At 42.2% G+C, this 72089-nt stretch overlaps 4 non-coding genes across 4 annotated transcripts; 3 read left to right on the forward strand and 1 right to left on the reverse strand.

The window, feature by feature from the left end:
* Window positions 1-4345: 4345 nt before the first annotated feature.
* On the forward strand, window positions 4346-4417 carry trnap-cgg (transfer RNA proline (anticodon CGG)). Its single transcript has one exon. It is a non-coding gene; the product is annotated as a tRNA-Pro (tRNA).
* A 12035-nt stretch (window positions 4418-16452) lies between these two features.
* Window positions 16453-16637, forward strand: LOC132885562 (U2 spliceosomal RNA). The gene has a single exon (XR_009654611.1). It is a non-coding gene; the product is annotated as a U2 spliceosomal RNA (small nuclear RNA).
* Window positions 16638-37651: 21014 nt separating this feature from the next.
* On the forward strand, window positions 37652-37724 carry trnai-uau (transfer RNA isoleucine (anticodon UAU)). The gene has a single exon. It is a non-coding gene; the product is annotated as a tRNA-Ile (tRNA).
* A 28036-nt stretch (window positions 37725-65760) lies between these two features.
* trnaf-gaa (transfer RNA phenylalanine (anticodon GAA)) lies at window positions 65761-65833 on the reverse strand. Its single transcript has one exon. It is a non-coding gene; the product is annotated as a tRNA-Phe (tRNA).
* Window positions 65834-72089: the final 6256 nt, after the last annotated feature.

Below are 72089 nucleotides of genomic sequence, written 5' to 3' on the forward strand. Positions count from 1 at the left end.
CACTCCTCTCCAACTCCCCTCCACGTTCATTTGGGGAAAAACCCCGAAAAATAAAATAAACAAAAGAAAACGTGCAGTCCAAAAATAATACAAAATTCCAGAGGCAGGGCGTTAATCCACAATTCATGCAAAGACAACAGGTAGCTGCTTCAGTAGCCTCTCACCGAGAGGCCTACCCAGTCCAAACAAAATCCTTCTCTTAACACCTGTTCCCAGGCTTATCTAGGCCTAGCCAGCCGAAACCCGCAGTCATGACAAGCCAGTGCCCCCTAGTGGATAGGATGTGTTCATGAAAGTGTAGTGTCTAAAGTGCAACTACTACTAACATCCTAACGACAGAATATTAATAGATTTTGTTAACTCATAAATTAAAAAAACAAATGAATAAATAAACAAGCTTAGAATGCAAAGCCAATGAAAGTAAATAAAAAAAAACAATAAAACAAAAGTCTCTGTCATACAGGACCAGGGTGAGCCACGATCAAGCTGGCTCCCCTCCCAACCCCCAGAATGCGCATAGCTGCCACTTCAGGACCCAGCAGAGGTCCTCACCCTTTGCCCGCTGCTCCATCCTTGTAGTTTTTCACATCTCTTTGGTGGGCATCTACGAGAGCCGAGTACTGTGGTGGCCAGGACCCCCCTGCTTGTGACCCCGGCCCCCTCCTCCGATTGTGGGCATGCAGTGCCTCCTGCAGCGAAGATTTTACCAGCTTTTCGAGTGTGTGCAAGGGCACCATCACCCACTTCCCCACCAGCACACTGCAAAAAATGGCCTTTCAAAAATAAGAAATAAAAAATTAAAGCAAAGCATATTTGCTTGAATCAGGTGAAAAAAAATCTGCCAATGGAACTAGTCAAATTTGACTTGGTAAGATTTCTTAAAGTAAGATGAAAAGTCTAACCTGATTTTAGATGAAATAATTCCAAAATAAGATTGGGGAACTTATTATGCGAGATCTGATTAACTCAAAATAATCAAAATAGTTCTTATAACAAGATCGTACTTCTTACATTTAGCCATTCAAGTCATTTTTATTTATTTCATTCATTTTAAGGGTATTTCACTTAAATTCATGACAAAGTCTTGGCAGTAAAAACTGAATTTAAGATAAATATACTAATATTGGGATTGTTAAATTCTACAACTAAGCATTGCTAGCTTAAAAGATTCTCCTTTTGTGACCTGTAATTAGTAAAATACTCTAGATATGAGACCAGAGACTATCTTGAATCAAGTTGACGACACGTGTAGCATTGCAACAAGTTTATTTTTTTTCCAATTTCAACATTCAAACATTAAAAGATCTAAGATTCCACTTCCCCAGGACCTCAGGCACCAAAAAAAAGAAGTCTATGCATTTTGACTTACAGTGCTTACACAATGCCAAAGCAAAAGTGCAGTGTACGAGGGGTTTACAAGATCAAGCACCAAAAAAAAAAGTCTACGCATTTTGACTTACAGTGCTTACACAACGCCAAAGCAACAGTGCATTTTGGGGGCAAGATTCAAAGATTTCAGTAAAGTTCATTTATTCCCAAAATAAGCATACTTTTTTTTTTCTTGAAACAAGATGAACCGCATTTGACAAATGTCCAAAATGTACTCACTTGTTTTAAAAAAAAAACTTGTTTTATTTTCAGAGGTGCTCCAAATAAGACTTTTTCAAGACATTTTGTCTGTACAAGATTTTCAAGATGGACTGTCTAAAAACTAGCCTTTCTAGCTAAATGAGGTTTTGCTTGTTGGGCAATTATGTCTTATAATAAGGGTGGCTAGATGTTTTGACTTGAAAATAGACAAATAAACTTCCTAAGATTTTTATTTTTTGCAGTGCAGGTTGCAGGAGGTCCACAGGGACTTTACCTTAAAATTTCAAACAGGTTCAATTCACCTTAAAATCAGCTCTCTGTAAAGGGACACCGCAAGAAGGTCATATATATATATATTTATTTATTTTATGGTTGCAGAGGGGCGGCACAGTGGTGTAGTGGTTAGCGCTGTTGCCTCACAGCAAGAAGGTCTGGGTTCGAGCCCTGTGGCCGGTGAGGGCCTTTCTGTGTGGAGTTTGCATGTTCTCTGTGTGGGTGTGCTCCGGTTTCCCCCAAAGACATGCAGATTAGGTTAACTGGTGACTCTATGGCTACATCCACACGGCAATGTGATTTTGTTTTTTTAAATATCGCGTCCACATGGGCAACGGATCAGTAAAATATCAGGTACATATGGCAACGCAACGCTTGCTGAAAACGATGCAATACACATGCCACACCTCTACGTGTGCTGTAAGACGGTCCCATCGGAGACACCAAAACAATAGAAGTAGGACGCATGCGCATAAACCCCTTCTTCTGTAGCATCAGCCACATAAAGTTTTGATTATTAATCAGTAGCATAAAATAGTATCTATTGTCTAAGACACTTATTTATATTTCATATTAAAACGTCTATGTAAATTAATACATAGAAAGCCTGGCCAGGCGCTGAACGTTCTTCTGCCTTCACTTTAAGAGAAATTCAGGGCGAGCATGAGCCTAGGTTCTTCTCTGTCACTCACCCTGTCACTGTCACACGCACACACCTTCTCACTCCCTATCCTATGGATATAGTCCCTTTAAATCACGTGCTCATTTTTTTGAATGGAGACGCGGAAAGAGGAATGAATGGGGGTAGATGGAAGCCGGTATGCCAACATCCTGATATCCTCCAGAATTCTTTAATGGTCCGGAATAAATTGAATGCTACACGTTGATGGATTAATTTGTTCTTCTACGCCCTTTTTGAGGAATGTATTGTCGGACTTAAACCAACATCTGAAGAGGTAAGATCGCTCCTTTTTTTTCCCTATTTTTGCTCGCAGGATTGTTTTTGTTTTTGGAAAGCGCACGGGTGGTGCGCGGTTTTGGTTATACTGCTTCCGCAGTGTTTGGACTAAAGACTCTGCCCTAAGGGCTATTCTCTCACTCTCTCTCTCTCTCTCTCTCTCTCACTTTGCACCATTACACAATAAATATTCACAGTGAAAATATTTTGTAAGCGCGTTTCATGAACCAAGTTATAGGATTTGTTGACAACTCGCATCGAGTTTGTGACACTTCCACCCGGCGTGAAGCACTCACAGTCATGTGGTTGTGACGTCATCATAAACAAATCCGTTCTACTCATCCAGATGACTTCGCAACGGCGCTGTTGCCAGATTTTTCCACTCTGGAACCCGTTCTCAAAAGATTTCGTTTTGGGGCACCCAAAACGCCGGTGCCGTGTGGACGCCAGGCCGAAACAATAAACAATTTTATCAGATTCACCTGAATCCATTGCCGTGTGGACAGGGCCTAAATTGACCGTGAGTGTGAATGGTTGTCTGTGTCTATGTGCCAGCCCTGTGATGACCTGGCAACTTGTACCCCGCCTTTCACCTGTAGCCAGCTGGGATAGGCTCCAGCTTTCCTACGACCCTGTGGAACAGGATAAAGCAGGTAGAGATGAGATGAGATGGTTGCAGAGATACGATGATTTTAGTAAAGATTGTAGTAAGAAATAACAGTAATTGCGCACTACCATGGGTGGTGTAGTGGTTTGTGCTGTCGCCTCCCAGCAAGAAGGTCCAGGTTTGAGCCCTGTGGCCAGCGAGGACTTTTCTGTGTGGAGTTTGCATGTTCTCCCTGTGTCTGCGTGAGTTTCTTCTGGGTACTCTGGTTTCCTCCAAAGACATGCAGGTTAGGTTAACTGGTGACTCTAAATTGACCATAGGTGTGAGTGTGAGTGTGAATGGTTGTCTGTGTCTATGTGTCGGCCCTGTGATGACCTGGTGAATTGTCCAGGGTGTACCCTGCCTTTCACCGGTAGTCAGATGGGATAGGCTCCAGCTTGCCTGCGACCCTGTAGAACAGGATAAAGCGGCTCGAGATAATGAGATTTGTACCATGCATTAACTTCCTGAGTTCCAGAAAACAGCTGGCGCAGTTGTTGCTCTTCTTCACGAGTGACTTGGCTTGTGTATTCGTTCGCCTCTTTCTCTGTGGCAAAAGGTTCTAAATCATCCTCAGACTACTAACCAAAGATTGAGAACGAATTTGAAGAGCTTTGGTGTCTTTTTCAAAAGAATCGGTATCAAGAACCCATGCCACTGCAGAGAATAGGATAGAGTCCGTGTGGAAATGAAAGAAGGCACTGGCGCAAATGACGTCACGCGTGCAGCGCCATCGACCTGTAAATCACTGTGATCTAATAATGGCGGACAAGCTTTTAGTGATTTTTGGGACAGAATTCAGATGCAAAAATCTTTTTTGAAGCTTAACCTTTGAAGGATATAATGCAATTCCAGCTACAGCCTTTCGTGGGTTGTTTGGCTCGTTGGTCTAGGGGTATGATTCTTGCTTCGGGTGTAAGAGGTCCCGGGTTCAAGTCCCGGACGAGCCCAGGTTTTACCTTAAATGGTCGATCTGGATTGCTGGCTCCATGGATTTCACTTGGCTGCATCGTTCGAAAAGCACGAGTTTAATGAAAGTTACATCAAAAAATCCCTGGTTTTCTGTGTGTGATGTGCTCAAATACACTGTAAAGTTGGCGGATAAATAAAAAAAGAAGATTCTTGCGATACCAATTCTTTTGAAAAAGTCACAAAAGCTCTTCAAATTCTTCCTCAATCTTTGGTTAGTTGTCTGAGAATGATTTAGAACCTATAGCCACAGAGAAAGAGGTGGACGAATACACAAGCCAAGTCACTTGTGAAGAAGAGGAGCAACAACTGTGCCAGCTGTTTTCTGGAACCCGGGAAGTGAATACATGGTACAAATCATAGTTTGCTATTTTTTTTTTTCCTGATTTGGTGTTCAACTTTCACAGTTATGATAAAGCAGTGTCTCTTTTAATTGTCATCTTTGGAAGCTCACTTGCTCGGCAGAAGGCTCAATAATGGCAGTAAATAGACACTTACTCTCACTTTACAGTGCTGGAGCTGCAGGAGCAGGTGGCGCACAACAGGCAGGAATTTGTTAGGATTCACATCCAAAACTAAGTTGCTCATAAAACTACCAACGTTTTCTGGTTCTAGCAGAACCAATTAGGACCATGTAGACCCTTTCTGTTTTGTGCTACAATGTGAAGTAGGTGTGTGTGTTGGGGGGGTGCAATTACCATTATTTATTTTTTTTTTTTACTAAAATCATCGTATCTCTGCAACCATAAAATATTTTTTTTCCCCAAAATTCCAAACCCTATGATCTTCTTGCGGTGTCCCTTTACAGAGAGCTGATTTTAAGGTGAATTGAACCTGTTTGAAATTTTAAGGTAAAGTCCCTACAATAATCACGGAATTGGTGTGAAGGAAAAGGCCACTGCAAGATTAATTTATAATTTATCACTCTGTGATAAACTTCCCTGTGTATTTCTGAATCTTGTCGTTGCCTTTTTGTCCACTGAAACAGGTACGACGTTATATTGCATCTAAAAGCATGATTTCTATATAAAATGAATGGACACGCCATCCTGTTATCTCTCTCAACTAACTCATCGGGGTTTTTCTGTATTTACAGACTCTGAAAGAGATTCTCTCACAACATGAGCAAAATGGACACTGTTCAATTCAAGGTTTTTTCTAGAAAAATCTAGTATGAGGGCGCTCACCATGGCGAGGGAACGAAGCGAGGGGGGGGGATGGTGCCGGTTGTCCGTCCCCCCCCCTCCGCCATGCGAAGCCTTTGAAAAATTGAGGCTACAATGGGACATTCTGAGGCTATCTGAGAGGGAAATTGTAACAAATTGTTCATCAACATTGAAAAAGAAAGAAGTAATCTTCTTCTGTCCCAGACGGTCTTTGGCTTTCTTCCGCTTCGTGCCGCAGGATGACATCTTTAAATGCCCAAGTGTCAACAAAAACAACTCGCGACCTACTTCTGTCAAAAACTCCCGCGCCGGTGGGTGAAAGTCGCTCTACAAGTCAGCTGACCTTGTATGGAACCCATGTCAAATCTCGCGAGAGCAGCCGCGACAAGTAAACAACATGGTACCTCAAGGCCTCTGCATGCTCTTGCGACAAAGCTTTCACAGACAGCTTTTCGCAGACAGTTGTAATTTATCGTTGAGCGGGGAGTAATAGGCGTGCGCAATGTTATTCACCAGCACAACACAAGGGGGTGCGAAGTCGCTAGGAGTAGTTGGTGGGTGTGGTTAGTGGAGTGTTTATCCTCCGGTTACTTATAATGACTAGAACTTTTTTTTTTTTTTTTATAATGACTAGAACTGGAGTCGTATAGATGTATGTACTTCCTCAATCAACCGCTCTTCGTGCTGCTCCATCTTCGCTCGTGTTTTTAAAAATGCCGGTCGTGAAAACAAACCAAACCGTGAAAGTAGGGAAGCGGAAGTGCGTGTACAGCGGATGTAGAGTGGACCAATCAGAGCCCTCTTGTCTGCGACGCTGTCTGCGAGGCTTCTGCGGTGGTCACAATTTTTGGGAGGTGCGCGCAGAGCGTCTGTGAAGGTGGGGGGGCTACGCAGACACTGTCTGCGACGCTATCTGCGAGGACTGGGTTGTCAGCATAAATTGGCCTTTAGTCTGGAAAACGCCAATTCGGATTGTTTTTGCACCATCTGGCAGTGTATCTACTATGATTGGAATATTTTTGGAGTAATTATAACGTATTTGATGATCAGACACATTGTCACGTGGTGTTGCTGGGATGTTTTCACAGAGAAAAGATCGTTTTGAGAAAGATTGCATGTTGTGCAGTAGCATATAAGTGCATGGCCTGAAGGCCAATTTATGCTGACAACGCAGTCCTCGCAGACGGTGTCGCAGATAGCGTCTGCGTAGCCCCCCCCACCTTCGCAGACGCTCTGCGTGCACCTCCCAAAAATTGTGACCACCGCAGAAGCCTCGCAGACAGCGTCGCAGACAAGAGGGCTCCGATTGGTCCACTCTACATCCGCTGTACACGCACTTCCGCTTCCCTACTTTCCCAGTTTGTTTTGTTTTCACGACCGGCATTTTTAAAAACATGAGCGAAGATGGAGCAGCATGAAGAGCGGTTGATTGAGGAAGTACGTACATCTATACGACTCCAGTTCTAGTCATTATAAAAAAAAAAAGTTCTAGTCATTATAAGTAACCGGAGGATAAACACTCCACTAACCACACCCACCAACTACTCCTAGCGACTTCGCGCCCCCTTGCGTTGTGCCGGTGAATAACATCGCGCACGCCTATTACTCCCCGCTCAACAATAAATTACAACTGTCTGCGAAAAGCTATCTGCGAAAGCCTTGTCGCAAGAGCATGCAGAAGCCTTAAGTGCGACTTGGGGTTCAATCGGCATTTTGGTAAGGGGGCGCACGCCGAGAGTAAGAGGGCGCAGCGCCCCTGTTCCCCAGTTTAGACGAAAGCCTGCAATTAATACTGTATCTTCAGCTACTATTAACACATCATATCCATCTTCCGTCAAATACTGCCTGGAAACACAATAAACTGTCTCAACAACCTCTCTCTTCTCCTTTGAGTATTTCACCCAAGTGTGCTATAGCCAAAACAGCTGGAGCATCTGTGTGTACAAATAGCAGCTCCTCCTTTTTCAAATACTGCATCAGGCACAAACAGCCTTTACACCCTCTCCTTCAACTACAGCATTGGGGTTCTAATAAAAAATAAATAACAGTAATTGCAGTAACTGATTCTGCAGTGCCAAATACATTACTGTTTCTGAAATGTGATCAGGAAATTTTACTGGATCACAGCAGATATATATTGGGGCATGTGCCCCAGTAAAATGGGTCTGGCGAGCCAATGGGCAACTTATAAATTCAAGCAACAGGCTAAATGCAAGCTTAACCTTTACTGTGCGGTGAGCTCTTTGGGATGGCGCTTCTGATTTTTGTTTCCAGATCGTAGGAACTGCTCTGCGTACCAGACATCGCTCAAATCCTTCAGTGTGATTCTACCTCACAAATTTACCTTTTTCAAAATGTATGGAGCAGATACCAAACCGTCCTGTCGGCTTGAAGTTACCTCTTTGTTGGTACAAATCAAACCCATTCATTCCGTTAGTGTACTGCTGACTTTGGGCTACAATGGATCAAAATTCTTCTTTTTTAATCAGCTACACTTGAACAGCCTTGAAGGACACACCCCTTAAGAGGCATGCTTTGGTTTTAGTTTTGTTGCAGAATTTAAAAAAAAGTTTAAAATGTGTTACACTTTGCAAAGCAGACCAAGCCAGAAATGCCACGAACTTTCAAGCGTTTCGCATATGACGTCACTTCTTTGAATGAACAGTAACTTACCAGGAATGCGTTCGTGTAATAGCGGGATCAAAGAGCCAAACTTTACTAAATAAACAGAACATGTTCCCAGTCTTGTATTAAGATACAATTTAGACAGTAAACTATTTAACATGTCTAGTTTTATAAGGTATAATTTCCAGGGGTAATGTAATTTTCATAAGACGAGCACGGAAACAAAGGGTTTGGGACATGACGGAGTGGTTGACTAAAAGGACCCTGTAATTGAGACAATATGTGTAAATTACAAGCTGCAAACAAAGGCTCTACAGAGATTTGAACTCAGATCACTGATGTCAAAGTCCACAGTGCTAACCATTACACCATGGAGCAAAGGGCAAATTGCTTTCGCCCCCAAATTACTGACATATACTGACAGCGTCCTGGCAAAAAAAAAACAAAAAAAACAGACCCTTGGTCAAAGGCTTAAATGAAAACACACCACACTCCTCAGTGCTGAAACCCAGGATTGAACCAGGGACTTTTAGCCTAATGCTCGCTCTACTGAGCTATTTCAGCAAGAGCACATCACCATCTGAGTAGTCACATCACCCATATAAACATTAGTAGTTGCTAAATCCATTCGGTAAGGTCACATGGTGTTCCTTTTTAACCAAAATCTAATGAACTATAAAGTGATTAAAATAATATATAGTATCATCTGGAAGTATTACATATGTATTGTGCTAATTGATTAATGAAACTCTTTTACATTGTTCACAATTTGTTTTATTCCAAGCATATTTTTAATTAAATGAACAAAAGTTCACATGAAAAAATGAGCAAATAATAAGCTAAATAATGAGGTAAATGTGTTCTCTGTGCTCACTCATTTCACTGTTACCCCCCAATCATGCAGTCTTGATTATTTCACTGTTATTCACAGTGTCAAGTGGGTAATGATCTCCCTTATAAGTGCACACACGCACAGAGAGAGAGAGAGAGGTTTTGATAGCCGGATCCACTCTGTGGGTTGTAGAAGTGTTCCTGTAATATTAAAAACAATAAATTGTAGCGTAAGTTCAGAACATATTACTACTCCAAAAATTGACATACAAGCTTTTAATTTACAAACTTACATATCCATTGTCTGAGTATGGATCTCTGAGTCTGGAAAATAGAGTGATAATGCCCAAAGCATATTTACTTCGCACAGAGACAGGTGGGCTCCTCCTGAAAGATAAACATGACATTATTACTACTACATTTCCTTCAGTTTAAAAGATACAAATTTTTACTATTGTTAGCTTCAGTGAGTTTTAGTCTCTCTCAAATTGTTAGTTTTTGTATAATGTTTTAGCCATTTAATATCTATTTCTATCATAGGAAAAATGAAGTAATAAATTGCTTTATTAATATGCAATGTCGTAAAATGAGTGTGCTCTTTTTAAAATGATTTCTATATTAAGTACAAATATGGACATTTAAATTTTACACATGAATTTCAACCATGTCGGCCACAAGAAGGTTTCCCAACTGTCTCCTTGTGCTATCCGTCAATGTTTTCATTTTATCATATTCATCCAAAATAATCTGTCCACCCGGTTTAGCCTGGAGAGCATCTCTCACCATCTGAAAGATAAAGAATCAGAAAGTTAGCAATTATCCATTACGTCCAACAACAAAACCACAGTTTAACTGCACAATATCTTTGTGTCTGATATTTGATAACTAATATCATTTGTTACAAAAGCTGCATACCTCTTTTGCTGATTCTCATTCAGCATGGGTTCTCTTCCCTCCGTTTGTCTGAACAATCACTGTTGCATCTGATGAATCAGAGAATACTGGCAAGGAGTCTCCTGACACTGACACAGATGAGTTGTCTGACATGGTTGACTCCAACGAAGTATACTGTACGATAGATCATGTTGAAGCACAACTGTAAACAGTTAAAAAAAATGTATATGAGTGATTCCACGCTTATGGGTACTGAAATGGGGACATGAATTTATTTTTAAAAATTCACCTAAAACCATTTCTTTTTTTTACCATCAGGTCACAAAACATGTAATCTTTAATGAATGATATGTTAAAAGATAACTTTAATTTTCTGAGATGTAATAAAAACATATTTATATGCCAAAGTCAAGCCTATGAGTTCCAAAATGATGTCTGTTACATTACTTCTGTTACGATTGTCCATCTCGCGTCTGTTACAAATTAATTACAATCTAGCTATATACCATGTTAATCTTATTGAAAGAATGTGTATGTTTATTCTACTACACATGTCTATTAATTATATTTGCTAAAACATCACCTTCCTATGTTTCAAAAAGTAATTCTACATTGTTAAAATTGAGAATATATATGTCCACAACACTTCTGTTATGTTCTGACTTTGGCATATAAATATGTTTTTATTACATCTCAGAAAATTAAAGTTATCTTTTAACATATCATTCATTAAAGATTACATGTTTTGTGACCTGATGGTTAAAAAAAGAAATGGTTTTAGGTGAATTTTTAAAAATAAGTTCATGTCCCCATTTCAGTACCCATAAGCGTGGAATCACTCATATACAAAATGAAAAAATAAGTAGTTCTCCACAATATTCATTATTGATGATCCACTCCCTCCCTAACAAGGCTGTCTCACCTGTTGACTTTTCAGTTGTCACCCAAACAGTAAGGTTCCCTGCTTGCAAAAGCTCCTCAAACACATCTGCATCGACTTCTGTCCCTGATTCATCTGTCAAGTGCAGCTCAGTCTCAAGTGGAAGATCTAGCTTTTGAATGATTGATAAAAATATTAGATTTAGAGCAATGAAAAATTACAATAAGAGTATTACCAGAAATTTGCTGAGCTTGTTTTTCAACATTTTAGGTCAACTTCTAAAAGTACTTTTTGATTTCTTCACAGGGCATTACCATTAGCTATCATAAACACAACTCCACAATATAAGACATGTAAATATCACATAAATTCAACAGGTATTATAGCAAGTAGTCAATTAACACAAACATTCTGGGCAGCATGAAAAATGATGCCAACCTTTCTGAAGAAATGTGTTGAAGTCATCATAGCCATTTTCAGTCTCAGCCACTTTGACATACTTCTGCGTTTCTCCAAATCTCACCTTCACCAACATGATTAACTATGAAGAAAAAAAGAAGAGAATACATCCACACTGTGCCATAATTTACAGTATGTTCACCATGGATGTGTAGAGACAGGAGAATGTTTGCCTGGCTTTAATCGCCTGAGTTCGACCGTCAGAGTATTTGTTTTGATTTTTAGCGTTACTCACGAGTAAAGGCATAAACATGATAGTGACGTTATTGTTTATATGCATAGATGGCTACACACTGTGTAACTTGTTAAGTTAAATAAACTAATTTCGTATTTTAGACGTTTATTATTATGGCAGCAGCTGAGGGGGTGTGTGACTCCGGTGTTAGCTCCGGCTAACGTTAGATTGAGAAGCTAAAGTTAAGATAAAAGTTGTTTTTTTAAATCCTGAAAAAGTTTTTTAAAAATAAACTCCCGCCCGTAAAAAGCTCCGGATTTAGGGCAGGACTTGGTGTGGCTGGTGTGGTGGCCTAGTGTGTGTGTGTATTCCTCCAGCAGCAACATGCCACCCGGCTCTCAGAGCTTGCCCAGCTTTCAGTAGCTGCCCCTCGGCAAGCAGAAGCTCAACCCCCCGGTCCAGCCCCGGCTCTCTACTCCATAGCTTGACAATCAGCTGCCGTGACATTTTGCCATGTAAAGCCAACAACGTCATTCATCAAGACTAGACCATAGCTATTTTTTTTTCCCAATTGATTTTTCCGACAGAGAATGTTCGCCAACACGACACCTGGTGCGTGTGCTACATCACTTTAGCTAGCTTAAACCCCTCACAAAAAATGTGCAGTTGTACATATATACCGCGTTATCCAAATATGTATACTTGCGTCAAGCAAACTACGTATATTCATCGACACTCTTGTGCAAAAGGAACATTAATGTACCCATCAAAAAATAACATATAACAATCATGCTAACCTTAACATGGGACTTGCCTAGTCACAATGTTAGCTGCAGTCGGGACTCCCTGCTACTTATTTTCGGCACATATAAAATGCTACTGCATAGAAAGTATTCTTAAATAGACATAATACCTTTGATTTACTTACACAAAGACACTCGGTACAGTCGAAGGAAGTGAAGAGAAAGCTGTCATCCGCTGTCCCCGCTCGGAGTCATCCCGCTCTTTAGGCAAACACGTCACAGATACGTTGGAATGCTGGGAGCAACTCTGTTAAGTGTTGATTTTAAAATCAACACTTAACAGAGTTGCTTAGATTTACCTCCCTGGATTAACACCAACGCTTTTGGGCAACTAAATCTCACGTAGTTGAATTAGACGAAACAAGTGTTGAACTGACACTGAATTTTTAACGAACAACATGAACACTGGAAACCTAACACTTTTGATTTTGCTGTGTAACTACCACAAGCGCTCCAAACTGCCCTTCCTGGCCTGCTCATTGCTCTCTGGAACCATGCCTGAGTTTCCATTGGTTGTTTGTTTATTTTCAAGTGAGCGATTGCCCAGAAGTGGATTTTATTCTGGGGGAGTGTATTCTGACTCCCATTTGCATGAATACCAGTTGGTGAGCTTCAAGGGTTTTGCCCCTAAAACAGCCCAATCTCCTCATATGGAGTCTCTGGCATGCTTCTCACACTTTTGGGGCATGCCTCAGGAAGCATTTGTTGCTTCATTGTTCAATGAGAGCAGTTGGGTGGAAGGTGGTGAAAAGTGCCTTTTCAGGACAGCAGCTTGCTTTTCACCAGCAGGTTTAAGAATACAAGCAGGTAAGCATCATATTTTCAGTTTGTAAAAGCTGTCTCAGCTGACTTTGCACACGAGCGAGAGTTGGAATTTCATAGTGAATGGTGGGAATATTACAAGCCTGTTGAAAAATGTGAGTTGGAGATACTGAGGCCAGTCGGCAATTCAAGAAATAAAGCCAAGCAAACTGAAAGGAATCTGTGATAGCTCACCTTCAGAGCTCAGCAGAAAAGCAGTGTGCAGTTAGTTGATTTGGTCATTGTTGCAAACAGTGCCAAGGTTGTGGGTTTAATCCAAATAGTGGCTGTTTTCACAGATGTGCTGCTTTGAATGTGGCAAAAGAAATTTGATCTTGACTTGGCTGAAAGTGCAGATGATTCAGATGGTTTGCAAGATGACAAGAAAGTTTTTCTCTGTAAAATGCAAGCCCAGGGTCAGTGGGTGCTTTGGAGAATGTGGGCATCGATCCCACTACCTCTTATATGCTAAGCAAGCGCTCTACCACTTGAGCTAATTCCCCTGCTGTGTTTTAGGGTTTGTCCAACTAACTATGGCAAGCCCCCCCCAAACTGCCCTTCCTGGCCTGCTCATTGCTCTCTGGAACCATGCCTGAGTTTCCATTGGTTCGTGCAAAACGTGCACACTTCTAAAACAATATTTTCATCTTTTACAAACAAACTATAACTCTAGAAAACTCTTTTTAATGGTCTTTCTAGTTTCATAACACAATTTCTTAGTATGCTGATAATGCCGGTGCTGGGCAAGTCTATGTAAATGTCAACCTCACCATGCAAAATTAAAGCAACATGTAATACATCAAAACCACTCCCAGAGATATCACCTAGGCCTGTATTTTACAGATGTGAATAAGTTGAACCAATTTGTAACCAACCTAATATGTCACTGTCAGTCTTTCTTTCTTATAATGTAAAACCCAAGCTAAAATCAACTTTGATCATGTACAATTCTATATTATTGCCACAAGCCACAGAAATGTATGCTAAAATCCACAAAACAGCAAAACAATAGCCATTCTAAATATTATTTAAGAACTTTGATAGTTTTAGCTGATATTTAGAGAGTTTTTCAAAGGGTTATGGTGGTTAAATTGCTGATTTTCTAAACATATGCCATATCTATTTCAGACGAGTCACATCCATAACGGAATTTCGTCACATCCATAACGCTGACTTTTCCTTCCGAAACTCTGCATGAAATACAAAATATTTTAAACAAAGATTTTTTAATATTCACCTTGGACCCCTCTATCAAATGGATATCTCCATTTCGACATTAGGTTTACAATTTCACAGAGTTTGATAAAAATGTACAGTCACCCAAGAAAAGTGATACTTTTTCTGTCACATCCATAACGCATCTTTTATTGGCACTTTCTGGCATGCCCTAGATGTACTATGGGAATTGTTCTTGTTCTATCACTTCTCCAGTATGGTACAGCCTTAAAATATGCAACACCTGTTTAAATACTGGGAGACAATAAAACATGCACTGGGTCATTTGTTGCCATTTTGAGTTCAAGTGTCACGTCCATAACGCTGGAATTGCTCTGCTGAGGGTTTTAAATATTTATAAACTGCCCTTCCTGGCCTGCTCGTTGTTCTCTGGAACCATGCCTGAGTTTCCATTGGCTGTTTGTTTATTTTCAAGTGAGCGATTGCCCAGAAGCAGATTTTATTCTGGGGGAGTATATTTTGACTCCCATTTGCTTGAATATCAGTCAGTGAGCTTCAAGGGTTTTGCCCCTAAAACAACCCAATCTCCTCACATGGAGTCTCTGGCATGCTTCTCACACTTTTGGGACATGCCTCAGGAAGCATTTGTTGCTTCATTGTTCAATGAGCGCAGTTGGGTAGAAGGTGGTGAAAAGTGCCTTTTCAGGACAGATGCAAGCTTTTCACCAGCAGGTTTAAGAATACAAGCGGGTAAGCATCATATTTTCACTTTGTAAAAGCTGTCTAAGCTGTCTTTGCACACAAGCGAGAGTTAGAATTTTACAGTGGATGGTGGGAATATGACAACCCTGTTGAAAAATGTGAGTTGGAGATACTGAGGTCAGTCAGCAATTCAAGAAATAAAGCCAAGCAAACTGAAAGGAATCTGTGATAGCTCACCTTCGGAGCATATCAGCAGAAAAGTAATGTGCAGTTAGTTGATTTGGTCATTGTTGCAAACAATGCCAAGGTTGTGGGTTTAATCCAAATTATGGCTGTTTTCACAGATGTGCTGCTTTGAATGTGGTGAAAGAAATTTGATCTTGACTTGGCTGAAAGTGCAGAGGATTCAGATGGTTTGCAAGATGACAAGAAAGTTTTTCTCTGTAAAATGTGAGCAGGATGGCAGTTGCTGTTTTGGACAATGTGGGTATCAATCCCACTATTTCTTAGATGCTAAGCAAGCACTCTACCACTTGAGCTAATTCCCCTGCTGTGTTTGAGGGTTTGTGCAACTAACTACGGCAAGCCCCCCAAACTGCCCTTCCTGGCCTGCTCGTTGCTCTCTGGAACCATACCTGAGTTTCCATTGGTTCGTGCAAAACGTGCACACTTCTAAAACAATATTTTCATCTTTTACAAACAAACTATAACTCTAGAAAGCTCTTTAATGGTCTTTCTAGTTTCATAACACAATTTCTTAATATTAGTATGCTGATAATGCTGAGGGTTTTAAATATTTCCTCAATTGCACTTTTCTTTCTTAACAGAACCTCTATCATCTTTTCAAAGTCAAAGCTCAAATCCCCGGAGCTCCACGCACTGCATTCGGACAAGGAGTCCGTTCCCGGGAGGTTCTAATCCCACTGGGGTTTTATCCCAGGTTTTCGTACCAGGCAGCGGATTCATTGTATGATATTTACTTTTCAATATGATATTATTTTTCCAATATGTTTTTTTTTGTATTCTTGTCTCAGTGATGGTGAAATCGAATTTGTAAATTAAATCACTGCCCTGACTCTACTCACCAAGCCAGAGCTATTCTCTTTCTGTGTATGTTTTGTACAACATAAGGAAACAGTATAGTAACTATAACGGTAAAATAATAAAACAAGAGTCTGGCTATGATATAAGAAAATTCTACAACCCAGAAACAGATGGAGCTCCGCTTTTAGGCAGTGCCTCAATCTATATATTACAGATTTCTGGGGAGAGGAATGTTAATGAGTTCAGCTTATTTTTGCAGGCTTTGCTCTGGTAGAGCTGCACATTTTTGGTGGTCAAATGTTAGAAATATCGAGCTTTTTGCATGGAAACCACACACACACACGCCCAAAGCGATTTCTCTCTTCAAAAGGATCCAGCTGTTGGGGGTGGTCTAGCTGTGTTTACCTTTCTGGATTTTAATATTTGGAAGTGGTATATTTAAAGCCATTGACAGCAAGTTGTTGTTTCTCGGTCTTTTGTTTAAGATCAAATGTAGTGTTTGTTTTTATCACTTTAATATCTGATATGTTCTTTAACTGAAAATATTATATTAAATAGATTTTTAGACCAGGGAGTTGAGGTTTGCTCCTTCTGCTCCACTCCTCAACCTGGTATTATAGTATCTCCAGAAGTAGTGCCTTGTCCTAAATACAAAGAAACAGCTTTCGTATTTGATGTATTCTTTAAATAAAGATGATAAATTAGTTTTCTAAAGTAATGAGTGGAAATAGAGCTTTTTCTATTCAATCTGTTCACATGACATTGTAGTAGATCTAGGAATTGTCTTGTTAAAAAAATAAGTAAAAAGAAAAAAGCTCTTTCATTGCTGGGTCGACCTTTTCCCCATTTCCTGGTTTTCTCCTTGTTCAACAAGCTACTGGACCGTTAGTCTGCAGTAATTCTTTCCCCTACTTTCTCCTTAGATAGATCACACAACACAACACCCCACCTCTTTCTTTCTTTCTTTCTTTCTTTCAAAAACGCTCGTTGGTCAGACATTTCTGTCTGTGTGCAATGGCTAATAAAGCTGTAAAGGTGTAAGAGATTGGCCCAGGCCACCTTACCCTATTGAGGTATTTCACCTGACATCACAGGGTCACGTGACGCCCCGGTGTCCGCCATTTTGAACGTCAAGCTACATACTAACGCTGCAGACAGAGAGGGAGAACCGGCTTGAAAAAAATGTGTTACAGACACCTAGAATAGATTAATTTGTCAGTAAGCACTCTATAAATAACCATGGTGTTTGCTTGTTGTGCTGTGGGCTGCCACAACAGACAGGGACAGCGTGCAGGACGCTCCTTTTACCGGTTTCTAGTGATGGGAATTTCGGCTCTTTTTCGGGAGCCGGCTCTTTTGGCTCTTCTTACTATAAGGAGCCGGTGTTCTGAAATTTCATCCTACCCATGAAAACGTCCTACCCGAGTTAACTGCGCATGCGTACAACGGCGAATTCACAGGGCCATAATTTTCAGGAAGAAATTTCAGAACACCGGCATTTCAGCAGGTACCTCTGACAGTTACTGTGTTATAGAGTTCAACACATTTATTACAGTTTTTCTCCATTGGTTTGGCTCATTTCTTGAAACTGAGATGACATTCTCATAACTATAAGGCAATTTGGCCAAACAGACTTACAGTTCTGCACAACACTTCAGATAACCAGCAAAATGTCATTTGTCTCCCAAAACTACTCATCCATGCTTCAAAATGAAATCCCTTTCCCATCTAAATAGTCAGTACCATAAAAATGGCATAAATCCTTCTCAATTGCTTTGGCACATTTTCATTCATTCAGTTCTTCTGTCAAAATAACTTGGATGGTACAGCACAACTACATGGATCACCTGGCAATGTTTGTACAGCTCCCAAAACAGTTTACCCATCTGTCAAAACTACATTCCCTTCTCATATAACTAGTCAGTGCCTCCAAAATGCATTGTCCCTTTGGTATTGTGTAAGTACTGCGAGTCAAAATGCTTAGACGCTTTGTCATGGCATATGTCTAACTATAGGAATACAGTTTTCACACCACACACACACGCTGCACTCATTCTGCCGAGGAATTTTCATTTTTATTCTCAGCTAACGTGAATTGTACACATTACTGTAGGTAGGGAACAATAAAAAGGAAAATGTATACGCTGTGTATACTGTGTACACAAAATACAAAAACCCACAAAAACAAACAAAAAATGAATACTGTAAATAAAGAGTCACAAATGAAGACATTTTGTTTAGTCGCGGTCACTCCCCTCTCTCGCCTGGTCACCATCCTCATCTTCCTGGCCATCCATTCTCTGTGCTCTGTTTGGCCACAGATTCTCATCAACATCACATCTGATGTTTTCTCTTGAGATGCAGCGTGGGAAGAAGCGTTGTGAATGCCTGAGCCATCCTCTACACTGATCACCTGTTATATCCTCACAGGCAGCATCCATAGCATTGAGGAGAGACCTCTGGTTTTCGGCATGGTGTTCATATACTCTCCATCTCCAAGCAGAGAAAAAACTCCTCGATAGGATTCAGGAATGGAGAATATGGTGGTAACAAGACATTATGCATTCTTGGATGCATGTTGAACCATGCCCGGATGCGTGGACCACGGTGGAAATTAACATTGTCCCATACAATGACAAACTGGGGTAGGTGGGGCCCTTCGAGACCCCCCTCATTTTCTGGGACCAAATATACATATAGTTGGTCCAGGAAACGGAGGAGTTTCTCTGTGTTATACGGGCCCAAGCTTGCAGTGTGGGTGGCCACACCATTTTCTGAAATAGCCGCGCACATGGTTATATTTCCCCCCCGCTGGCCTGGGACATCCACTGTGGCCCGCTGGCCAATGATGTTTCGGCCACGCCTGCGGTCCTTGGCCAGGTTGAAGCCTGCCTCATCAACAAACACTAGGATGTGTGGTGTTTCACTCCCCTCCAGTGCCAGGATTCTCTGGAAAAGAGATAAATAGAGTAAAAAAAAATAAATCATGTAGATGGGTCATATGGTCACAGCAATGCTACACAATGTGTTCTTCACAAAGTCAATATAACCCACTGTGGTTCCAATCCTAGAGTGCAGACTTATGCAGATTTTCTGGGGTAGTTTTTGATACAAAGAGAACAGAGACATACTGTTGACAGTGTTCTGTTACAGTTCAGCAAAATGCTGTGGTCATATATTGTAAAGCTGGAATCCAAAGGTAAAGAGGAGGATACTGAAACCCTCAGAAATTGGAACCTCTGCAGTGTTGGCTACTTATAGGTTACAAAATGATAGACAATGAATAATTGACTTACCTGCACATACTGGTACCGCAGCTCTTTTACTCTGGCAGTGTTCCTATCAAATGGTACTCTGTATATCTGTTTCATGGTGATTAGGTTCTTCTTCAGAACCCGGTCTATTGTTGATATGCTGATGGAGTTGATGTTTTGGAAGACGCCATTGTTTTGGAGGACTGCATCCCGGATCTGTGTCAGTGTTATGGCATTATTTGCTATCACCATGTTACAGATCTCCTGTTCTTGGCGATCGGTTAGAAGTATTCTTCTTCCACCCGCATGAGGTTGTCGGCCAATCCTGCACATAGACAACATAACTATTTGTTGTCCTTGCCTTATGTGTTTGTTACAGATTATTAATCACTGTACAGTAATGACTGCATTACACACCACTTTACTGTATTTGTAGGATACTGTACTTACAATTGCACTGCTATTCTATTGCGAATTCTTGCTGTATTTTGTCCAATTTACAACAGTATTTCCTTTGTCATTCTACAGTAGTGAACTGTATAATACTGTGACTTCACATCGAGGTAAGATTTTCGGCCTGGGTCTAAACACACACACACACAGTCAAACAGTTGTCATTGCCTGAGTGCATACCTGTTTTCCCGCCGAAAGGTTTGAATGATGGAGGAAACTGTGGAGCGTGGCACGTTAGGCTGCACTCTGCGCCCTGCCTCTGCCATTGTGAGGCGATGGTTGATGACATGATCAATAATGGTGGCCCGAATTTCATCTGGGACAACATGATGTCTGCGAACTCTATTTCCTCCTATTCCACCACCACGAACCCTCACTCCTCCTCCTCTTCCCTCTCCTCTACCTCCACGCACCCTCAATCCTCCACTTCCTCTTCCTCTTCCTTCTCTTCCTCTTCCCCTTCCTCCAAGTGGAGATTGCCCTGGTTGATGCACTTGCTCTCTCTCCATGTTGACATAGGAAAAAGTACTAGCACCAGGCCAAGCTGTATATATACAGCAATGCCAGCACTCCAAAACATAGATAACACCTGTCAGGTAACTCAACAAACAGATGGATTGGTCACCTGCAAAGTGGGACACTCCTTCGTTAGTCAGAAACTGATTTCACCTATTACCTACTAACATGATTATCCTAAATTTACTATGACATCTTACAAAATATGTACTGTATTCTATTCCAATTTCCTAACACTATTTTGACAATTGAGCAGACTATTCTGCATATGATGACTTATACGATGAAAATGTGCTGACATGTTTTGAGGACAATGACCATTACACTGAGAACCAACCAATTGGGATAGATCAGCAAGATACATACATTTGAAAAATGTACTAAATGTAGGCTGATTGTGTTAACTGTAGGATACTTGTACATAGCCATTTGCATGGATGTACTAAATGCTTGAGACATGTACAAAGCATTTGAAATATTGATGAAAGCAATGATAAATGCCATTCTGTTGTGAGAAACTGCAAGTTAGTTTGGGGATTTGTCTATGTTGTTTTGAGAATGTCATCTCAGTTTCAAGAAATGAGCCAAACCAATGGAGAAAAACTGTAACACAAACTGTGTTGTCCTTATATAAACACGCTGATGTGTTAAATATGTGTTGTTTTTAACACATCTCTTTTGAGAGTGTATCATAGAGACTTGCAAACGAGCCTATGTAATACCAGAGACATGCAAACCCTGCGCTAATGTAAAGGTAGGCTACTGAGTAAGTTTCGAAACAGCTGGTAAACAGAGCTATTACACATCGAACTGCATGCTCTCAGAAACAATCATATCATGTATCATAAAAACGTACATCGCCTTGTAAACTAGCTTAGGCTACACAGTGAGATAATGTATTGTAAAGATGTATTTCGTCTCGCAAACTGCAAAGTCTGGGCTAATTTCGTAGGCGCATGAGCAAGTTTTATGACTACATGAAAATGACAATGCTTCGCAGTATTAGCTATTCAAACTGCATTCAAACACATATCATGCACGTGGCAAGTTGAACTATTTGACTGTCAAACATATGCATTGAATACTGGTCATAGAAGGTATTAAAAATACAAGAAACTAACCTTGTGTAATACAGTAGCAGAAAATTATGGCCCTGTGAATTCGCCGTTGTACGCATGCGCAGTTAACTCGGGTAGGACGTTTTCATGGGTAGGATGAAATTTCAGAACACCTGTTTGGCCACTCAGTGCTTTGACTTTATGTTTACAAAAACTGGTTTTTTTTTCTGTTTAAAACTGTTATTTTGTCACTGCCATTACGGGGTTGCTTCTATGTTTTCTTTTCTGTGGGTTTGCTTTTGGTAGTCAAAGTGGAAACTGCAAACAAGAACACATTCAGGGGTAATTCTTGGTCTCTTAAGTGTGGCAACAGGGTTCTTAAATGGTGGTATGAACAGGTGCTGAACTATAAACTATAAAACACAGCTGTTAAGTTTAATTTTCTTTTGTGCCAGTAATTAATTACATTGTATGAAATTGTTTTAATTATGGCTTTTAGATATTGTCCCAGCAGAAGAAAAGTACAGTGAAGTAGTGGAGCAAAAAGCAAAAGAAATGACAGCAGTTAAAGAACAGGCTGAGGAAAACATTAGAAAGTCCCAAGAGAAACAGAAGGAGGCATATTCAAGAAAAGTAATGAAGAAGTTCAAAAACCTTAAGTACAGCATTGGTGATGAGGTACTTCTGTGTAACATGAGGAAGCATGGAAGGAAGGGAGGCAGGATTGAAGCGGATTTCTCTGGACCTTATATGATACAAGCAATTAGCGGTAGGCTTGTCACGCTAAGTACATCTCAAGGAGCTACTCTGAAAAACAAATACAACATCAACCACATAAAACCCTATAGAAGAAGCGCATCTACAGATGTACGAGACCAGACTGGCCCTGTACCTAGTAAGGTTGACATCACGAAGACATCTGATGTGTTCCCTGAAATCTGCCCTCTGCCTTCAACAAATCAACAGTCTGAACGGCCTTCTGTTATTCAGTTTTGTGGCAAAATGCCAGCAGAACACACTGATACAGATAAACAGGTAGACAATACAGTAGCTGAAGTGCAGGAAATGGACCATATTCCACCAAAGATTAACCGCAACATCCAGCAAGAAGGTTTGATTGGCGCCTTAACTTTTTGGGTTTTTGGTTCTGACCCGTTGGTCAAACCTTCTCCACCGGTTTGTTCTCTACCTGGTGGAGATGTTGGAGCTTTTCTTCTTCAGGTTAGCCTGTTGGCTATTTTCATATTTCTAACAAGATGTTTCATCTGTCCTGTTTCATCTAACAAGTCATTTTTCGGCTTTTACTAACAATGACATTTTACTAACAATTCATTATTATACTTTTATTAACACTACCCCACCCTCACCCACTAACTTGATGTTATACCAGAGGTGGGAAAACTACAGCCTGGGGGCCACATGCAGCCTGCTGGGCCATTTCATCCAAGCCCTCCTATCAATTAGCCTACCTGCAACATTTGGCCCTTCAGACGATATTTAAAACCCAATGTGGCCCTTGGGTCAAAACAGTTTTCCACCTCTGTGTTATGTTTGAGTAATGTATACGCCTCCTTGTCTGTGCTAGTTCATTTTTTTTTTATTAACAGTTTCTTTGGCCTATTTATTCACGTTTTCATAAAGTTAATAAATATATTTTGCCACACTTTTTCTTTGTATTTGTTTTAGTGAAGGAACTCTGGGCGGCTAAAGACCGCGGCAAAGTTGAAGTAGTTGTTGGATCATATTCACTGTACCAATCCTCTTTCTGTACGCTGCAAGGATCAGGATGGCTTTCAGATGAAGTAATAGATGACTACTGTAATTGAATACAAAACTGTTTTACTTTTTTTTGTTATTTCATTGTTGTTTTCTCTTTTATGCTAGGTTATTGATGCGTACATTCACCACTTGCTACAACAACACAAGGTATGTGTTACTTTTGAATGGAAATTACTTGACATGGTCTGTGAATGTACTTTTGCACTAACAAATATGTTGATAATTTTATCAGGAAGCCATATTTCATCTCAGTGCCGTTGTGGCAAGCGCCCCCTTCTTTAATGGACAGTTTAGATGTCTCCATAAGGTAATGTACCTATTAAGAAAGTAAGTAATTTCTTTTGACGTAGGGTTCTACTCATCCTTATTAATCATATTATTTCTATATTATTTGTTATAGATGAAATTCCCAGCTGAGGATGTTTGGCTGTGTCCTGTGAATATTACAGCACATTGGATTCTTGTGGTCTGTTTCCTAAATGTTTGTTTTTGATAACACAGTACTTTGAAAGATTTTCTGTCTTTTGTTATGTGGACAGATTTGAACAAATTCTCGGTTTGAACAAATTAAGCAGGCTGTGTAAGACTCTGTAGAATAATCATTTAGCTTTGTAAAGAAAGTCCTTATACAGCTTGTTTGTTGATATGAAATATGAAATTACTTTACTTTAGGTTGTGAACATGGCAGAGAAGTCACTTACTGTAATTGACCCAATGGGAAATGAGGATGCCTACAACAGGAAGATTCTGAGGAACTGGCAGTAATATATAGAATAATTTGCTTAATTTGAATATTTTTTCTTTTTTCGAGAATTTTTTCTAAAAATGAAGTTTTAAAACAATAATTTTAATGCTCTAATAGAAACTTTCTGAGGAATAGGACAAGCGAGGAGTCCAAATATGCGTGGACGGTGAAAACCATGAACCACAACAACCAGATGGATGGCAGCAGTTGTGGGGTTCTAGTGTTGAAGGTACTATTTTCCTACGTTTATGTTTATGTCCTTTGAAGATTTAGCTAATAGTATTTCATTGCATAGATTATGTATCTAGAAGCCTATGTGGTATTATGTAGATAATGTACCAAAATCAATCCCATAATTACATTCATAATTAATTTACAGTACACCGAAGAATTGCTTCAGAGTGGACACATTTATGATGTGCAAACAACTGCAGAAGCCGTCAGTGGGCACAGGATGAGCATAGCCTGTTCACTGCTAAAACACACACACGCACACACACAGGGGAGGGTGTTCTGAAACATGACATGGTCCACATGCAGCCTGCTGGGCCATTTCATCCAAGCCCTCCTATCAATTAGCCTACCTGCAACATTTGGCCCTTCAGACGATATTTAAAACCCAATGTGGCCCTTGGGTCAAAACAGTTTTCCACCTCTGTGTTATGTTTGAGTAATGTATACGCCTCCTTGTCTGTGCTAGTTCATTATGTTTTTATTAAAAGTTTCTTTGGCCTATTTATTCACGTTTTCATAAAGTTAATAAATATATTTTGCCACACTTTTTCTTTGTATTTGTTTTAGTGAAGGAACTCTGGGCGGCTAAAGACCACGGCAAAGTTGAAGTAGTTGTTGGACCATATTCACTGTACTGTAATAATTTGCTACCACCCTGAACACAGAGGAAGCAGATATTTATGGGGATTTGCTATCTATAATAATGTGCTACCACCTAAAAGATGGAGGGAAGGAGATATTTATAGGGGTTATATGTCTATAATAATTTGCTACCACCCTGAACACAGAGGAAGCAGATATTTATGGGGATTTGATATCTATAATAATGTGCTACCACCTAAAAGATGGAGGGAAGCAGATATTTATAGGGGTTATATGTCTATAATAATTTGCTACCACCCTCAACACAGAGGAAGCAGATATTTATGGGGATTTGATATCTATAATAATGTGCTACCACCTAAAAGATGGAGGGAAGCAGATATTTATAGGGGTTATATGTCTATAATAATTTGCTACCACCCTCAACACAGAGGAAGCAGATATTTATGGGGATTTGATATCTATAATAATGTGCTACCACCTAAAAGATGGAGGGAAGCAGATATTTATAGGGGTTATATGTCTATAATAATTTGCTACCACCCTCAACACAGAGGAAGCAGATATTTATGGGGATTTGATATCTATAATAATGTGCTACCACCTAAAAGATGGAGGGAAGCAGATATTTATAGGGGTTTGATGTCTATAATAATTTGCTACCACCCTGAACACAGAGGGAAGAAGATATATGTGCTGGTAGGATATTTTCACAAGGTAGGACAAAATATCAGATACAGCTATAAATTTCCGCTACGGGTAGGAAGAAATTATAGGTAGGAAGAAATTTCAGATACAGTTATAAATTTCCGCTACGGGTAGGAAGAAATTATAGGTAGGAAGAAATTTCAGAACACCGGCTCTTTCGGCTCCCAAACGGCTCCTGAGATTTTATTTTTGATTTAATTGCTGCAATTAACTAGTTAATTAATTACATTATTTATATTTTATCAATAGGATGTTTTCCATTTTATTTTTTAGTTTTTGTAGCCATTGTAAAGCTTTGTAACAATGTTCTAGCTATAGAAATAAAACTTACTTACCAATTAATAAATTATCTTCTCACAAACATAATGCAAAACTGTGTTATATTACCAATATAAAATACACAGCTGATTTTCCCCTCCTCAGGTGCCTCACAGACTCCTCTCCCCTGCGCTCCACAGCTTTAAGCATTACATCAATTTTCGTATTTTCGCAGCTGTGAATGACATCAACCCCCCCAACCAAAAAAGTAGGCGTACACCATGCTACTTTTTTTCCTTTGAATGGTAATAGACAACACAAAGACGCAATCGGACAGCAACTTTTTTTGTGAAAGTCTCTCTCTCTGAGGCACCCAAGGACAAAAAACTAATTCAGCTCCCCAACTCGGCTCCCACCGAAGAGCCGGCTCCCGTCGTTCACTTCAAAGAGCCGGCTCTTTGAACCGGATCGTTCGTGACCGACACATCACTACCGGTTTACTACTGACCCAGACAAGAGGGATTACAGCTGTGAAGAGACAGGATTGGGAGCCAACAGAGTACTCCAGACTTTGCAGTGATCATTTCATTTCAGGTTAGTTTATCAGTTAACGCAATTTTGATAAAATATATAGCAAAAAGTAAATGGGTCAGTGTTTGTTAACCCATCTGAGCAGTGAAACAAGGCAGTGTTAATTTGTCTAGGGTTGCATCTAGCAGACATCAGACATAAAATGCAATAACAGAGGCTAGAAAGAAACGGGACACAGAACTAAACAGGGAAATTAAGTAAAAAGAAAGAGGAAAAAAAGAGCGCGGATCTCCAAACACATGAGAAGCCTATCTTACGCACATATCACGCGGACTCCACGCCTCCACACATGCATCGCGTCTGAAGTCATAACTCATCAGGGGAAATCATGTCCGCATTGGCATGTTCAAAAAACAACCTCGCGTCAACAATGATACCACACGCAAGAAAAAAAAAAAAAAAAACAGTCAGGCTACTCAACAACCAACCTGGCAGCAGCAGTCGTTGTCATGTAAACACAACACTTCGGATATGCAAATGCTTCCCGTTACACACGATTGCTATGTCAATAAACATCATTTTGCCAATATTTTAGAGACCCCCCAACATTTCCCAAATCATGTTTTCGAAGGATCTCATGTCTGTTTCAGGGGATCTCAGATCCCCCGAGTAACAAGACAGTATTGTGAACATAGCCTACCTTGTACCGTTTCAAACTGCTGGGGTCATCCTTCATCAAACTGTTGACTTCTGTCAACAACCTTGGCTCCATACCAAGGCTGGGTACAGTGTTTGTGATAAAAGACAGATCCAATTTAACACGAATCACAGCTTACTTTCTTGTTAAAATGTGCAAAGGTCTCCACCATCTCATACCGCCTTGCACTGAAGGACTTAAGCGTGCCGTCCAAAATGGCTGCATCATGTGACTTGGTCACATGGGTGAAATACCTCAATACCAGCTTTCTGCACCTCCCCTATAGTGTCACTAATCTGGTCCAGTGTTAAGTAGAGCTCAGAGTTTGAGTGGTGTGAGGTGCTGTCTTTAGATTGCAGTGTTTTCTGGAGGTGTGGGTTTGAATCCCACTTCTGATATTGGTTATTAACGGGCCATGGGTTTCATGCTCATGGTCTGTGTTTGGCGAATGCTTGCTGGGAGTTTTGCCAGCACGTGAGTGAAAATGGAAGCTTCAGCGAGCATGCCTTTGCAAAAATAAGCTTGAAAAACTTTTGGAATAGAATGCTTCGAGAGTATTTGGAGTCCTACTGCAATAAATAAAATTAGATCAGAATTAATTTCTTAGCCTGTAAAAAATTGCATGCTTGAAATATTCAGATTTTTAAATTCTTTTCAGATAATTTTTTATTTATTTATTTTTTCAGTTTGTTGTGAATATCTGCCACATATTACAATATCAGTAGGTATTTAATATTTTTAGATGTAAAAATATAAAGTTTTATTTCGCAGAATGATGTGACCTTTGACCTGAATTATCATGTGGTTACAATGTCAATTGCCTGTTGACATTGATTGATAAACTACAAAACTAGAAATTAATACAAACAACAATGAATGATTAACCATGTAGCCAGCAGTGCAGGGTTCCTTTAATTTTTTTTCCAACAGGGTGATGATTTAAGGCAGCTGGGCCATAGAAGGTTCACGCTGCACGCTGCACACTACACGCGTGTAAAGAAAAGTGGACAAACGTAGCATGACTTGCTCTGGGCCATAGAACGGCGTTCACGTTGCACGCTGCACACTTCACGCGTGAAGCGTGAAATGAACATGCACACTTTTTTCTAGGCGTGAAGATGGAAATTCCAGTCAATGCATGCGGTCACCACCGCGCCAGCCAATCAGAACGGGTCTAGGGAGATAACTCTATGCTTTCAGGGGAAAACTTCAGAAAAAATATAATTGAATGGTATAATTGAAAAATAGTTCTTCATCGGGATTGTCAAGCAGATTATAGAATGTTCGGTGAAATTCACCACGGGTTTCTCTCAGAAGGAAGTGTTCTCGGCTCCAAATTCTGTTCCTTTTTCTCTTCCTCTGTCTCAGTAAAAGCAGAATGAGGCAATTGTCGTCATCCGAAGAGTCCATATTGTTGGTTACTCGGTCAAAGTAGAACAGACGCAACACGTGAACATCCAAGCATGAAGTTTAATGGCCCAGGGTCCGGTTCTTCACGTGAACGTGCAGCGTGCAGCGTGAACCTTCTATGGCCCAGCTGCCTAAGGTAAAACCTTAAATCATGTGCAGCTGGAATTTCATTTGATCATTCAAAGGTTTGATAGTGAAAACAATCTTTTAGCTGTGTCATGGTGTAATGGCTAGCACCCTGAACTTTGAGCCCAATAATCTGAGCTCAAATCTCAGTAGAACCTCTGAAGCCTTTGTTTGTGGCTTCTGAACTCACATGTGTAGGTGCAGTTGGTCTTAAGTGATTGTTCTCATTAATTAATGCCATTAACTTTGGTGCTTAATAATAAATTACCAAACAGCTAAATTATGGTTTATTCCAAACTATTATGATCACTTACCATATTACATAACTCATATGCACCTTTAGAATTATTTTGAGATTGGGCTACTTCAAAAATATTGGAACAACAAATGAACACACAGTTTCAATAATAATGGAATTTATTATAACAAAGATAAAAATGGATAATCAGTTGAAATATATATACAAATGTGATATGGTGTTTGTGTGTGTGTTATCTGAGGTGTGGGGGGTCACCACGTGGGGGGTGACCACGTGTTTCTAAGTAGAACAAAAGAGCTAGCTTGGTAGCTAACTAAGGTGTGTTTGTGAGGCCTGTGTGTGTGGCCTGAACAAAAAGTTAGCATGGATTGCTAGCTAAGGTGTGTTTGTGTGTGGCCACGTGGCCTGACAAAGAGGTTTGCCTAGCTTGCTAATGAGACAAAAGAATTAGCCTTGTTTAGCTAAGGTGTGCTTGTGTGTGGCCTGTGGCCATGTGTTGGAGACAAAAGATTAGCCTTGTGTGGCTAAGCTAAGACAAAGGAAAGCTTGCTAGGTGTGTGGGTCACCACGTGGGATTTGAGAACAAAGGGGGGGTGTCGCCACGTGGGATTTGAGAACAAAGGATTAGCTCAGCTTTGCTAATTCACTAGCTTATAACATTCCTAAGTCCCCTGAAACCTTGATGAGGTCAGAATATGTGTAATAAGGAAATCAAAATGTTAGTAAGGGATAGAGAAGCATGCACAGCCTATCTATTAAACAATTGAGAGATTAAAACAAAACAGAACAATCATCAATTCAACATCCTAAGTGTTGACAGTGTACACAATTAAACCGTTCCTGAGTTTAAATTCACACTGCTTCATAAAACTAATTCCTAAGACTAGGTTTTGCCCAAAAACGCCAGTCTTACTTCAGTATCTCGTCTCTACGCGAGATTATAAGAAGATGTTCCGAGACTTTTGGAGTTTCACCGTTGTGGAGCACATGAGTCGCTTCCGTGGAAAGCAGAGGATTTCTTGGTCTGACGCGTGGTAGCTCGTGGTGGAAAGAAAGTCTCTGATCAGACAATGTGCACAGCTTTTTAAAATTAGAAGGATCCAGTCGCTTCTTAACTTTAAACTAAATTGCTTTGGGCTGCAGTTTTGTACGTACATATAAGGAATAACTGAAAACCGGTTGTAACTCAAGCTGAGTTTAAAATCGCGCGATCCAAGAATTTACCGTGGCCAAAGGTGAAAGGAAAGCGCAAAACTCTGGTTCTTGAGGAAAAGAAAAGAAAAGACATCTGTTCTTGGGTTTGCTCGGCGGAGCAAGCGATCCTCCTTGTGTCCAGACAGCTTGAAGTCCAAGACGGAAAGAGGAAGAGCGGAAACATGTTCGATTACTTATGCCTTCACGGAGGATGTGATGTTGGTGATCCCGCCCCGGCGTGAAGCAGGTCAACGCGGAAGTTGGCTGATGGGAAATGTAGTTTCTTAAAGAGATGGACTGAATGTACCTACACATGCACAGACTGTCTCAGCTGCTTGCTCCTTTCGGTTAAGCAAGCTGTCATGTCCCAAACTCTCTGTTTCGGTTAAAGTGCCAGTCTTCTGAAAATTACATTACCCCTGGGAATTATACCTGATAAAACTAGACATGCTTAATAGTTTACTGTCTAAATTGTATTTTAATACGAGACCGGGAACATGTTCTGTTTATTTGGTAAAGTTTGGCTCTTTGAGTCCGCCATTACACAAACGTGTTCCTGGTACGTTACTGTTCATTCAAAGAAGTGACATCATATGCAAAATGCTTAAAAGTTTGCTGGCATTTCTGGCTTCGTCTGTTTTGCAAACTGTAGCACATTTTCAACAATTTTTTTTTTATTCCGCAACAAAACTAAAACCAAAGCATGCCTCCTAAGGGGTGTGTCCTTCAAGGCTGTTCAAGTGTAGCCGTTAAAAAAAAAGCAGAATTTTGATCCGTTGTAGCCCAAAGTCGGCAGGACACTTGTGGAATGAATGGGTTTGATTTGTACCAACAAAGAGAGGCAACTTCAAGCTGACAGGACGGTTTGGTGTCTGCTCCATACATTTTTAAAAAGTTACATTTGTGAGGCAGATTCATATAGAAGGATTTGAGCGACATGGAGCAGTTCCTATGATCTGGAAACAAAAGTCAGATGTGCCATCCCAAAGAGCTCACCGCGCAGTAAGTGTCAAGCTTGCATTTAGCCTGTCACTCTTGGTGAGGATAAGCAGGGCGGCGGTATTCTTTTGGTCACAGCACATAGGTATTTGAACAGTGACCCAAGTGCTTTGCCAACTCATGTGGTCAGCATAAGACCTGTGTATGGTCAACGTTGCATCTCGCTTTGGTGCCTGGCTGTCGGTCTGGCCGAGCGGACTAAGGAGCAGTGTTCGACTCGCGGTATCCAGTGGAGATGCGTTCTTCAATCTTGATCCTGATGTTTGTTGAGTCCTGTTTACTGATGTTTGGGATGGTGTACTGATGCCATGCTGAACTCCAGTTTTGCATCTTAAGGTACTGAAACGGATGCCTTGATGTTCCCCTACGTAATTTTGAATGCTTACAAGTAAGTTTGAGATTCTCTTTGCCATACGATGGATGAAAACTGGTCATTGCAGTCCATTCTAGGGTTCATTTTACAACACTGGCTTTATTTAGCAGCACTGCCCACAGACAGTTGGCAGGTCGAGTCAAAGCACTGTCGTAAAATGTTTGCAGAGGTTGCTTGTAAAAGCATTGCCCAGAGTATTGCAATAGTTAGCCAAGCGCATGGCCCATGCATGAGGTCAACACGCCATGCCACCCCAAAATGTAGCTCCCTCCAGTCTCTTGCTGCAGCTGACAGCAATTTCACTTTGGCATTTTTTTAACTGACTCCTCTATTACTGACACTGTCTGATGTGCTAGGGGACAGTAGGGGCTCCGAGTGTGCCTCCTTCATGGCTGTTTTAGTCCTTAAATCATCTTCAGTGCTTAATGAAGCCCACCCAAAAAACTTTGTCAGCTTAGACTACACCATTGTTTGGTTCACGCAGAGATAATTACACCAAAACACCAGACCGATTAAGACACACTGCGATTGGTCAAAAGCTTGGAGCTTATTTGGGCATTATGTGTTGTCGGTTTTTATTGGTCACAAGCACGTGCTCATTGTTTACACTCTGGCTTCCTGCCGTCTCTTCACTGGGGTTGGATTTTGGCAAACGGAGGGATTTGTGGAGGGAGTTCTAGAAAAGATGAAATATGATAATGATGACAAATACATTCATCATGGTGATGACTGCTAGTAATTTTCTCTTTGTTATTGATGGATTATGCTCGTCAGTGACAAGTGTGATGAGTGCCAGTGAGAACCCTGGTTACACTACATTTAAATCCACTTGGCCAACATTGAGGGAATATTGCTCCAGCAGGTACAACAGTCTTTCAATCATCATTAAATCTACCTTGCTAACAGGGAGTGAAAGTGCTGACAAAGTGGATTTCAAGCAGGAGCGCAGATAGGATTTTTGACCTGGGGGGGACTGAGCTGTCAGCAAATGATTCCATTTTGTGTGTGTGTATATATATATATATACTACCGTTCAAAAGTTTGGGGTCACTTTGAAATGTCCTTATTTTTGAAAGAAAAGCACTGTTCTTTTCAATGAAGATCACTTTAAACTAATCAGAAATACACTCTATACATTGCTAATGTGGTAAATGACTATTCTAGCTGCAAATGTCTGGTTTTTGGTGCAATATCTACATAGGTGTATAGCGGCCCATTTCCAGCAACTATCACTCCAGTGTTCTAATGCTCATTGCCTCAGAAGGCAAATGGATGATTAGAAAACCCTTGTACAATCATGCTAGCACAGCTGAAAACAGTTTAGCTCTTTAGAGAAGCTATAAAACTGACCTTCCTTTGAGCAGATTGAGTTTCTGGAGCATCACATTTGTGGGGTCGATTAAATGCTCAAAATGGCCAGAAAAATGTCTTGACTATATTTTCTATTCATTTTACAACTTAGGGTGGTAAATAAAAGTGTGACTTTTCATGGAAAACACAAAATTGTCTGGGTGACCCCAAACTTTTGAACGGTAGTGTGTATACATGTTATTTCACCTCCCTCACTGCCATCACCAGGAACTACCTGCAGGCCAGGACAATGATAACATTTTAACATAGCCTATGGAAATCCAAAGTTTACACATTAACATCACGCACAGAAATTGCAAAACTAGTTTTAAAACCGCTAAGTTCCAACTGTTAAACATAGCGAGAGGCTGGGCTACGTGTGTGTGTGTGTGTGTGTGTGTGTGTGTGTGTGTGTGTAAAGTGTAAACCAGTGCATCCTGACTTTCTAACTATGCCTGTGTGTTGCGTGAGCGGCAGTCAGTCAACAACTCTTCGCAAAGTTTCCTTATGAAACAATATGCTCGCTGAAATTATGGCAGGGAACGCCAGATTAAACATTAAAACTGCCTTCTGAGCATTGTATCTACAGGCTACCACCGAAAGAAGGAGGCTACCAGAAAGGCATCTTTACTCCGTACGATTTTACTTTCACTACGACATTACTTTGAACAGACTATCAAAAAATTGCAAGGTGATATGATAAAGCACAGATTACTTACAGTCGTTTTGTTTTTTTTTGAAAAAACGATGCAATCGTTTTCTGCCTTTTGGCACCCTTCATCATGCCGTGTTGGGGTCCTGAACTAGAAGGAGCTGTCCCCGATATGCCTGTCAAACTTGTTGTGGGTAACCATAGCAACCAAGCTCGAGCTCACAACCTGTGCAGTCTGCGCAGTTGCAACTATGTATGTACTGCTGTGCACTTCAATAAACCGAATGGTAATTAGTCTTTTGATTTTTCCGTGAGGTTTGCCTTATGCAAAGAAAGACAGCATAAACATTTTTCCTCCCTATAAGTGGGGGGGGGGGACCGAATGAGGTGAATTTAAATCTGGGTGGGACGAATCCCCCCCGTCCCCCCCTCTATCTGCGCCCGTGATTTCAAGGTGGGAAAACATTGTCAGCACTGCTGTCCCAATGAATTTAGGAGGTAAAAATATCTATTTACAACACATATGAAAGTGCAAAATATAAAATAGTAATGTGAAACATGATACATTTGAACAATGCTCCATGTGAAAATGCAGTGCCATTCTCACAATTTGAGGCTGATCAAACCAAGCATCACCAAGTAATGTCTGCTTCCTCTTTTGGATTGGCATCCCATGGAAATCAATTTCCCACGATTGTGTCTTTGCTTGAGATATCCACTATTCCTTTGCAATTTATCATTAAATATGTGTGAAGTTTATTCCAAGCAAGTTTCAAAGAAATCCGATGAACTCTGGAGAAGGAGGTCAAAAAAAGATTGTAAAAAATATGTGAAAAATACACAAAATCCAAAAATGGGTGATGTCACTCAACCCAGTGTTAAAAATTTCCAGAATGATGACAGACATGCTTGTACCAAATTTTATGGATATCAAAGTAACTCTGTCCTGACCATGAAGACCCGTGCATCTGATTTCATGTCGCATCTCAAGCAAATTGATGGTCTGCCATTATGTCCTCATTTGAGATACAGCCCATTTAAAAACAAAAACGAAAAAAGGCTCATTTTTGCAAAAAACACAGTGGGCCAGTTAGCCTAACTGCACGTCTTTGGACTGTAGGAGGAAACCCATGCAAACAGAGAGAGATTATTATACCTACCATTATATTGGGCAGTATACCAATACTACAAAAAAAAAAAAACAGGAATGCAGTTCTATTGTACAAGCCCGATTCCAAAAAAGTTGGGACAAAGTACAAATTGTAAATAAAAACGGAATGCAATAATTTACAAATGTCAAAAGCTGATATTGTATTCACAATAGAACATAGACACCATATCAAATGTCGAAAGTGAGACATTTTGAAATTTCATGCCAAATATTGGCTCATTTGAAATTTCATGACAGCAACACATCTCAAAAAAGTTGGGACAGGGGCAATAAGAGGCTGGAAAAGTTAAAGGTACAAAAAGGAACAGCTGGAGGACCAAATTGCAACTCATTAGGTCAATTGGCAATAGGTCATTAACATGACTGGGTATAAAAAGAGAATCTTGGAGTGGCAGCGGCTCTCAGAAGTAAAGATGGGAAGAGGATCACCAATCCCCCTAATTCTGCGCCGACAAATAGTGGAGCAATATCAGAAAGGAGTTTGAAAGTGTAAAATTGCAAAGAGTTTGAACATATCATCATCTACAGTGCATAATATCATCAAAAGATTCAGAGAATCTGGAAGAATCTCTGTGCGTAAGGGTCAAGGCCGGAAAACCATACTGGGTGCCCGTGATCTTCGGGCCCTTAGACGGCACTGCATCACATACAGGCATGCTTCTGTATTGGAAATCACAAAATGGGCTCAGGAATATTTCCAGAGAACATTATCTGTGAACACAATTCACCGTGCCATCCACCGTTGCCAGCTAAAACTCTATAGTTCAAAGAAGAAGGCGTATCTAAACACGATCCAGAAGCGCAGACGTCTTCTCTGGGCCAAGGCTCATTTAAAATGGACTGTGGCAAAGTGGAAAACTGTTCTGTGGTCAGACGAATCAAAATTTGAAGTTCTTTATGGAAATCAGGGACGCCGTGTCATTCGGACTAAAGAGGAGAAGGACGACCTGAGTTGTTATCAGCGCTCAGTTCAGAAGCCTGCATCTCTGATGGTATGGGGTTGCATTAGTGCGTGTGGCATGGGCAGCTTACACATCTGGAAAGACACCATCAATGCTGAAAGGTATATCCAGGTTCTAGAGCAACATATGCTCCCATCCAGACGACGTCTCTTTCAGGGAAGACCTTGCATTTTCCAACATGATAATGCCAAACCACATACTGCATCAATTACAGCATCATGGCTGCGTAGAAGAAGGGTCCGGGTACTGAACTGGCCAGCCTGCAGTGCAGATCTTTCACCCATAGAAAACATTTGGCGCATCATAAAACGGAAGATACGACAAAAAAGACCTAAGACAGTCGAGCAACTAGAATCCTACATTAGACAAGAATGGGTTAACATTCCTATCCCTAAACTTGAGCAACTTGTCTCCTCAGTCCCCAGACATTTACAGACTGTTGTAAAGAGAAAAGGGGATGTCTCACAGTGGTAAACATGGCCTTGTCCCAACTTTTTTGAGATGTGTTGTTGTCATGAAATTTAAAATCACCTAATTTTTCTCTTTAAATGATACATTTTCTCAGTTTAAACATTTGATATGTCATCTATGTTCTATTCTGAATAAAATATGGAATTTTGAAACTTCCACATCATTGCATTCTGTTTTTATTTACAATTTGTACTTTGTCCCAACTTTTTTGGAATCGGGGTTGTAAAAATTGTTCTAATTATTGTTCTGAAATAAATGAGAAGACTTAAAGATGATTCCTTTACCTGTTTGTTCAGGTCCAAATGCTCTGTAACAGGAGCCATGTTCATCTATTGCAGATGAAGTTAGCAGTTCTCCAGAAAGTCCTTATATCAAAGAAAATCTGTTGCAAATTTGGTGTTGCTACCTTGAAAGTGTCACAAATGTCAGGACTGTTACGCGTTTGCTGTGACAAAACTTTAATGCTCTTAATTCAACAGCCATCTGCTTAATTTTACAGGTACTCTGATGGCTGGTGTTAGATATTCAACTGGTGGTCCAAATCTGAGAGTGACAGGTGTTTCGCAGTTGCTGTTGATAACCTTGTTGTCACACCAGCTGGCACTGAATGTGTTGACTTGTAACAAATTTGACTAATTTGTCTTTTTTACCAAATACATCATCACTGTTGCTTGAAAATTGCCCTAAATAATAAACCTGTGACCAGTTTCTCAATTCTACATTTGTTCTTCTGTTTTGCTGCTAACCATTTATGTCGCTAACACAGTGGCGGTGGGCTGAAAGCTGTTCAAAGCACTTCAAAACTGTCAGGAGTGTTACAGTAAAATTACTTATTGCCCTACTGTGCATGCGCTTTGCATTTTGGGGACTTGGCTATGTAGTTTACCTGAAGGACATGCCGCCTATACCAGGATATGTTGTTGGATGCGCTTTTTCTCAGTACACAATGGAGAAGTGGCATGTGTCAGGAGTGCAATGATTTTCGAGTTCCTATATATATCCTATCCAATCTTCGACAGTTGTGGAAGAGTTAAGGCTCCATAGCTCAGTGGTGAGAGCTCTGGTTTAGTAAATCAGGGGTTGTGAGTTTAACTTTTACTGGAGCCTATAAAGAGTTAATGAAACTGTCTCTGAATCTTACTTTTTTTGGCTTGGATGCTACCAGTTTTAGTATTGGGTGTAAACAAACCACAGCTGATGGATTCTCAATCCTCCCTGCCCTTCTCTTTCAGTAAACGATATGTTTTTTAAAAAAAATTATTAAAACAGAGAAAATGCAGTGAGAAGGTACATTCCAACATCCATGTAGGTAAACCTAGGCCAAAAATGGACATCATCACTCCAATCATTTCGAGCAATATTGCACACATCATAACCATAAATAAGCTAACGTCTGTCTGTATCTATCATTTGCTTCTCTCTGACTTAGAATCTCACTATCTGGTGTGACCCAGATGAGGATGGGTTCTCTTTTGAGTCTGCTTGCTCTCAAGGTTTATTCCTCATGTCATCTCGTGGAGTTTTTGGTTGTTTCTCAGAGACGAACCCTTAAATGTTGCATAAAAAAACCCCATCAAGATTGTTTCCCAGCAAAACAAGTCCGAGCCACTGATGTAAGTGGTTCTTGGTTCTAGACCAGCAAAGATTTGGTGGCACTCTGGGGCCAGTTTTCCTGACTGAGAGCTGGTTCTTTGGCTGTGGAAACTTCAAGAACTGGCTCAACATTAGACACCAGCTCAGAACCAGCCCTCAGGGGAAAAGTGGTGACTTGATGGACAAGTGGTATTTGAGCATCAGCAGAGGGTCCTCAAGGTTCTGCTTTGGGCTGAATCTACAGTAAACAGGGGGCTGCCTAAGGCTCTGTAGCTCAGTGGTTAGAGCACTGGTCCTATAAACCAGGAGTCATGAGTTCAATCCTCACTGGGGCCTTTAGCAGATGTTTTGAAATGAGAAAAATCACTCACTGTCTTTGTTCCAGCTCTAAGGTATCTTCATCCAGGCTGTGTTAAAAACTGTCAAGCAGGCAGTTTGTCTAGTTTACACTGTCTTGTCCTGTAAATGTCACATCTGTACCTTGTCTCCCATTTTATAAATAATATGACTTGGCTTTTCGATGACTTTTGAAATATTTTAAAACATTCTATTTGCATTTTTTCTATTTCAGTATGCTTGAAGTGAATGGTGGACCAAATCTGATACTTTTTTAAATTAGAAATTTAGCATTATTTTATATTGGAAATACTTCATTAATGATAAGTGTGGATGTAATTTAAAGGTCCCATGGCATGAAATTTTCACTTTCTGAGGTTTTTTGACGTTAAAATGAGTTCCTCTGACCTTCTTAAGTCACCCCAGTGGCTATAAATGTCATAATGTGTAAACCAAACTATGCCCACCCTTTGTCAACATTTGAGAATGGCGCGTCAAAATGGCGCATTGATAGGCTCTTCCCTTTACTACGTCAGCAAGGGAGATGATCCCCACGCCCCCCCTCTGGATTCCCACCCACTGTATGGATTGCCCGCCCAGCTCAAAAGTTGCCACCATAGATACGTCACTTCAATTTTGTAGTGAGGAGACCATAGAGGACACAGCAACATGGCACCACCTAAGTGAGTGAAACATGGAAATTGCGCTGTACATGGATGTGACAACACAGAAAGGAGTCTGTTTTTACTGCCGACGGGAGAGCCCCTGAAGACGCAGTGGCTTAATTTTATTTACTCCAATAATACGCCGTCGAGTCTACCTAAGACGGTGTATGTTTGTCGGAAGCATTTTCCTGATGAATGTTTCCACAACTTGGGACAGTACAGGGCAGGTTTTGCACATCAAGTGTCACTGAAGCCTGGGTCCGTACCAAGCATCCCTGCCGCATCAGCCACAAACACCGAACAAGTAAGTGTATAACTGTTAAGTCATTTTGCCGTGTTTTAAAATCGGTGCGTTAGCCTTGCAATGGCTACATTAGCTGTGCAGCTAACCGCTTCCTGCAGTTAGCCAGGTACTCTGTACAAAACCAAAAAGCATGCTGCATGCTCTGTTAAACTGAGTTTAATCTGGAAATTGACTGTAACTTATGAGCTTATGTTTGACTATTGCTCTGCAATGCATGTCTTCTGTTGGATAAGCGATATGTTGCTGTAGTTGCTGCTTCTATCCTCTTTGGTTATGGAGTGCGTGTTCAAGCCTAGGGTATTATACGTTCGTAAACTACCACTCCAAACACTCTCACTCTCTGTTCTCTGTGTCACGTTGAGTTTACGAAAGGAGTCCGAGGGGTCAAAAGCGAAAGCTTGGACTGTTGCTTGACCTGCCATTGCTACTGTTCACACACAGGTAGCATGCCCGCAGCTTGGTCAAGCCCCTTCCCCTCCCCCCATGGCCCGCCCCCACCCTCTACCCTTCCCCGCCTCCATGCTTCTCATTAGCAAAACGACACACTGGGAAAAGGGCTGAAATGGGGCTTTCTCCCAGGAGGCTATATCTACGTGCCAAGGGTTCATTTCGAGAAAGGCTGCGGATATAACATCCGGAAACCTCCACGAGCCCATTTAAAGCATCAACAAACCACCATGCCATGGGTCCTTTAATATAACCACATTATTTCTAACCATCAAAAACATAATTTTTGACACTAAGAGCATGTTTGTATCTTTCTGGAAGGCAAAATTACATGTTTTTATTACATTTCTGGCAGCCATATTGAATTACAAGATGGCCACCAGATAAAATCCTTGTTGGTAGATGCCAGAACATCTTTTGAACAAAAAACGTAGGTTTAACCACAACTTTTATGGGATAGATTGCTCCAGGAGTCCATACATTTAGGTGTCAAGATTGTCCAATAGTCAGTTTCAAAATGGCTGCCAAGGGATAGTCAGAGGCATTTCCAAAGATGCCAACCATGATATTTCTGTCTCTTAGGAACCATTTTAACTAAAAAAAACATGGTTGGCAGCTTTTACTCATACCGTAGATGTGCAGGGGGTTGTAATACCATTTTTTTGCTCCAGACTAACAGGCCATGAAGCAGTGTGTATGACTGGCAATTACTATTATAATACTGGCCACTAAGCGGTGTGTATGATGGGCAATTAGTCTAACACTGGCCACTAGGCAGTGTGTATGACTGGTAATTACTATAGCACTGGCCACTTGGCAGTGTGTATGACTGGTAATTACTATAACACTGGCCACTAGGTGGTGTGTATGATGGGCAATTACTCTAACACTGGCCACTAGGCAGTGTGTATGACTGGTAATTACTATAACACTGGTATGGTAGCAGGCACGCACAGGACCGAAACCATCAGAAAACAACTTGATGAGTTTCTTTATGCATCAACACTCTATGTCTATGGGGCTCCACTCACGCGGATCAAGAACGCACACCAATGCAGATAATAGTATAAAGTCCGTGTGGACACAAAAGAAGGCATCGGTGCAAATGACATCACCTGTGCAGTACCGCTGACCTGTAAATCAAAGTCCTTCCCACACCATGTGGCGCAGTTTGGGATTGTTCCAAAAGGCACGGATGGAGCAGAGATTGCAGCTCGACATTTGTTGACTGCCAAGTTCAAGAAAACAAGCACTGTTTCTGCCTGGGGACCATTCTCGTGGTAACCACTACAATACAGAAACCACGCGTGTGTTAGCTCTTGCTTGGGCCTCAAGAAGAACACAGATCACACTTAAAGAATTGTCACGAGAATAGGGGCACGGCCTTGGCATCGCAGATATGAGCTGGTGGTCGAGTGTGACAAGGTTCAGCATTGAAAAGCGCTGCAACAACATCACGGGAAGAAATCAAATGCCTTGTTTGGACGCGCCAAGGAGGTGACTGAGGACTGTTCCTTCCGCTTTCCACGAGCAACATAAACAGTTGTTTGCAGGTTTGAATGACATCAGTTTGCCCCTGCATACGTTCGACCCATGAAGTGGTGAAGAACACAGGCTCCTGCGTGTTTTCCTTTCGTTGGCAACAAGCGACAGACAGGTGTATATTTCTCCACAAACAAAGAACTGTAGAGTCCCTGTGTAAGATTTGTTCAGCAAATGTGTCCATACATTGGCTGGTCAAAAGCAAATACTTGCTTCCCTAGTTGGCATGGACAGAACAGAGATCACAGCTCAGCAGTCACTGCCAAGTTCAGTAAATAAATCCCCCCACTGTTTCTGCCCGGTTTCAAGCCGGGGACCGTTCGTGTGTAAGATGAACGTGATAACCACTACACTACAGAAACCACAGCTCTTGGGCTAATCAGCTGTTGTCTGCACCTCAAATATAGAAGCAATGGCACTTACACATTTGTCCCCAGGGTAGGCACGCCACGTTGGTGGTATAGTGGCTAGCATAGCTGCCTTCCAAGCAGTTGACCCACGTTTGATTCCTGGCCAATGCACACCCTTTAACGCTTCGTTGCTCTGATGAAAGGCAGAGAGCATGGTGAGGCACTCAGGAGGAAACAGCAGGAATGGAACGGTTGCTTGTCACTGTCTTGCCAAGGAGGTGACTGAGGGCTGCTCCTTCTGCTTTCCACTCGCATTTCATGTAGTTGAATAGCATCGGTTTGCACAAACCTGGGTGTGTTTGAAGGACACGGGCACCTGCGTGCTTGTCTTTTGTTGGTGGCAAGCTGCTTCTTTGCATATTTTCCACAAACAGAGAACTGCACAGTCACTGTTTTAGAGTTAATAAGCAAATGTGTCTGAATGTTGGCTGGCAAATACTTGTTGATACATGATGAAGCATTCCAGAGTCAATGCCACTTTGCAGCGTTCTGATGCCGTGTGCAGCCCTGTTGACCTGACCTCACTCCGTAAACGAGCAACGAAGTGGTATTTGAGAACACCACCTCCTTGTGACGAATCGCAATGTCCATGTTTCCACAGTCAACAGAAATGTACAGTAGATAATGCTTGATTTTGTTTTTAAAGCAGCCGTCTTGGACCTTGATGGAAAGCCAGAGAGGCAGGGAAAGTTCAAATGAGGTTTTGTCCCAATGGTCGTCTGCACGTAGGAGAACATGACGATCACTAATCTACAGAAATCAATCTGGGGGGCAATTACTAAAATCATCGTATCTCTGCAACCATATATATTTTTTTCAAAATTCCAAAACCTACGATCTTGTGGTGTCCCTTTACAGAGAGCTGATTTTAAGGTGAATTGAACCTTTTTGAAATTTAAACACCCCACCAAACACCTCCATATCGTTTTTTTTAAAGCTTGCTGCATATGAAATGTGCAATACATACAGCTTCATTTAAAAATATATCCTTTTGCTGTGTGAACTTGTGTGTCTCCACTGTACCTTCCTCCTCCAATTTCCCGTGCTTGGCTGCATGCGCGTTCCCTACATTCACATGGACGCGCACAGATGCACAGAATGTGCACCTGATATTTAGGGACAGAAAGCTGCCTACGTTGATGCACTTTGAAGTAGAAAAACATCCACTTTATTCCTGATATTATCAATCTAAATTAACCATTGGCTATTTTCAGGGTATACTATCTTTACTTTTAAGCTCATGGTGATTTTAGGGTCATCCATCTACATGCTATAATGATATAATCTATGGTTGTTGTTCTTTTTTTCAGGACAGTCTAGAATGCACGAATGGATGCAATTTGGACGCATCAGTCATATTCCGCAGTGCCAAATACATTACTGTTTCTGAAATGTGATCAGGAAATTTTACTGGGTGTTGGGGTTCAACCCCAGTCAGAGACCCCGATTCCTTCGTGGACCCCCCTCGGATCCAAGGACGAATGAACAGGACGATAGAAACAGACAGGGAACACCAGAGAGTTCACATGCCAGTTTATTCGCACAGTCACTTCGTCAAAATGGAAACATTCTTAGAAACATCTTATAGTATCTCTGTGTTTATGTTTTGTCTTCATGTGTGTGTGTGTGTGTGTGTGTAATGGGTGTGCGTCTATGTAGAAGTGTGTAATGATCTTGAATCAATCATAATATAATAACATATTTCTGATGACAGTAAGGTACAGATAGATATCAGAGTCTCGGCTTATGATCAATATTATGGTTAATATTCATGGAATAGCATGGAATGTCTAAACACAGATAATGTCTAGTCTATGGAGTCTGTTCAGAGAAGGTCAAAGACACTAGTTTGCACAGAAAGGATCTTAATAATTAACATAATTTCTTAACACATGAATGTGTGTTAAGTCAGTAAATTACATCTTGATTTCATCAACATAAGCAAAATAACAAATAACAATATGTCTTTAATAATGCTAAAACAAAGAATGTTATAAGAAAATAAACATAAAAATAAGAACAACTTAAACATAAGAACAATGAGAATATGTCTGAAAGAGAGAGAACAATTAAACAACTAACAGGATTAAACTCATAACTAAATTAGGTTAATGCTTTTAAACTAAAAACCCTTAGAATCATAAGAGCTTAACTATAATTATAATGTCATTATGAAACTAATCTAAAACTATAAAACTAACATTAATCACGGAATGCATTCATTAATTACGGGATCCAAATCACTACCATAGTATATTTCAAGCTTTTAAGAAGCTATAAACCTAAGTTTCAACTAAACATGAATTAACATAAACATGAACCTTAATTCTACCATTTCAGAGTGTGTGTGGGTCGATCTGACACCAAAACAGACCATGGTGAATCTTTCAGACACCTCTCTGAATGAATACACATTCATATCAAAAAATAAACAAAATGTTCCCAAACAATGTCCAGCCAAGACAGAAGGTCATTTTTAACTGAAGCTTAAGTTAATCCTTAATTTTGTCACCATTTTAATAAATTACTGCCTTCTTGGTCAAAAATAATACTTATATAAACCTAACACTGGGGCACAGCAGATATATACTGGGGCACGTGTCCCAGTAAAATGGGTCTGGTGATGCCGATGGACAACTCATAAATTCAAGCAACAGGCTAAATGCAAGCTTGACACTTACTGTGTGGTGAGCTCTTTGGGATGGCACTTCTGACTTTTGTTTCTAGATTGTAGGAACTGCTCCACGTACCAGACATCGCTCAAATCCTTCTATGTGAATCTGCCTCACAAATTTATCTTTTTCAAAATGTATGGAGCAGACACCAAATCGTCCTGAAGTTGCCTCTCTTTGTTGGTACAAATCAAACCCATTCATTCCTCAAGTGTCTTGCTGACTTTGGGCTACAATGGATCAAAATTCTGCTTTTTTTTTATCAGTGACACTTGAACAGCCTTGAAGGACACACCCCTTAGGAGGCATGCTTTGGTTTTAGTTTTATTGCGGAATAAAATAAATAAATAAATAAATAAATATTTTTTTAAAAAGTTAAAAATGTAAAGCAGACGAAGCCAGAACTTTCAAGCATTTTGCATAGTAGCCTAAATGACCATGCTGCTCCATAATGCGAGTGGTAAGATGGCGGTCAGATTGTTTCACTCCAAACAGTGCTCCAAACATGATTTACCGAGGCTAGTGGAGCTCGTGGACACATTGCTTATAAATTGTTGTAAACAACTCTAAAGATGCCGAGTGTCAGGCATTTGGGTGTAAAATAAACCTGGTCACTGATCATTTTATGTGACATGCTTTTGTTTTTATTCACGGAAAAAAGAGATCTTTGTAGACAGCAAGAATCACACTGTGATGACAACAGGATTGTTTACTAGTATCTGTGTCAGTACTGAACATGCATTATCTAGCTGAGTAAGCTTTAAGAAGAAGCCTTTATTTGTTTCACATACACTCAAGCACAGACTGAAGCACACAGTGAAATTTCTCCTCTGCATTTAACCCACCTGAAGCAGCGAACACACACAAGTGAGCAATGAGCACACACACATACCCACAGCAGTGGCAGCTATGTTACAGCACCCGGGGAGCAGTTGGGGGTAAGGTGCCTTGCTCAGGGGCACCTCAGCCCAACCTCAGGCCATGGCTCCTATATACTTAACCACATGTCTTTGAACTGTGGGGGAAAACAGAGAACCCAGAGGAAACCTACACAGACACAGGGAGAACATACAAACTCCACACAGAAAGGCCACCGTCAGCCACTGGGCTTGAACACAGGACCTTCTTGCTGTGAGGAGACAGGGCTAACCACTACACCACTGTGCCACCCTAAATGCTGAAATGCCCCCCCCCCCCCCCCCAAAAAAAAAAAAAAAAAAAACATTAGGAACCCATAGCCACTGACATAAGTGGTTCTTGGTTCTAGACCAGCAAAGGTTTGGTGGCACTCTGGGACCAGTTTTCCTGGTTGAGAGCTGGTTCTTTGGCTATAGAAACTTCAAGAACTGGTTCAAGATTAGGAACCAGCTCGGAACCAGCCCTCAGTGGAAAAGTGGTGAATTGGTGGACAAGTGGTATTCGAGGATCAGCAGAGGGTCCTCAAGGGTCTCCTTTGGGCTGAATCTATGGTAGAAAGGGTACTGTCTAAGGCTCTGTAGCTAAATAGTTTGAGCACTGGCCTTGTAAACCAAGGGCAGTGAATTCAATCCTCACTGGGGCCTCTGACAGACCTGAAGGGAGAAAGATTATGTCTCAGGTTCTGATCTAAAAATATTGGGACCTGAGAGAAGTGGTGCTTGTGAGTTCTTGCTGCTGAGGAAGGAGAAGTTTCTTCAAAACATGTTACACTCAAGCCTCTATCATTGAGCCTTTGACACCATCAACAAAATTACTTCAATTAAAGCTCAAAAGGATTCTTATCATACTGTCAATATTTGTAAGTTCCTGGTTACACAATTCCAACTTTTGACTAGGTAGCACTAGGAAATTCGGGACAAGAACTCCATAAGATGTACATGGAAAAAGCATGAGATTGAGAAAATTACAAGTTAAAAAAGACAAGAAGACAGAGTCATCTATATCCCCCACCCTATATACCAAGTTTCAAGATATTATTTGTCACATTTTTCAAGTCCTGTTGCAGGAAACCAACCCTACCTCTTTACACTAACCTCAGCAGCCCATGGCATAAGCCCACCAGACCTTTGGTCCAGGTGAGTGTAGCACACTTGAAGAATCACAGCGTGCTGGGGGGTTCATAAGTTGTTTATTGCGCCTGTTACACAAACACACAGCAATATTTTTTTCCATCATGCGCTCCACTCTTTTTCTCCGTCTGAAAACAACAAAATCACAACACTTAGTTCCGCCGACTGAGAGCGACTCAAAATCACTGCACTCCCCCTTGTGGTGAAACACTACCACTGCACTACCTACTTCGGAGCTGCGACGACAAACCACAAATGAACAAAAGCAAACAAACATCAAATGTGTGTGGGGGGGGTCCCTTTTAAACCACTTTCCTACACTATCCCCTCCAAAATGTAATGGCGTCTCAACATTATGAGGTTAACAATTCACATTATGATGTACAGTCCACATGTGGTATTAATGCACCGCATCAAGAAAGTTCATGTCTATGAAGGAGTCAGAGTTCATCAATGTCCATCTAGATACAAAACTGTAACCAGTCTATCACATGACATCCATCTCCTGTTAATGTCACATGTTTGCAGCAGATATTATTGTGCACGATAATAGTCCACGGGTCCATCCGCCATAAGCACGGGTATCTGCATCTTTCCTGAGAGTAAGGTTGCTTTACATAGTAATGGCCTTCTGTCTAAACCAACATGTGGTACAGTTTCTAAGCACATTCACCTCATTGTCTGACATCTTAAACAATAACACTTCTATGTGAATGAACTGCATAATAATACTGCTTAACTGCACCTCATCTAACCTCTAAAGTCTGAACTGAGGAAATTACACATTCCATGTTCTCTCCACAACTTGCCTTCTACTTAACTATATGACATAGTAGGCTGTCCTAACCTATGATAAGTGAACATCATTTTTGGCTTTCTTGCTCTGAAAGGATACTTTTTCTGTGCAGCAGGATGATCAGGTTCTTCTTCTTCTTGATCACTGGATGCAGATTCAGGAGATTGCTCTTCACTCAGAGTGTATGGTATCCCAACGTGCTGCTCTGGTGTCTCAACTTCATCCTCTTGTTCCTGCTGTTGACTTGCACCGTCCTCTTCATCATGATCCTCTGCTACTGCTCCCATCGTGTTTGGATGGAACTCCTGTGCCTCTGCCCTGAGAGCACTTTTCACTTGTCTGCTGGGTCTTTGTTGTAGTCCAGTGATAGATTTCCAGTTATTCTCATCCTCATTCCCTGAACTATATTCCCCTTCCTCGTGTCTCTGTTTACTGTTTTTTTTCCTCCATTTTTGTCTGGTTCAGGTGAGTCCACTGCTTCAACAGGGAGAAAGTCACATGGTAACATAAGATTCCTGTGCATGACTCTGACATGCCACTTTCCATCTTCTGGCCTGAGTTCATACACTGGGCTGTCTGGGTGTTTCCTTTGTGTGACAACATAGACTCTATCCTCCCAGAATGATCTCAGTTTCCCAGGACCACCTCTTTCATTCAGGTTTCGGACCAGCACTCTGCATCCATGCAGCAACTCTGCACCATAAACTTTCCTGTCATAAAGAGCTTGACCTCTCATTCCCTCTTTACAGGCCGATTTGGATGCCAGCTTGTAAGCTTCTGTCATTCTCGTCCTCCATTTCTCAGCATAGTCTTTGTGAGATGAGCTTTGATTTTTTCCTGTGAGGCCAAACATGAGGTCAGTGGGGAGTCTTGGGTTGTGACCAAACAGGAGAAAATAGGGTGCATAGCCAGTGGCCTCGCTGCATGTGCAGTTATAAGGGTGGACCACTTTTGCCAGTGAGGATTTCCAGTCTGCCTTAGCAGTCTCAGGCAGGTTTCTGAGCATAGCCAAAAGTGTCCTGTTGAACCTTTCCATCTGGCCATTCCCCTGTGGGTGATATGGCAAAGTCCTTGACCCCCTCACTCCACTGTATTCCTCTAGTTTAGTGAACAACTTGTTTTCAAACTCCTTGCCCTGGTCATGATGGAGTCTTGTGGGGAAACCAAACTTTAGCACAAAATCTCCATATATCTTCTCTGTGGCTGTTTTAGCTGCTTTATTGCGGCAGGGATAAGCCTGGGCGAAACAAGTGAAATGATCCATCACAACCAGGATATATTCATATCCTCCCTTACATTTCTCCAGGTGCAAGAAATCAATAGAAACCAGCTGAAAGGATAGGTGGTTATGATATTTGTGAGTGGGGCTCTAGTTGCCCTGTTAGGACGCCTGTTTTTCAGACAGCTGCAGACTCGTGTGATGTAATGCTCAACATCCTTTTGCATGTGAGGCCAGTGAAAGTGGTCTCTGATGAGGTTAATAACCTTCTGTACTCCAAGATGGCCCATATCTTCATGGAGTTCTTTGTAAACCTGTTTATGATACTTTTGAGGCAGAAGCAGTTGTGACCTGCTAGCAGTTTTCCTATACAGCAGCCCATCATCACCAAGATGCAGTTTCTGTCTTTCTCTTACCAGAGCTGCTATTTTATTATTCTGAGGTCGTCTTATACTCTTTGGCCATTGTTTTGATGTCACATGATTGAGCACCACTCCAATCACGGGATCCTCTTTTTGAGCCTCTCTCAACACTGTTTTAGGGATCTCCCTCATTGAGGTCACCTCATTATTCTCCTCAACTAAAGCAGTGGAAATGGTTACTGGACAAAGCCAGGGGTCACTTTCTTGTGCATTGACAGTTACAGCCTGCGTTACACTGTTCATCACATCGAGCTGCACATCTTGTGTGCATGTTGACATGTATTTTTCCATGTCCAAAGGCATGCATGACAGACCATCGGCATCCCCATTAGCTCTGCCAGGGCGGTACTTGATGGAGAACTGAAAGTCAGCAAGTTCAGCCACCCACCTGTGGGTAGTTGCATTTATCTTAGCTGTGATGAGTACATACATGAGAGGATTATTATCCGTATAGACTGTGAATGGCAGTGAATAGAAAAGATAGTCTCTGAACCTCTCACATATGGCCCATTTCATAGCTAGAAATTCTAATTTTCCAGAGTGAAGGTCGTAGTTCTTTTCTGGGGCTGTCAAAGTCCTTGATCCATATGCAACCACTACCAGCTTTCCCTGCTGTCACTGATAAAGCACTGCCCCAAGCCCTTCTTGTGATGCATCACAATGTAATATGAAACACTGTTCAAAGTCAGGATACCCTAACACTGGTAGCTGGGAGAGAAAGTCACTTAGCTGGCATCTCTTGATGATGATGATAGCTAGTATCTCTTGATGTTCCGCAGACCATGTGATAGGATGAGATGATGGTAACTGTCCTCCACCTTTTTATTTCTTTCTGGTGTGTCTGATTTCTTTGTACTTTCCCTTTACTGGTTTATCTGAGGAGAAGAGATCATAGAGAGGCTTTGCTATTCGGGAGAAGTTTGGGATGTAACTGCAATAATATGATATAAACCCCAGTAGCTTCCTCAACTCTCCTATTGTGGTCGGTTCCTGCTGCTTCAGGGCCTGCACTGGAGCAATGTCTGCAGGGTCCATTGTGTGACCATCTTTGGTGACCAGCCTCCCGAGAAATCTCACCTGATTTTTGAATATTTCACATTTTCTGGGAGTCAGCTTGATCCTGTGGCATTGATAACTGTGCAGCACACTCCTCAAATGGTTCAGGTGATCCTCAAATGCCTGAGAATGGAATAAGTTGTTGTCCAGGTAAGGCAAACATATTTCGTCCCTGAGGCCTGTCAAGCATTCCTCCATTGATCACTGGAACTCTGCCGGTGCAGATGATAACCCAACAGGGATTCTCACCCACTCATATAGACTCCAAGGTGTGATAAATGCAGTGAGAGGATGGCTTGACTCTTCTAGAAACCCCTGATGATAGGCCTTCCCTTGGTTGAGAAGCGAAAACCAAGAACTCCCTTTCAGGCTGTTGAGCATATCTTGGGCGTTTCCGGTTTCCGGAACGTTTTGGGGCGTTTCCGGTTTCCGGTTGAGAGTACGTCATGCGCGTTCTAGCTGCCACTTCTCACCGGAGCTTTTTGGTTTTATTTTATTTCTTTTTCTATTTTTTTCTGTGTGTTTGTGTGGTTTGATGTTTGTTTGAGTGTTTTGTCCGCCGGTTGTGGTGTAGCTCCGGACCCAGTTTTGGGTGTTGGTTCCCTCCAGGCCTTGGTTCGCCGTGAGCGATGCCTGCACTCCCAGCTGTGGACTGCAGTGAGCTTGTTGCTCATTTTACATTGTGGTTGTCCAGCGCTCTGTGCTTTAATGCTTGGCATGATGTTCCGAGCGATGTTGCTCAGTGGTGTCGCGGCAGCTGTGCAGGTGGCTTGGAACACACCAGCGCTCTGCGTGGCGGAGCTTCTCTGCTCGCATTGTGGATTCATGGCGTGGTGTTCGAGCAATGTTGCTGGCGGCGGTGCTGGAGATGTGGGACCTGTTTTCGTGCGCCTTTTGGTGGGACTGTGGCTGCTACACCACGGGAATTACATCCTGACCCCTACTTGGTGGACTTTTTTATTTGTATTTATTTATTTTTTATTATATTTTTATTTTTATTTCTTTGTCTATTATTGTTATCTGTTGTGTGTGTCTGTGTGTGTGTTTGTGTGTGTGTGTATATGTGTGTATGTTCGAACCTCCTGTAAAGCATCTTTGAGTACCATGAAAAGTGCTATACAAAACAGATGTATTATTATTATTATTATTATTGTATGCGGGGTATTGGATGGCAGTCGGGGATGGACTTCCTGTTAAGCTCCCTATACTCGATGCACAGTCTGAGGCTCCCATTCTTTTTCCGTACACACACGATTGGACTGGAGTACGGAGACTTAGACTTGGTTATCCAGCCTCTGTTCAGCAAGTCCTCTAAGTACTCTTTTACCTCTTTGTGAAGTGGCTTTGGTACTGATATGAACAACCCCAATTCCAAAAAAAGTTGGGACAAAGAACAAATTGGAAATAAAAATGGAATGCAATGATGTGGAAGTTTCAAAATTCCATATTTTATTCAGAATAGAACATCGATGAAATATCAAATGCTTAAACTGAGAAAATTTATCATTTAAAGAGAAAAATTAGGTGATTTTAAATTTCATGACAACAACACATCTCAAAAAAGTTGGGACAAGGCCATGTTTACCACTGTGAGACATCCCCTTTTCTCTTTACAACAGTCTGTAAACGTCTGGGGACTGAGGAGACAAGTTGCTCAAGTTTAGGGATAGGAATGTTAACCCATTCTTGTCTAATGTAGGATTCTAGTTGCTCAACTGTCTTAGGTCTTTTTTCCAACATGACAATGTCAAACCACATACTGCATCAATTACAGCATGATGGCTGCATAGAAGAAGGGTCCAGGTATTGAACTGGCCGGCCTGCAGTCCAGATCTTTCACTCATAGAAAACATTTGGTGCATCATTCTGTAGCATGAGGAAATGCAAGGTCTTCCCTGAAAGAGACGTCATCTGGATGGGAGCATATGTTGCTCTAGAACCTGGATATACCTTTCAGCATTGATGGTGTCTTTCCAGATGTGTAAGCTGCCCATGCCACACACACTAATGCAACCCCATACCATCAGAGATGCAGGCTTCTGAACTGAGCGCTGATAACAACTCAGGTCGTCCTTCTCCTCTTTAGACACAGCGTCCCTGATTTCCATAAAGAACTTCAAATTTTGATTCGTCTGACCACAGAACAGTTTTCCACTTTGCCACAGTCCATTTTAAATGAGCCTTGGCCCAGAGAAGACGTCTGCGCTTCTGGATCATGTTTAGATACGGCTTCTTCTTTGAACTATAGAGTTTTAGCTGGCAACGCCGGATGGCACGGTGAATTGTGTTCACAGATAATGTTCTCTGGAAATATCCCTGAGCCCATTTTGTGATTTCCAATACAGAAGCATGCCTGTATGTGATGCAGTGCCGTCTAAGGGCCCGAAGATCATGGGCACCCAGTATGGTTTTCCGGCCTTGACCCTTATGCACAGAGATTCTTCCAGATTCTCTGAATCGTTTGATGATATTATGCACTGTAGATGATGATATGCTCAAACTCTTTGCAATTTTACACTGTCAAACTCCTTTCTGACATTGCGCCACTATTTGTCGGCGCAGAATTAGGGGGATTGGTGATCCTCTTCCCATCTTTACTTCTGAGAGCCATTGCCACTCCAAGATGCTCTTTTTATACCCAGTCATGTTAATGACCTATTGCCAATTGACCTAATGAGTTGCAATTTGGTCCTCCAGCTGTTCCTTTTTTGTACTTTTAACTTTTCCAGCCTCTTATTGCCCCTGTCCCAACTTTTTTGAGATGTGTTGCTGTCATGAAATTTCAAATGAGCCAATATTTGGCATGAAATTTCAAAATGTCTCACTTTTGACATTTGCTATGTTGTCTATGTTCTATTGTGAATACAATATCACTTTTTGAGATTTGTAAATTATTGCATTCCATTTTTATTTACAATTTGTACTTTGTCCCAACTTTTTTGGAATCGGGGTTGTATGTGCGCTTTACAGGTATGGGGTCACTCAGGCGAATCTTGAGCTGTAGCGAGGGAATTGTGCCCACATCATGTCCATCCCGAGCAAAAGCTCCACATTCCTCTCTCAGAAGCTGTCTGACCTGCTGCTGTTGTGCTAGGGGAAGGTGACTGAGGGGAACTGGAGGGTCCCACTTGTTCTCACTCTCATCCTGTTTTTTATTTTCTACTACTGGTGTCTGTTCTGTTTTTGAGGTCTCTGTGTCTGTCTGATTGACTTCAACTGGCTTTGTGTCTGCTGGGTAGATAATTTTTGTCCTCTGTGTCTGTCCCAGTATGGTTCTTGGGTGTAGCAAGATGTCATGTGTAGTGCTGTTTGTGATTGGAATAGTGACACGTGACCAGCTTCCTCTCTGTAAGCGCACTACACCTTCTTTCACTTTCATCCCATCTGGCAATGGTGCAGCTGGACAGGGTTCGAAGAGAACATCTTGTTGGTCTGGGAGTGTGCCTGCCCTAACACTGCACTTCACTGTCCTGGTCTGACCTGCCTGAATAGACAGAATCTCCCTTCCCACTTTCACCACCCCTTCACCTAGGCCATCGTCCCCACTTCTCATTATTTTCAGAAACTTTCTTACAATCGAAGGAGAATGCTGCACTAACTGCATTTGTGATGACACAAGGGGGTTCTATGCCATTTGCTAACACATACTCAATCACATTATAACCAATGAGTGGTTGCTCTGCCACCCCATCTTCATCTGATACCGGCACTGGCACTAAGAGTTCTAACTGTTTTGCATTCTCTGAGGGCAACTTAAATGTAACTTCAACCCACCCAGAAAAAGGGACTGGTGTTTGGTTAACTGCCCTCGCATTCAAGAAATCTGGGTCCACTATCTCAGCAAGATCCCTGACTGTAGCATGAGGAATTTGCTGTTGCCTCCACTTCTCATTCATGAGACAGATTTGAGATCCAGTGTCCCACAATGCCTTTGTTTCAACCCCATCTATCAGGCAGGCAATCATATACTTTTTCCCCACTAGGCTGAGTAACTGTGTTCTTTGCTATGGGGAAATAAGACTGACACTAACTGCTTTATTTTGCTGCAATGCTGTGTCCTGTGTTCTAGCAGCCACTTTTGACTCTAAATGTCGAATACTGTTGGTGACTAACTTGTACATGTCTCTGAGCTGTTCACTTCAATTGTCTTTTTCAGCAGGTGGCATTGGTGTAGCTGTCACAGTGTTAGCTAACATGTCTACCTGTCCTGCTTTATCAGCACCCCTCCTTCCAGTCCTCCATCCCTGAAACAGATGACCACTTTGTCCACATTTGAAGCAGTGGTCACACTGTTTGCCTTTATTGTCGTCTTGGCAGGTCCTGCAGGCACGCCTCCTGCTTGCTCGCTGCTGAGTATAGGGTCTAGGAGACTCACACGTGACCTTTTTAATTTCTTGCACCTCCTTCTTTAACTGTCTGATCATGTCAAGGAGTTCATATTCTCTGTGAGTCACAGGTGGCTGTGTTTGGACTGTTTTACCTTTCATGGCCGTGGAAGATGCCCGTTCTTGACCACCGACTGCTCCAACCGTGGCCCCTGGAGTCACCTGCACTTCAGCTCTGATTTCTCTCACGTTTAGGTCTTTACTGTTTTTTTTATTTCTGTTGTCTTTCCCACTCAATACTAGCTGCCTCATTTGTTTTAGCAATCAACATATCATCAGTGACAGTCACGTCATCCAGGTAGGTTTTGAGCTGGTATTTTACATTGTCACTAATGAGTCCTGTCCCCACAGCTCTAAGAAACTTCCTTTGCACCAATTCAGGGCTGTATTGTTCATCTGCACCAGGTTCTCTGGATGCAACTAAGGCCAAGTTTACATTAGACCGTATCTGTCTCGTTTTCTTCGCGGATGCACTGTCCGTTTACATTAAAACGCCTGGAAACGCCGGGAAACGGGAATCCGCCAGCGTCCACGTATTCAATCTAGATCGTGTCTGGTCCGGTGCTGTGTAAACATTGAGAATACATGGATACGCTGTGCTGAGCTCTAGCTGGCGTCGTCATTGGACAACGTCACTATGACATCCACCTTCCTGATTCGCTGGCGTTGGTCATGTGACGCGACTGCTGAAAAACGGCGCGGACTTCCGCCTTGTATCACCTTTCATTAAAGAGTATAAAAGTATGAAAATACTGCAAATACTGATGCAAATACTGCCCATTGTGTAGTTATGATTGTCTTTAGGCTTGCCATCCTTCCACTTGCAAGTGGTAAGTGATATGCGCTGGGATCACACACACAGCGGCTCAGTCCCGAATCACTGCTTGTGCACTCCACTCGCGCGCTCTATGAGCTGCGCAGGGCCGGAGTGCGCACCCTCCAGAGGGCACTCGCTGTTCAGGGTGGAGTGATTTGGAGCGCAGGATGCCTGCGGAGCCGAGCGTATCCGTGTATTGGTGTTGCTGTGTGCAGGCGAATCGTGTATTGGTGTTGATTGGTGTTGAACACTACCACTGCACTACCTACTTCGGAGCTGCCACGACAAACCACAAATGAACAAAAGCAAACAAACATCAAATGTGTGTGTGTGGGGGTTCCCTTTTAAACCACTTTCCTACATGAGCTAAAATTTAAAATTTCTCACATTTCTTAGTATCAAAAGACACATATACATTACTTAATCAACACATAAAGAAAAAAGCACAACTTTATTTATCACACCCTTGTGAAATTTCCTGTCTGCATTTAACCCATCTGAAGCAGTGAACACACACGCATGCATGTACACGTGAGCAATGAGCACACACACATACCCAGAGCAGTGGGCAGCCATGCTAACAGCACCCGGGGAGCAGTTGGGAGTTAGGTGCCTCGCTCAAGGCCATCCCATATTAACCTAACCGCATGTCTGTGGGGGAAACCCACACAGACCAGGGCTTTGAACCAGAATTTTTTTTCCTATTGGTTCATTCTGAACAGAAATGGAATTTTAACGTTTCCAGTTTTGGGTTCCACCATTAAATAGACGTTCCTGAACTGGTTAGAACAAAAAGCTTTGTTCCCGGAACGGTTAATTACATTCCCTGTCAGCTGTTTAACAAATGGCTATAAAATTATGTCTCTGTCTCATTCAGCTTAAGCCAAATGTAGGCTAATTCTATTACAACCTTCATTAAATAAGACAAGAAATAATTCAAAACAATTATTATTTCAAATATGTTGTTTATTGTTAACCGAAGGATTTTCAACACAAACGTCAACGACATTATAAAGTCATGTGGCTATGCCACTCAGTGGGCAACAACAAAATCCCACAGCCCATCAGTCATCAGGTCATTTCTTAGGCATTTGCTACACCATAAACAGTTGCTACACCAACTTAAAAGAAGTCACCAAACCTGGTCGTGACCATTCACAGTAGGCAAGGAAAGGAGGGAAAAAAACAGGCCATCCAATATTCACACCGTAGCAAGTCTTTTTTTTAGCTTAGCATACCCGTAGGCCTACTAACATTTAGGCCTCATCTCATCTCATTATCTCTAGCCGCTTCATCCTTCTACAGGGTCGCAGGCAAGCTGGAGCCCATCCCAGCCGAACTACGGGCGAAAGGCAGGGTACACCCTGGACAAGTCGCCAGGTCATCACAGGGCTGACACATAGACACAGACAACCATTCACACTCACACCTACAGTCAATTTAGAGTCACCAGTTAACCTAATCTGCATGTCTTTGGACTGTGGGGGAAACCAGAGCACCCGGAGGAAACCCACGCAGAGAACATGCAAACTCCACACAGAAAGGCCCTCGCCGGCCCCGGGGCTCAAACCCAGGACCTTCTTGCTGTGAGGCGACAGCGCTAACCACTACACCACCGTGCCACCCTACATTTAGGCCTATAAAATGCAATTCCATAGCCCATATCCATCAGGTATCGTTAATCAACAAACATGCTAACATTTATCAAAGAAGTAGGTAACAAAAGTGGCTCACGTTTAGTAGGCAACAAAAACTTAAAAATATAGACTACACCGTAACCTGGTGTTGTTAAACAAAAAAGATTTGTGACTGACATACATTAGACTATCGAGAATTGTCCAAACTATTGCCTTCCAGGCTGCCAAAAATAATAATAGCCAATAATAATTAAAATAAAATAAATCCTGTACAGTCACAAAAATAGTAATTCCCATACTATAGTAGCCCACGGGCGCAGATAGAGGGGGGGACGGGGGGGATTCGTCCCACCCAGATTTAAATTCACCTCATTCGGTCCCCCCCACTTATAGGGAGGAAAAAACGTCTATGCTGTCTTTCTTTGCATAAGGCAAACCTCACGGAAAAATCAAAAGACTAATTACCATTCGGTTTATTGAGGTACACAGCAGTACATACATAGTTGCAACTGCGCAGACTGCACAGGTTGCGAGCTCGAGCTTGGTTGCTATAGTTACCCACAACAAGTTTGACAGGCATATCGGGGACAGCTCCTCCTAGTTCAGGACCCCAACACGGCATGATGAAGGGTGCCAAAAGACAGAAAACGATTGCATTGTTTTTTCAAAAAAAAAAAAATGACTGTAAGTAAACTGTGCCTTACTTTATCATATCACCTTGCAATTTTTTGATAGTCTGTTCAAAGTAATGTCGTAGTGAAAGTAAAATCGTACGGAGTGATGCCTTTCTGGTAGCCTCCTTCTTTCGGTGGCAGCCTGTAGATACAGTGCTCAGAAGGCAGTTTTAATGTTTAATCTGGCGTTCCCTGCCATAATTTCAGCGAGCATATTGTTTCATAAGGAAACTTTGCGAAGAGTTGTTGACTGACTGCCGCTCACGCAACACACAGGCATAGTTAGAAAGTCAGGATGCACTGGTTTACACTTTACACACACACACGTAGCCCAGCCTCTCGCTATGTTTAACAGTTGGAACTTAGCGGTTTTAAAACTAGTTTTGCAGTTTTGCAGTTTCTGTGCATGATGATAATGTGTAAACTTTGGATTTCCATAGGCTATGTTAAAATGTTATCATTGTCCTGGTGATGGCAGTGAGGGAGGTGAAATAACATGTATACACACTACCGTTCAAAAGTTTGGGGTCACCCAGACAATTTTGTGTTTTCCATGAAAAGTCACACTTTTATTTACCACCCTAAGTTGTAAAATGAATAGAAAATATAGTCAAGACATTTTTCTGGCCATTTTGAGCATTTAATCGACCCCACAAATGTGATGCTCCAGAAACTCAATCTGCTCAAAGGAAGGTCAGTTTTATAGCTTCTCTAAAGAGCTAAACTGTTTTCAGCTGTGCTAACATGATTGTACAAGGGTTTTCTAATCATCCATTAGCCTTCTGAGGCAATGAGCAAACACATTGTACCATTAGAACACTGGAGTGATAGTTGCTGGAAAGGGGCCTCTATACACCTATGGAGATATTGCACCAAAAACCAGACATTTGCAGCTAGAATAGTCATTTACCACATTAGCAATGTATAGAGTGTATTTCTGATTAGTTTAAAGTGATCTTCATTGAAAAGAACAGTGCTTTTCTTTCAAAAATAAGGACATTTCAAAGTGACGCCAAACTTTTGAACGGTAGTGTGTGTATATATATATATAAGAGAAACTCTGATGAAGGTTCCAGTGGTTTCCATTATGTGTTCTAGGGGCTTGTGCTTTGACACAGAATGCAATTTTCAGAGAAGATACTCACAGAGTTGCACAGGATGCTGTCTATGGTTCCCCTAAATGTATTGAAGCTAGGAGGGGTGAGGTTTGCTTTCCTGTCTCTGCAGAAAAGTGAGACACTGTTGGGATTTTCTGGCACAGATAAGATCCTCTGTCATGTGCACCCCAAGACTGTCTCCATGATCACACTAACAGAAGAGCACAGATTGATCAGTGTGGGACTGTGAGTCCTGCTGGGGTCAAAAATCATCTCTTTTGTTTTCCTCCATGGATTGTTGCTTCTACTGTAGTCCTCTGACCCACTTCACCTTCTCTCTGTATGTTGGCTCATACAATTTAATGACAATAAAATACAATTAAATTAAATTTTACCTGTAGAATGCTTTTAACAATGAACATCGTCACAAATCAGCTTTACAGAAATATATAAATTCTGGATATAAATTTTACATACATAGAATTTATCCTGAAGGATCAAGCCAGAAGGCGATGGTGGCAAGATGGGGTCACTGGTATCTCAGGAGTCGCATGTGTAGTGAGAGAGGGAGGGGGTTGGGCAGATGGAAGAGAAACCCTCCTTTAAATGCACATGATTTCAAACTGAAAGTCTGCAATGTAATCTCGCAGTCAATTCAAAATATTTTGGTTGTTTATTTTATAACAGACACTTTCTGGAGTATTTCATTAAAGTGAGAGAAAAAACAGCTGCTGGTGTTGGTAATACAAATATATTGATTGAGGCACTGCCTAAAAGCAGAGCTCCCAGCTGTTTCTTGGTTGTAGAATTTTCTTATATCATACAGTACCCAGCCTCTTTTGTTTTATATCAAGAATTATTTAAAAAAAAAAATTCAGGCATGACATGTGTGCATCATGCATGGAGATTTTCCCTCCATCATTGGGTTGCCTGTGATGGCAGGTACGCGAGTACGCGACACAGTGACATCGGGCGACAACAGCGACAAGTTACTCACTACTGTACTGTCCCGACTACTACTCTACTTCACACTTCACTCCTCACTTCACTAGTTGTTGGGTTTCCTGTGGTGGCAGGCACACACAGTACTGAAACCATCAGAAAACAACTTAATGGGTTTCTTTATGTATCCACACTCTATGCCTATGGGGCTCCCCTCACACAGGCCGGAGCTTCGCTAACACATAGTCTGGTGGTTATTTCTCAATAGGGCACTCCATAACACTTTTGTGCATATCTAGGGGTAAAAGCTGCCAACCATTTTTTTTTTTTTTATCAGAATGGGTCCTAACAAGTAGAAATAGGGTGGTTGGCATCTTTGAAAATGCCTATGACCCTGCTTTGGCAGCCATTTTGGAAACCGCCATAGATATTTAACAAAATAAGATCTTGGGAGCAATGAAGAACAATTAATATGCTGCAAAGCACAATCCTTCTTGTACAGAAGACAAAATTGTACAGTTTTTACATTTTCAGGAAATGTCAGCCATGTTAGTATTCCAATATGACTGCTGAATAATGATATTATGAAATTAATTTTTTAAAGAGATAAAGAATTTTGTTGTTTAAACACATGTTTCAACAGCTAATAAATTTACTGGTGACATCAACAGTATTGACACCAATTAAGAATTAAGGAACATACAAGAACATTTATTTCTGCAATATGAAATGTTTATTGAGAACATCATAGCAATGTCTTCAATATTAACAAGGCTGAAGATTAATAACACTAATATATGCTTTTAAACAGCTTCAGTAATGTACATTTTATACAGCTAACACTTAATTATCACTGACCCAAGAGCATGTTCTTAGCTAGATACTCTACTCATCCTCAGGGTCACAATTGTTTATGCAGTTGGCAGACCATTCACATTCACCATGGGTTTTGACCTTGTTGCTTCAAACTGCTTTTTCAGTCTTGTTATTTCTGTTGCATTTGTGAACTGAGAATAGCATGTTTTATGCCACTTGATGCTGTTGGGGTCCAGATCCATGTGCTTTTGTAAATATTAAAAAAACTCAAAATATTCCTCATCTTTATATCTTATGCGTTCTTCAGCTTTGGTCTTTAAAGTCATCATTCCTGATTCACTTGCTTGACGTAAAGTTTTGTCATTTTTGTTCCTTCCACAGTCTTGTTGACATATGAAGCACTTCTGGAAGTCAATATCCCCTCCTCTTTGTCTCTTCTTGGAGCTGAATAAGGGTTCCATGACTGACTTAAAAACAAGGGATCCACAACACAAATAGTCGTGTCTCAGTGTACAGTTTTTAAAAATGTGAGACTTAGAAATGTGTGCAAAAACTCAATATTTAATATAGCTTTGGATCCATTAGCCCCATTCCTATAGAGACCCACTACTTTATATAAAATATATATCTTCACCAAATTCACATGTTCTTGTCTTTGTTCCAGCTCCAAGGTGTCTTCATCCAGGCTGTGTTAAAAACTGTCAAGCAGGAAATCTATCTAGTTTACACTGTCTTGTAAGGCTGTCTTGTACTGTCTTGTACAATATCACATCTGTACCTTGTCTCCCATTTTATAAATAATATGCATCATGTTACAAAACACATCAATGTTTAATTGGCGGAGGAACACTACTTTCGTGTTGAATAAAGCCACTGATTTTCTCTGTTTTCAGGTACACTGCCACACCTTCTAGGATCTTCTTGATTGCTGCCTCTGGAACAAGTGACCTTATTGGCTGCTTTTTCCAGTTCTTCCAAGAAAAATCAAACAAAAATGTTAGAAGTATCATATTTTTAAGTGAATAAAAGGAGGTCTCTGATTGGACAACATAACATATGTTGCACACTCATAAAAAACAATATCTATTGCAGGTAATGGAGTGAAATTTCTTTGATACCCATAATGCTTCGATGGTCAACCTATAGGCAGTTATGAACTATGGCTTACATTTGTTATTTTGGTTATTTAAAGTTGTTAAATTATTATATTTTTCTGCTTTTCCATGACTTTTGGAATATTTTAAAACATTCTATTTGTAGGTTTTTTTTTTTTTTTATTTCAGTATGCTTGAAGTGAATGGTGGACCAGATCTGATATATATATATATATATATATATATATATATATATATATATATATATATATATATAATTATTATTATTTTTTTTTAATTTGGAATTTAGTCTCGTCTCGTCTCATCTTCTTCCGCTTATCCAGGACCGGGTCGCGGAGGCAGCAGTCTAAGCATGGAAGCCCAAACTTCCCTTTCCCCAGACACCTCGGCCAGCTCCTCGGGAAGAACACCGAGGCGTTCCCAGGCCAGCCGAGAGACATAGTCCCTCCAGCGTGTCCTGGGTCTTCCCCGGGGCCTCCTCCCGGGGGGACATGCCTGGAACACCTCCCCAGGGAGGCGTCCAGGAGGCATCCGAAAAAGATGCCCGAGCCACCTCAGCTGGTTCCTCTCGATGTGGAGGAGCAGCGGCTCTACTCCGAGCTCCTCCCGAGTGACTGTGCTTCTCACCCTATCTCTAAGGGAGCGCCCAGCCACCCTGCGAAGGAAACTCATTTCAGCCGCTTGTATCCGCGATCTTGTTCTTTCTGTCATTACCCAAAGCTCATGACCATAGGATCACATAGCTCATGATCCTAGGAGCTATGTGATCCTAGGAGCTGTTGTCGGGGGCATTATGCCCCTGTTAGGGTTTCCCAAGGCAGACAGGTCCTAGGTGACAGGCCAGACCAAGAGCAGTTCACCAAAAAAAAACCCCTATGGAGAAAAAATCCAGGACCGTGACATCGCCCGGTAGGACGCAGCCGGGGCCCCACCCTGGAGCCAGGCCCGGGGTTGGGGCTCGTATGCAAGCGCTTGGTGGCTGGGCCTTTGCCCATGGGGCCCGGCCGGGCTCAGCCCGAAGAGGTGACGTGGGCCCGACCTCCTGTGGGTTCACCACCCACAGAGGTAGCAGTAGGGGTTTGGTGCAGTGTGGATTGGGTGGCAGTCGAAGGCAGGGGCCTCGACGACCTGATCCCCGGACACAGCGGCTGGCTGTTGGGACATGGAATGTCACTTCGCTGGGGGGGAAGGAGCCTGAGCTTGTGCGGGAGGTTGAGAGGTACCGGCTAGAGATAGTCGGGCTCACCTCCATGCACAGCTTGGGCTCTGGAACCCAGCTCCTTGAGAGGGGCTGGACTTTCCACTTCTCTGGAGTCGCCCGTGGTGAGCGGCGGCGGGCTGGTGTGGGCTTCCTTATAGCTCCCCAGCTCAGCCGCCATGTGTTGGAGTTTACCCCAGTGAACGAGAGGGTCGCCTCTCTGCGCCTTTGGATTGGGGAGAGGGCTCTTGCTGTTGTTTGCGCCTACGGGCCAAATAGCAGTATAGAGTATCCGGCCTTCTTGGAGTCCCTGGGAGAGGTACTGAGGGGTGCTCAGACTGGGGACTCCATTGTGCTACTGGGGGACTTCAATGCTCACGTGGGCGATGACAGTGACACCTGGAGGGGCGTGGTTGGGAGGAACGGCCTCCCCGATCTGAACCCGAGTGCTGTTTTGTTATTGGACTTCTGTGCTAGTCACAGTTTGTCTATAACGAACACCATGTTCGAGCATAGGGGTGTCCATAAGTGCACGTGGCACCAGGACACCTTAGGTCGGAGGTCGATGATCGACTTTGTAGTCGTGTCATCTGATCTCCGACCCTATGTCTTGGACACTCGGGTGAAGAGAGGGGCTGAGTTGTCAACTGATCACCACCTGGTGGTGAGTTGGATCCGCTGGCGGAGGAGGAAGCTGGACAGACCTGGCAGGCCCAAACGTATGCTGAGGGTCTGCTGGGAACGTCTGGCCGAGCACTCTGTAGGGGAGGTCTTTAACTCCCACCTCCGGGAGAGCTTTTCCCAGCTTCCGAGGGAGGCGGGGGACATTGAGTCTGAGTGGACCATGTTCTCTACCTCCATTGTGGACGCAGCTGTTCGGAGCTGTGGCCGCAAGGTCTCCGGTGCCTGTCGTGGCGGCAATCCCCGAACCCGGTGGTGGACACCGGAAGTAAGGGATGCCGTCAAGCTGAAGAAGGAGTCCTATCGGGCCATGTTGACCTCCGGGACTCCTGAGGCAGCCGACGGGTATTGGCAGGCCAGGCGTGCTGCAGCTCGGGCAGTTGCGGAGGCAAAAACTCGGAACTGGGAGGAGTTCGGGGAGGCCATGGAGAAGGACTATCGGTCGGCCTCGAAGAAATTCTGGCAAACCGTCCGGCGCCTCAGGAGGGGGAAGCAGTACTCTGCCAACACTGTTTACAGTGCGGGTGGGGAGCTGTTGACCTCGACTGGGGACATTGTCGGGTGGTGGAAGGAATACTTTGAGGATCTCCTCAATCCCACCGTCATGTCTTCCACTGAGGAGACTGAGGCTGATGACTCAGAGGTGGACTCGTCCATTACCCAAGCCGGAGTCACTGAGGTGGTTTGCAAGCTCCTCGGTGGCAAGGCACCGGGGGTGGATGAGATCCGCCCTGAGTATCTCAAGTCTCTGGATGTTGTGGGGCTGTCTTGGTTGACACGCCTCTGCAACATCGTGTGGCGGTCGGGGACAGTGCCTCTGGAGTGGCAGACTGGGGTGGTGGTCCCTCTTTTTAAGAAAGGGGACCGGAGAGTGTGCTCCAATTATAGGGGAATCACACTTCTCAGCCTCCCAGGGAAAGTTTACTCCAGGGTACTGGAGAGGAGAATTTGACCAATAGTCGAACCTCGGATCCAGGAGGAACAATGCGGTTTTCGTCCTGGTCGCGGAACACTGGACCAGCTCTATACCCTTCATAGGGTGCTCGAGGGTTCATGGGAGTTTGCCCAACCAGTCCACATGTGCTTTGTGGATCTGGAGAAGGCATTCGACCGTGTCCCCCATGGTATTCTGTGGGGGGTGCTTCGGGAGTATGGGGTTCGGGGCTCTTTGCTAAGGGCTGTCCGGTCCCTGTACGAACGGAGCAGGAGTCTGGTTCGCATTGCCGGCAGTAAGTCAGACCTGTTCCCAGTGCATGTTGGACTCCGTCAGGGCTGCCCTTTGTCACCGGTTCTGTTCATAATTTTTATGGACAGAATTTCTAGGCGCAGCCAGGGGCCGGAAGGAATCCTGTTTGGGAACCACAGGATTTCATCTCTGCTTTTTGCGGATGATGTTGTCCTGTTGGCTTCTTCAAACCAGGACCTTCAGCATGCACTGGGGCAGTTTGCAGTCGAGTGTGAAGCGGCTGGGATGAGAATCAGCACCTCCAAGTCCGAGGCCATGGTTCTCGACCGGAAAAGGGTGGCTTGCCCTCTCCAGGTTGGTGGAGAAGTCCTGCCTCAAGTGGAGGAGTTTAAGTATCTCGGGATCTTGTTCACGAGTGAGGGAAGGATGGAGCGTGAGATCGACAGGCGGATCGGTGCAGCCTCCGCAGTGATGCGGTCGCTTTACCGGTCCGTCGTGGTGAAGAAGGAGCTGAGTCAAAAGGCGAAGCTCTTAATTTACCGGTCGATCTACGTTCCGACTCTCATCTATGGTCATGAGCTATGGTCATGGAATTTAGTATTATTTTATATTGGAAATGCTTCATTAATGATAAGTGTGGATGTTACAGTATTTAATATAACCACATTATTTCTAACCATCAAAAACATATAATTTTTGACACTAAGATCATGTTTGTATCTTCCTGGAAGGTAAAATTACATGTTTTTATTACATTTCTGGCAGCCATATTGAATTCCAAGAGGGCCACCAGATAAAATCCTTGTTGGTAGATACCAGAACATCTCTTGAACAAAAAACGTAGGTTTAACCACAACTTTTATGGTGAAGATTGCTTCAGGAGTCCATACATTTACGTAGGTATTCAAGATTGTCCAATCGTCAGTTTCAAAATGGCTGCCAAGGGATAGTCAGAGGCATTTCCAAAGATGCCAACCACCATATTTCTGTCTCTTTGGAACCATTTTAACTAAAAAACATGGTTGGCAGCTGTTACCCCAGATGTGCAGGGGGTTATAATACCATTTTTATCCTCCAGACTAACAGGCCACTAGGTGGTGTGTATGACTGGCAATTACTATTATAACACTGGCCACTAGGCCATGTGTATGACTGGTAATTACTTACACTGACCACTAGGTGGTGTGTATGACTGGTAATTACTATAACACTGGTATGGTGGCAGGCACGCACGGGACTGAAACCATCAGAATACAACTTGATGAGTTTCTTTATGCATTCACACTCTATGTCTATGGGGCTCCACTCACGCGGATCAAGAACGCACACCAATGCAGATAATAGTATTGAGTCCGTGTGGACACAAAAGAAGGCATTGGTGCAAATGGCATCACCTGTGCAGCACCACTGACCAGTAAATCAAAGTCCTTCCCACACCATGCAGCGCAAATGGCAGCACCGATTTCCGTAGCCCTCAGCCTCTCGCCTATTACATAGCTCAGGTTACAGTCGGGGGCTAGTCCTCTGGGAACCGCAAAAGTTTGTCTCCCCACTCGCATCTGTATTGCAATGTGCCTTGCCAGACAGCAGTAGGTACCATTTTTATGATGGTCTTTGGTATGACCCAACCGTGAGTAGAACTCATGATCGACCAAAGGGAGCATGCAGTTGAAACAGTCTGGGCATGTTAGATCAGATGCTGCAAACAAAGGCTTCAGAAGTTCCACTGAGAGTTGAACTCACATTACTGTATTCAAAGTTCAGAGTGCTAACCATTACACCATGGAACCAAAACATAACTGTCGAATTGTTTTCAGCACCAAATTACTGGCGTATACTGACATTGCCCAGGCAAAAAAAACCAAAAACAAATACAGCCTTTGATATACATAAACCACACTCCTCAATGCTGAAACCCAGAATTGAACCAGGGACCTTTAGATCTTCAGTCTAACGTGCTCCCTACTGAGCTATTTCAGCAAGCCCATTGTCAGCAGCTCATTGTGCCAGAGTCGGGCTAGGCATGGCACATCAGGGTGGCGTAAGCAGCGGCCTTATCTGACATTTGTTGCAGCAGGTTGTCGACGGGCCTCGTGGCCCATGCTTGGCGCAAGCAATGAACGTGGGTGAAAACGGAGGCTTCGGCTGACGTGGCTTTGCAAAAGTAAGCGCTGCAAACATTTTGTTTTTGTCGCACATGACTCTCAGCTTCTCTGTTAGTCATGGCCAAGTGGTGAAGGTGCTAGATTTGAAATCTGTTGGGGCTTCCTTACACAAGGTTCAAATCCTGCTGGCTACATGTGGTGTGATGTTTGAGGCCTGTTGAGTGCTACCTGTATTTGGCTGGTGGTGGATTGGTTTTGCCTGGGCCCCTGTGCTCTCAGGGCGGTGGTCTTATTTTGATCACTGCACATAGGTATTTGAACAGTGACCCAAGTACATTGCCAACTCACGTGGTCAGCACAAGACCTGCATGCAGTCAACGATGCGTCTCGCTTTGGTGTCTGGCTGAGTGGACTACAGAGCAGTGTTCGGCTAGCGGTATCCAGTGGAGAAGTGTTCTTCTATCTTGATCCTGAGGTCTGTTAAGTCCTGCTTACTGATGTTTGGGATGGTGTACTGATACCACGCTGAAATCCAGTTTTGCATCTTAAGGTACTGAAACGGATGCCTTGATGATTCCCTACGCAATTCAGCATGCTTATGAGTAAGTTTGAGATTCTCTTTGCCATACGATGGGTGAAAACTGGTCATTGCAGTCCATTGTAGGGTTTCATTTTACAGCGCTGGCTTTATTTAGCAGTGCTGCCCTTAGACGGTTGTACATCCAGTGAATCAAGTAGGCTAGGTCGTAGACTCGTTCAGGCCTGGCGCTACGAGGGGGCGTTTGGGGGTGACGCCCCCTCAAGTCAACCACCCCGCCCCCTCAGTTGCGAGAGTTGGAAAAAAAATTTATAATAATAACAATGAAATACTGCTAAATTGTAGCCTAAACTATTCAATAATATCAAATATTTAACAAATAAACTAAATTAATTACTTTTTTTTTTAAAGATATATATTTTTTGGGGGGGGCTTTTTGCACCTTTTTTTTTTATTGGATAGGACAGTGTAGAGACAGGAAATGAGCGGGAGAGAGAGATGGGAAGGGATCAGGAAATGACCTCGGGCCGGAATCGAACGCGGGTCGCCCGCATTCATGGTATGGCGCCTTAACCACCTGAGCCATGACGCCTCCAACATTAATTACTTTTAAAACAAACTGAAATGGCAATTGTTCAAAGCAATTTGATAGGTTGAGGGTTGCGCGGGATATGTGGTTGCTAGGCTACATTATATTGTATATTGAGTCGATTGCATGGTGTCAATGCCATTCAAGACAGCTAGTCAAGTGCTTGGTTTAAAGATGGATATATGAAAGTGGATTAAATCTAGTAAGCCTCCTCCAGAGGATCCGAGACATTGTTCACCAGCAGCACCACCAGACACAGCCTTGCAGACTTCTTCAGCAGAGCCATCTGAACCGTCTCTTCAGTCTACTAGCAGCACGACTCGTGGTAGTAAGTTGTATCAGCCAGGGGACCTTGGCTACGATTACCCAGCCCAACCAAAGCTCACTTCATATCCCAAGAAAAAACTGCACAAAAATGACTGCAACAGGTCGTTCTTATGTAGTTGGTACACAGGACGAGATTGGTTGGAATATTCGGCTGAAGCTGCTTTCTGTTTTGCATGTCGAAAATTTGGAGGCAGTGACTGTACTTTCACTACAGCGGGCTACAATAATTGGAGACATGCCATTGATAAGGCCAAGGGATTTAGCAGGCATGCTAACAGTAAAGAACACTTAGCTTGTGTTACTGCGTGGAAAGAAAAGGAGTTGCGATGTTCGTCAGGCAAAGAGATATCGACTCTTGTTAACACTGATCAGCTCTCCCGAAATAGACTGTATATTTGTGGTATTATGGACACTATCGTCTTCTTAGTTGTAAACGAGCTTCCTTTACGAGGCACACTTGATGCTGCTGATGACCGAGATAAAAAGGGATGTGGACTGTTCCTGGCTTTGTTTGACTACACGTTAACACAGAATAAAGAACTGGCCAAAATTCACAGCACAATCCCCCAAAACGCTACATACGTGTTGCATGACATTCAGAATGAAGTCATTGAACTCATGGCTAGGATTGTGACAGAGGAAATTGTGCAGGATATCGGGGATGCATGGTTTACACTCAAGGTGGATGGAACAAAGGATCCAACAGGGTGCGAGAACATCTGCATCATTATCCGGTACGTGAATAGTGAATGTCGGGTCCACGAGAGGCTTCTGGCGATGTTGACGACGGACAAATGCGATGCACAATCACTTGCTGATTTGGTGCTTACTGAAGTTCAAAGGGTTGGTCTTGACACTGCCAAAATACTCAGCCAGTGCTATGATGGGGCAAGTGTCATGTCTGGGAAGGATGGAGGGATGCAAAGGATCATTCAGGACAGACTGCATAGAGAGATCCCATACATTCATTGTTTTAACCATCAACTGCACCTCGTCATTGTGCATACCCTATCATCAGAGGACGCAGTCGAATCTTTCTTTGATGTTTGCAACACATTGTATAAGTTTCTACGAAAGCCCACCGTTGCAGCACAGTATATGGGACAGAAGCTCAAAAGACTACTAGAACAACGGTGGACAGGGCACCTGGACACTGTGTCAGTAATTGTGAAATCATATGCCAGCCTTGCAGGGTTCATGACAGAGTTGCGATCATGCAAAATAACAGCAGAGGTAAGAATTGAAGCGTCTGGCCTTCACGAGGCTATCAGTGAGCCAAGTTTTTTATTTCTGGCCAGGGTGCTGCTCAAGGTGCTAGGACTGATGGACCCACCAAACAAAATGCTTCAAGCGGAGAACTGCGACCTTCTCACTGCAGTACAGCTTATACACAGTGCTACAGATTGCCTTCGAAGACTACGGTGTGACGAAGAGTTTCAGAACATCTGGACTGGGACTGCCAGTGATGCCCCTGCTCCCGCAAAGCGGCTGTGACAGGCACCTGCAGCCTTCCGAGACTATGTGGTCGAGGAGACTCGAGGCCACCAAGAGGAATTTAGTGAACAGGAAGGGAAAAGACTGTTTTTTGGCATCATAGACAGTATACTTGGAGAAATGGCTGCACGTTTTAGTGAGACAAACCAAAAATACACAGGTGCCTTGAAAGCCGTGGACCCTGCAAGTGAGGATTTTTTGAACACCCAAAAACTGAAACCTTTATTGGATTTAAGTCACACTGAAATAAACGAGACACAGTTCACCGTTGCGCGTGAGTTTGTCTGGAGCCTGGGTGGCGAACCAATGACTTTAAGTGAACTTGTCACTAAACACAGATGCGTATTCAGTGCTATGCCTCAGGTCTTTGCAGCCTTCAAACAGGCAATGACATTTGGGGCTTCGACTGCTATGTGCGAGAACTCTTTCTCGACGTTGAAAAGAGTGTTTAGTGATCACAGACGCAGCATGCTGCATGAACGAAAGGCGAACTTGATAAGGCTGGCATTTGAGAATGACCTAACCAGGAGATTCAACGGAGAGTGGCGAGATGTCCTTCTCAGAAGATTCAACACGACATCCAACCGAAGGCTTCAACTCTTCTGAGGTAGGCTAGCATATGCTTCCAGTCCCACACAGTATTTTATGTGAAGATATGGACTAATTATGGTGAGATAAAAGTGTATATTCATATTGTTTAAATGAAGAGGTTGATCATTGACCCGTTGTGTAACTGTCATTTTGCGCTGTGTTGTTTACGCTCATGATGGAGTGCTATGTGGAGCTGTCTCCTGCCTGGCTCAGATCATTTGTTGGCTCAGTTTTGACAATGCAGGACAGGAGCTCATGGGCCTATACGTTCAAATTAAAAAAATACTCTTATTACTTGCTCTGTATACTCTTACTCTCTTACAGAGGTGTAGCCTAAATATATTGAAAATACACAAGCATATGAAATAATATGAGCGCACCCATTATGCACGCTCAAAGGCACGCCCCATCCGGAGCGTTTTTTTTTTTAACATCGCCCCCTCTGATAAACTGATCGCCCCCTGAATATTTCAATTCTGGCACCGGGCCTGGACTCGTTCACATCCAACCTGAGGATTTTGCCTCCCTGAAGCGTATGCGTTTTGAAACAAAGTGCAGCGAAGCATCTCCTGGCATTTGTCCACGCTCTCACGAGGCCCCGTGTGCAGTCATGGCCACCTGGTTAAAGCGATGTCCTTGACGTCCACTTGACGTCTCCCACGCTGCTTTGAATGTGCTGCCGACTCTATCTGAAATTTGGTTTGCCGAAAGGCAGCCGAAGCCTTGGTTTGTGGTGGCTTTTACCCGAGCTTGTCTGGCAAAAGAGGGAGCGGTTCCAAATCCAGGTGTCTGTCCTAAATGGAAAGGGCTTCTCTCCCGGACAGGTCGAGTCAAAGCACTGTTGTAAAACGTTTGCAGAAAAGTCTGTCTTTTCTGCAAACTTGTAAAAGCACTGCCCAGAGTATTGCAATAGTTAGCCAAGTGCATGACCCACACATGAGAGATAACTGCATGCCGTGTCCATTCATTTTATATAGAAATCATGCTTTTAGATGCACAATCACGTCGCACCTGTTTCAGTGGACAAAAAGGCAACGACAAGATTCAGGTCGGCAGTGCTGCACGCGTGACATCATTTGCGCCAATACCTTCTTTTGTTTCCACACAGACTCTATACTCCTCTCTGTAGTGGCGTGCGTTCTTGATACTGATTCTTTTTTTAAAAAAACCATGAAAGCTCTAAAAAATTCGTCCTCAATGTGTGGTTGGTTGTCTGAGGATGATTTAGAACCTATAGCCACGGAGAAAGAGGAGGACGAATACACAAGCCAAGTAGAGTAGAGTGGGGTAATACGCCCCCGTAGGGTAATATGCCCCCGGCCTGTTTTACCCAAAATAACCACCAGATGGCACAAAGTTACATTTCTATTGTTGCTATGGACTGGCTTGACAACGGGGATATACAAATATCCACTGTGGATCGCATATCAGCAACGCAGTGGAGAGAAAAGAAATTTCATGGTAAGTGATATAATTTTCAGATATCAGTAAAACTGTATTTAGATAGCTGCTATTTCGTCAGATATCACAGCTGTGTATGTGGTATGAGTAGACAAGTTAGTACATTAAAAAAAATACATTAGGTATAAAAAGTTGAATCACATTTTGAAAGTAAGACCCTTTTTTGTAAAAGTGTAGTCTGTGGGGTAAAACGCCCCCTTAATGGCGGGGTAAATGGCCCCCAGGGGGCATCGTTTCCTTTTATCATAATTACTGTATTTCATACATTTCTGAATAGCAGATACATAGTTTTTAATAACATCTCACTTACCTGGTTGAGTAAAGCAAGTAATTTGAACTTAATATAAAAAATTATTGAAATAAAAAAAATTGAAATTAAAATGCTAAATATAATAAAATAATGCATCTATTCATTAATTCAGGGATATTTTCTTGTTTCTTTCACATTATAGGCTTAAGTAAACACTTTTGCTATCCAAACAGCTTTTTTTTGAGTGAGGGGGCCTATTGCCCCACCTCAGGGGGCCTTTTACCCCACTGGGGGGGTAAAAGGCCCCCTTGGCACAATGTTTGTTTTTGTTTAAAAAAAAAATAAGTATTAACTTTAGACAAACTTTAGGTGGCATTATTGTTCATGTCACTGTTGTCAAAAACTATGATTAAAACTAAACACATGGTTCATTTCAACTTGGGGAAAAACTGAATTTTCCTTAAGGGGGGCTTTTCCCCCCCACTCTACTCTAATTCGTGAAGAAGAAGACCAACAACTGCACCAGCTGTTTTCTGGAACCCTGGAAGTTAATACATGGTACAAATCATAGTTTGTGTGGTTTTTATTTTATTTGATTTTATTATTTAGTATTTTTTAATACTGATTTGGTGTTCAGCCTTCACAGTTATGATACAACAGTGTCTCTTTGTAATTGTGACCTTTGTAAGCTCACTTGCTCGGCAGGAGGCTTAATATTGGCAGTAAATAGTCACTTACTTTCATTTTACAGTGCTGGAGCTGTAGGAGCAGGTGGCGCACAACGTATTCATTGTATCATATTTAGTTTTCAATATGATATTATTTTTCCAATATGTTTTTTTTTGTATTCTTCTCAGCAATGGTGAAATCGAATTTGTAAA

The sequence above is a fragment of the Neoarius graeffei genome, chromosome 4 (assembly GCF_027579695.1).
Source record: "Neoarius graeffei isolate fNeoGra1 chromosome 4, fNeoGra1.pri, whole genome shotgun sequence".
In the NCBI taxonomy this organism is placed as follows: domain Eukaryota; kingdom Metazoa; phylum Chordata; class Actinopteri; order Siluriformes; family Ariidae; genus Neoarius; species Neoarius graeffei.